A 71,817-nucleotide genomic window follows, 5' to 3' on the forward strand; every position below is an offset into this window, starting at 1 on the left:
TGGGTATTGCACTGAGTGGGGAAAGTCATACTGGGTCAGGCTGCAGGTCCAGCCAGCACAGAGTCCCATCTTTGGCAGCATCACAAAGTGGCATGTTCAGAAATTACCTTGGAAATAATTCTTCCTGCTTTCTGCCATCTGCAGTGTAACAATGTGGAGGACACGTCCTTAGTGAGCCCACAACTGTTTGGGTTTTTTTAAATCTGTCCCTATTTCAGCTCTATGATACACTCTTCCCCATTAGCACATGCATTACTAAAAGCAAAGACTAGACATTTGGCTTTATAGAACATTTTATTTGGAGAGACTTCTCACGTCATTGAATATTGGTTCTTTATTAAGGCAATTCTGGAAAGGCTGGAGGGGAGGGAAGGAGGGAGGGAACTGAGATTGCATCAACGGGATTGCATTAAGGCAAAATTCCCTCCTTCTGCATTTCACCACAGTAAAATCCACATAAAGGCAAGAACAGTAAATGAATCATGCCAAGAAAGAGATTCAGTGCAAATATAGCCCACTGACTATCCATAGACAGGGCTAGGTCCTCGACTGAGGCAAATTGACAGTGCCTTGTTAGCTGCAAAGCAATGCTGATTTAGCTCTCTTGAGGATCCCAGCCTAGGTTCAGGGAAGCATTTTAACATATGTTTTATATGCAAGCACAGTTTTAAGTGGCTCTCCTGAATCCAGGCCACAGCCCTTGGAGTACAAGTCTGTGAAGTTACCAGAGTTTAATTTGTATTAGCTACACAAGTATGTCACTCTGTGTTCCTTTGGTTCGCTTCTTATCATATTGCTACCAACTGAGTGTATCCCCTTAGTTTCTTTAACATGGCTTTCATTTCTATCATGCTTTGCAATCTGCTTATAAGTGTATTATGACATAGAGTAACGCCTCTGACAGCAGAGGTGGAACTTGCAGGGAAAAGTACTGCTCTGTTCACATACCAGCAACACATTGCAGACCCCAGACACTTCTCTCTTTCCGCAAGAATTTCCTAGGAGGATCCTACCATTCAAAAAATACAGTCACTAGTACTTGAATTGGCTTAGGGATACCCTTTTGTTATCCCAGGTGCAAACTGAAGGGAAGTATGGAAGAAGCATTTGGCAGAAATGCTACCAAAAGCATGAAGACATTTTCAGGCAGAAGCAGTATATAACATTTCATAATCCTAAAAGCTGTCTTTATCTCCCAAGATGAAGATCTCCAGGTGAACTCTGACAGAATACCCTGGTATCCATTAATAAAAGTATGAAAACTTATTCAGAAATATGAAGTAGTTATAGCTAGCAAAATGGAAAATAAGGAGAAAAAAAAAAAAGTCAACCACATATTACTGTTCAAAAGAAAATATTTCCTGGATACATGTGGATACACAACTTTAGTATGATCTGGAACTGTGTTAACATTCATGCCTTTAAAGCACGAGCACTCTGCATATTCCTTGATACGGAGAAGAGCATCCAGTTTGAGGGAATCAAAAGGGTGAATACCAGGCATCAGTACAAATATTTTACGCTTTAAACTTTCTTCATGCCTTTTCCCATAAGGCAAGCAAACACTGTCATGACCATTTTGGGTTTTACTTCAACCAGGTCTTCTGGAAGGGCATAGACTCTTGCTCCAATTTTTCTTGCCATAGAGATAGCATACCTGCATTGCAGAGGTCAAACAAACAAGCAAACAAATTAGTCCAGTAGCATTAATTTTCCTTCTGTTAAGAAGTTTTTTATATGATCAATACCAGAGTTAGGAACTTACTTATTGATTCATCAAAAGTAAACTTTTCTATAGGAATGTATGAGCTTCGCAGAGAACTGCATTTCTAGTAAAAGGTAGAATGTATTCCCAGATTGTTAGAACACTGATTATCTGCAGCATGGGAGACTGCAGGTCAAATTCTTGTATGAAACTTATAGTGTCCCATCCCTTGAAAGATTATCCTCACAAGCAGCCATTCTGGCCTTGCTCCTGCTCAATCTCTGTGACTCGGTCTTTGCACACAAATAAGGATGGAAAGCAGAAGACTGATGTTGGTGGAGACTGGTGCTGTTGGAAATCAACATTCAGGGACTTCTCTTCTGCCTGAGTCACGCCCAGAATTTGCAAGCTGACCTTCCCATCTCCCTGTTCAAAGTGCACTGTTGCGTTGCTACTGGCTGTTCTATTTTTTTAACGAGAAAAACTAGAAAATCCAGGTTCTTCCCACTGGGAAATTGTGAAATTCTCACCAAAATGCAGAGAAAGGGGGTTGGGATAACAAGAGGGAAGGGAACAGGAAAACATCAGCAGAGGGATGAAGAAATTAAATATGGATAGAAGCACATGTGGGATTGCAAGGAAAGAAAGAGAACAGATAGTAGGAAATGGAAAGGAAAAAGAACAGTGGTCTTTATAAAAATGATGGCAACTCTGACTATAGTTGCCACATAGTAAAGGAGAAGCTAAACTGATGATCAGCCTGGGAGGTGATCCATATAACTCTGAAAGGAAAGGGAGAAGTCCCCAGGATTGGCTCTCTGCTGGGTTTGCACTCAGGAGAAAAAAATCAATATCCATATCCAAAAACCCAGTTTTTCAGACATGAATCCTGTCCTCCCTCTTCTCTGTTAAATATGCCCTTGTTCCACCTGTATGTGACTAAAGAGGTATCCTGACCTCTAATCACTGGTTTCCATGGCTCACTATTGTTGGCATTGTTCCCTGATCTCTGAAAGAGTTTTAAATTTAATAAGAGAAAATAGGAGTTTGTGAAGCCAAGTGACTTTGATCCCTTCAAGGAAATTATGAAGCAGGAATTATATATAACATTACACACTTCATTTCCATTGATAGTCTTTTTTACTGTCTAACTCCTAGCCTTCATGCTTCTAACTCTGGAGGTATTAGTTGAGGTTGTGCCAAATGAGAATGATAGCAGAGCAGTTTTCAAAGACAGAGCAGGTAACTTGTGTTAAGTGTCACTTGGCAGAAACGTACTTAGCATTATTTAGTTTCTCCTCATCATTCAGGTCCTCTGTTTTCAAGAGGTCGTATTTGATTGATCCTGGTTGAATGGCATCAATGAGATCCAGGACCGGCATGCTGGTGCTGATCTTGCTATCCTGCATAGATGAAAAATACAATTAGATGCAACAGGATGACATATCTCCCATAAAGCCTGAGTCTAAGCTCAAGAACAATGGACAGCTCAGTCAAATACCATTTAGATCATTCACAAAGGGCTGTTTAGCATCATTTTTCGTCTAAACCAGACTAAGAACCCTTTAAAGGATTTAATCCCCCCCCCCCCCCCAATGGATAAGACATCATAGAATCATAGAATCATTTAGGTTGGAAAAGACCTTTAAGACCAAGTCTGTTTAACCTAACACGACCAAGTCCACCACTAAACCATGTCCCTAAGTGCCACATCTACACGGTGATTCCACCACTTCCCCGGGCAGCCTGTTCCAATGCTTGACAGCCCTTTCAGTAAAGAAATTTTTCCTAACATCCAATCCAAACCTCCCCTGGTGCAACTTGAGGCCATTTCTTCTTCTATCACTTGTTACCCGGGACAAGAGACCAACACCAATCTTGCTACAACCTCCTTTCTACATCGCTAGTTGTAGAGAGCGATAAGGTCCCCTCTGAGCCTCCTTTTCTCCAGGCTGAACAACCCCAGTTCCCCCAGCCCTTCCTCATCAGACTTGTGCTCCAGAACCTTCACCAGCTTCGCTGCCCTTCTCTGGACCCACTCCAGCACCTCAATGTCTCTTTTGCAGTGAGAAGCCCAGAGGTGAACATAGTCTTCAAGGTGCGGCCTCACCAGTGGCCGGGTGAGGGGGGCAATCACTGCCCTGGCCCTGCTGGCCACACTATATTTAATACAGGCCAGGATGCTGTTAGTCTTCTTGGTCACCTGGGCACGAGCTGGCTCATGTTCAGCCACCAGCACCCCCAGGTTGTTTTCTGCCAGGCATCTTTCCAGCCACTCTTCCCCAAGCCTGTAGCATTGCCTGGGGCTGTTGTGGCCCAAATGCAGGACCCAGCACTTTGCCTTGTTGAACCTCACACAGTTGTCCTCGGCCCATCAACCCAGCCTGTCCAGATCCCTCTGCAGAGCCTTCGTACCCTCCAGCAGATCAATACTCCCGCCTAACTTGGTGTCACTGCGGACTTACTGAAGGTGCACTCAATCCCCTCCTCCAGATCCTAAAGATACTAAACAGAACTGGCCCCAACACTGAGCCCTGGGGAACACCACTTGTGACTGGTCACCGACTGGGTTTAACTCCATTCACCACCAGTCTTTGGACTCAGCCATCCAGCCAGTTTTTTACCCAACAATTAGTGCAGCCATTCAAGCCATGAGCAGCCAGTTCCTACAGGAGAATGCTGTGGGAAATGGTGTCAAAGGCTTTACTAACATCTAGGTAGACAACATCCACAGCCTTTCCCCCCTCAACCAGGCAGGTCACCTTGTCATAGAATGCAATGTCATTAAAGCAAAAGATGCAGTGCTGGGCTAATGAACTTGCTTTCTGTGGGGAGATGATACTGATACATGTCTACTGATGGGAGGTGCAAGGGGGACCAGCTGTGTGTCTCCGAAGCTCATTATGTGAAGTCTGATGGATCTGTCCTTGCCTCGTGCAAACTGCTGATTTACATCCACTGAGTGTTCCTCACCTTGGAAAGTGTTGCAGATGTGTTAGCAAAATTAAAAGCTCTCTGGAATTGGTCTGTCCTTTTGTTTATATGGTACCTTGCAAGATAGGGTGAGGTACCCCTGAATGGTACTACCAGATTATAAATGTATTGCGATTGTTCTTTTAAATACTGTCATTTGTAATTGCTGTTGTTTAATAATTGACAGCACAGCAACTCTTGCTTAGTTCCATTCATCATTCCTGCCCCACACTCTGATTTCCAATGTCAAACTGGCATTCAAGGTGTCTCCTGTCATGTTCATACCAAGTTTCTGTTAACTTTTCATAATAAAGCCCCTTGAATAAAATCCGTATATCTGAACATGCCTTTAAAAGTGAATGAAAAATAATTAAACTATGTAGTTAATTATATAAAAAAAAGTAGTGTGTGCATGTATATGCATATATACATCTATATACAGGCAACATATGTAATATAAAACACACTGAATATGAGATTCCTAAGCAGAGACTTCTAACAAAAAACTATACCTTGAAACTGGAGATGGTCGAATCCTTCCCAGCTGCAGTCAGTGTTTCATTGACCCAGCTGACAATGATTTCATCATTGACCTTCTCTCCACCACCAATGTCTTCAAGGATATTCAGGGTGTACCTTAAGAGGGAAGCCAGGATATCTGCATTTGCTCAAAGCACAAAAATGTTTTACTATAACCTCAGAACCATCCTATACATGTGCAGCTTGACCGACATCACCCCAACAGTCCTCTTAGACCTGATATTGCCCTGCTTCCCACACCTTCACAGTGTATATGAATTATATTGCAACATGATAATTAATCTAATGGGTCTAATTCCTCCCCAACTCCCTTATCACTGTTTTAGGAGTGTCAAAAGTTTTTAATTCTCAAAATTGTAAAAGGTCCCTTTTAGTTGATCTTGGTGTAAATGACTCATTCTCGTAGTGTTTAAAAAAATAATCACTGGCTTTAAGGCCAGAAGGGAATCATTATGCTCATCTGAGGCTGACCTTCTGCATAAACACAAGCCTGGAATATTTTGCTTATATGTCAGCATACACCTTGGAAAGACATCCAAAATTGATGGCAAGTAATCACATCCCTAGATTAATTAACTGCCTGATAAACCTTTACCTTGCTTTATAGACTGAATTTAGTCTGTGTTCAGTTCCTAAACACTGGGTCTCTTTACACCCAATTATGGAGCTCTTACACATGCACACAAACACACACATACACAGAGAATTACATTAAAGTGGGGAGAGCTACTTCACTGCATCCGCTTCAGGTAGCAGATTACAAACCTTCTGCATCAATTCCTTGTTTCCAGTACATTCTTCCCATTCTCTGATAGAGACCTTCAACTTATTTTTTTCTCTTCCATGCAGTGAATATTTATTCATGCTATACAGACAGTGACAATAATAACATTCTACATGAGCTGCCTGTAATGGCCTTGCCCGCAAGATGATGTGCTTCCTGATTGCACCCCAAACTAGGAGCGAGCAAAAGGTTACTCTGTCTTTGCATGTAAGTGCAAACAGAGGAGTAAGAAAGCCTGTCGAGCATTCTCAGTGATAGCAGTAGGAAACTATCACAGTGCAAACTGAGTATATGGTTTGGAGTTTGTGTCTGGCTGCCATACCTTCTCATCAACTGCCAGATTAAGGCCAGTGTGAGTGTACGGTTTCCTTCATTCAGATCTTGCCCAGCGATGCCAACAAGGGAAAATTTGGCTTGATTCTTTCCCAGTTCCACTGCATAGTTGCAATTTTCAAGCTGTTAATGACAGGGTCAATTAGTGCAGTTCAAAAATATAGACAAAAAGAAGACAAGGCACTGTTACTTTAAATTCTTTGGATCCCTTAGTCCTGATCCTCCTGGGCAAAAAGGAGCTCTGGGGCTCTGTGATAATACAGCTGTTTGACTAACAGCAGCCAGTTACATCCCAAAAATACCATGGTAAAAACAGTTAACATAGAAGGAAATGTTATACTTCATCATCAGAGCCTGAAAACCAGATTTCCCTGGATAATACGAATCTATGGGTCATGGGTACGTCCAACATCACAGCATTGCACCGAGACAAAGGATTAATGTCCCAGTCAATACTGTGGTCAGTTAATCACTCTGGCCTAACTGGATGGAATTACTCATCCAGATAGCTGGGAGAAAGCTTTGTATTTAGCAACAACTCTGTGATCAGTTCTTGAGGCATCTGGTCAAGAGTGCTTATCATCACTGTCTTCATTGGATGTGGAGGGCAGTGATCCAGACAGCTTCAATTAAGCTGGTGCCATATGACTCATGGTGAAAATGCATTATAATCGGTGACTAAGAAGCAAAAGTGGCCTGCAAATACAGTTCTTAAATATTGACACCAAAGGTGTTGAGTCTTTTTTTCTTTACAAATATTATTCACCTGTCAAAAGAGCCAGTGAGTCAAATGTATGTTTCTTTTTCAGGATGAAAAATTATTCACTGACTAGACAAAAAATCATTTAATGTGCTGTACTTGGGACTTGAGAGCAACACAAGTGCCCACATTGCTGTTTGAAATGATATAGACATCCTTTGAGGATAGGGCATCACTACTGGAGCTGTTCCAGCTTTTTTTACCTTCTTCATGTTGCCACCCAGTTTAGGATATGGTGGTTTATTCACTCTGTTCCAGTCTACTGGCACTTTGATCTTTTCATAGAGCTGGAAGATGACCAAGGCATCTGACAGGTCACTGAAAACAATAAAAAAGACATATTGTTGTCCAAAGATCAGAGGAAAGGAACCCAACTAAACTACTAGTGGGGGTAAACTTTGTTTTCTATTAAAAAAAAACCCAAAAAACCCAACAGAAAACCAAGCAACATATATTCTTATAGGATCCAAAAGTTTTTATGTTTTTTAAGCAATTTGGTGGCTGTATTTATCATCTGAAGAAAGTGCAATACCTCTTCTTACCTATATAAATGATTTACACGTGGATTAACACCCAGAGAGTTCATCCAGTTCCTGAACGTCCTCTCTTCCCTTGTCTCACCTAAAATAACAGATACATCAATCAACAGGCCTGCAAAACACAACGCTCCAGTAAAATAAGTGTCCTGTGATGAAACCGTAACTCAGAATTTACAGTGCACTGAACCATAAACAGAAGGAGATACTGGTTGACATGTGAAATAAGAGAGCATGGTGCAGCATGTAATATTTCTTCATGCCCTATATATTATAGCATTTAGGCAGATTGGCCTTGAAATGCCTTCAAGAATTCAAGAGCAGCCTGTGCCCTAGCATTTACAGTTTCACTATGAAGCTGAGAAAGAAGGGCCTGAAGCTCAGCAAATGATCCATACAGCAGTGGTCCTGACCTCAACTCAGAACAAGCAGGCAGCAGGTTTATGCAAGATCTGGTTTTTAAATTATACTCGCAATTAAGGGAATGATTCATTCCCTTAAATCAACTCTAATTTCAACTAACCAGCACATTCAGTAGTCGGTACTGGTTCAGACATCCCACAAACATTTTGTCTTTTAACATGCACTATCCACAGAACAGACCCCAGAAACATGAGAAGCTACATGCAGGTGAAGAGCAGCCTCCCTTTGTCAAGGCTGCCTGTGTTAATGGTGCAGTGAAAATATCTGAAGGATGTGGGGTTAGGTTAACATATCATCAGCTCAGAGCTGGGAATTCTGTGGCATGGGTGGCCAGAAACATCCTTTATTTGCACTCTCCTCACCTTCAATAGCGCTCCAGTTGATGTCCTGGTTCTCTGGCTTATGCAGGGCAGGGTATTTGTTGAACAAGTTGGCGATGAAGGCCAAGTTTAGCTTTGGGTTCCCCCGTACAACGTCAGTGGCTGTGACGAACTGCCGGCAGCCCAGCCGCTCCGCCTGCTGCAGCATGCACTCTGCTCGCTGGACATCATCCTTCTCCTGCTCCGAGAGAAAACAGGGCCATCAGCCTCACCCCGCTGCCTGGCACTGCACATGAGACCCACTCAGGGTTTCCACGTGTGGAGCTAGGTGCGAGGCTGTTAAACCAGGTCCTTGTCAGATTTATAACTATTTCCTTTCCCACTTTTACAAACGTCAGGTCTATGTTTTCAAACGGGCTTTACCTACAATCCAGCCATCTCACCCTAATGCTGTTATGGTTATATTCCGTATAAAAGCAGATGTTTTGATGAAATTCCCAAAGAAATATATTTAAATATACTTGTTACATGTTAGTAGTTTATCAGTGTCATTCAATGGTTGCTGAAGTTTCAGCAATAATATCTAACAAAAGGCAAAACACATCGTTTAATTCTTTGAAAGCTTTGATTTCAGAAATACAAGATCGTTTTGCAATGCTCAAAAGAGTTTGCTTGTTCTGGCATCCCAGTGCAACTCTGTGTTGGCTGGCAATGCAAGTAACAGACAGAAAATATCGGCATTTACTCTAAACTTATCTCATTTTACCCTTAATCCTGACATGTCAATAGTAATAGCCGGAATGCCTTCTTCATCTCCCTTGGGGGCAACCTGGTTCAGCAGATGGTAATAAGCTCTTGAGTCCTGTGACAGACAGAGAAATTAAAGGGAGAAAAAATTACATCTAAAGCTCAGGTTCTGCATGCCAGTGCTCCCCTGAACAATGTGCCTGCATGCTTCGTTTTTATTACATCAATCTTTGGGCTACGTAATTAAATTAATTAAACTGGAAGCACTTAGCAATTCCTACTTTATGCTGTATTTGCCAGATCTATTTCTTCCCCAAGCCAATATATATATGCTGCAGAACACTCAGTGCCTGAGACAAAATGCTGTGTGTTGCACTTACAAAAAGGACAGCAACAACAAAGAGGTATTAGAATTGGCTTAATCTGAACATTAAATTAGAGATAAGAAAATGCATACCTTTATAATGCTGTAGAAGTCAGGCTGCTGAGCATTTGATAAAAGAAAATGCAGAAGGAGAAAGCAGATGTTTAAAGCGGATTTCAAAGCAATGCTGGAACAGTTATGGAAGAGAAAGCATAGTTTTCAAGGACAAAAGTTAAAACCGACAACAGTATCAGCATTTTTCAGGCAAAAGTGCAGGAAAAAGACAAGGATTTAGCATGTTGTGTCTAATCTTTTGTGAAACGTAATGTTACTTCTATGTGTGGAAAATATTAATCTCAAATAACTCAAAGAACTGAAAAAAAAGCTACATGTTAGTGTCCAGGGACTTGATAACTAACTCAACTAATACGCTTCAAAATATAAAGCAGATTACCTGAATTATTTTAAATCTTATACATCTGCATTACTACCCACCGTATCTAGAAAGCAGTTATTTATAACTGAAGTGAGGTGGGGAGACACACTTAATTAGAGAATGGCTGTAAAAGCTGAAGTCTTGGCCTCTGAGAGGTAAATGTGCACCTTATTTTCCAACTGTAAATATGGTAAGTGCTATTTATCTTTCAGTTGCAGATAGGATTTAATCAGTTGCATTATAGAGCTCTCAGCCAGCATACAGAAAGATAGGAAAGACTCCATTCCCTTCTCTTTCCATGGATATTCTCCAGTCACCTCCATCCAGTGAACCAAAACTCTAATAAAAATTATATTGTCAAATGTGACTCTCAGACTCTCCCGTTGTCTCCCCTGGTGTTTTTTCCTGTATGTCAAGTAAGTCATGGTAAATGACTTCCCATGCTTCAGTTCCTGGTGAACCCTACAGCCAGGCATCTCTGGAGCTGGGTTTTTCCCATGCTATGGTGGGAGCAGGCAGGATGGGTCATGGCTGGTGAGATTGGTGTGCTGGCCATCCCCTGGTTTTCCTGGAAGCCAGCTCAGACACACTCACTGATACATCCACTACAGCTCTAGGATGCTGGCCAGGCCTCACACTGTAGCATTAGCATCTGAAACTCACCAGAATGCACCACTGAGGTTCAGATACATTTGTCCAGGAAGAATAAAGGTCCTACAGAGAACCTTCCCCTACTGAAATCTGCACTCACAAGCCCATGAAGTCCCAAATACATGAAATATGCTTCATGGACTAGAGACCCATCCTTGCAAGTGCCTCTCCACCTAGCTATATTATTTTGAATAATCCCACTGAATTAAAACTTGGAGGTAAGTGCGTGCAGGGATATAGCAAAGGTTGGGATGCAGGAGCACATAACCCAGGTGCTGTACTGAAGGAAAGATCAAGTGGAGGAATTGGAAGATCCCCATCCTCTTCTCCTACGCCTAGTTACATGTCTGGGTAAGGTCTAACTTTTCCAAACTAAAGCCAGGTCAAGAGGCATTTAAGGACTTTTAGGAAAGAGAGCAATAGAGGCAAGGAACTGACAATACAGTGGTAGAGTCCATATGCCATGTCCAGAGCCAGCAGCCATTTCTTTCCTAGGCATGTGGTGTGCTGGGGCTGGCAGTGATGACTTGGAGGTCGGGAGGAGGAGGAATACTACTGAGCAAGAAGGTAAACCACACTAAAATGATTTTATGTGCCTGTCTCCATGTATTTGGCAGAGCAGTCTCAGCTGCTTGGATTGTTTCGGTGAACAATCCCTGTTTGAAGGAGAAGGATTTGGATGCGGAGCTGCTGGTTTGCTGTTGGTAGTCAGTGTTTCTCATACCTTGATGTCTGAGCTGAAGTTGCTGACTTTGTTGCATCCTGCATTCTCCAGGTGATAGTTTGCCCATCTCAGCAGCAGTTCCTCTGGAGACAACTTCATCAGATCCTCCAGGCTCTCTCCTTCTCTCAGAAGAGCAATCAAGGCTAAGCAGGAAAGAAAGAGAAAAATAATGATGTTGAGAATACTTATAGAGGAGAACATATAACTATTTTCTCTCTTACAAGTTTTGCTACCCTTGTTTCTAAAAGTGAGGGACCAAAGTGTTGCCAAAATTCAAGCTGAGTTAGCATGACAGAGGACGTAAAGAGAAAAAGGATTTTATCAATAAAATGGACATAAGGCTGTTATTTGTGGATCTAGTAGTGGATCATATAGAAGTGCAAACCAGTTTCAGTGTGGTCTAAGAACTACCCAATTTACTTGCCTCAGATCTTAATGAAAAGACAATCACAGAGGTGTAGAATAGTTTGGATTGGAAGGGACCTTTAAAGGTCATCTAGTCCAACCCCCCTGCCATGGCCAGGGACATCTTCAGCTAGATCAGGTTGCTCAGAGCCTTGTCCAGCCTGGCCTTGAATACTTCCAGGGATGGCGCATCTAGCACCTCTCTTTGCACCCTGTTCCAGTGTTTCACTACCCTCTTTGTAAAATATTTCTTCCTTCTATTTAGTCTAAATCTACTCTCTTTTATTTTAAACTCATTACTCTTGTCCTATCGCAACAGGCTGTGCTAAAATGTTTATCCCCATCTTTCTCATAAGTCCCCTTTAAGTACTTCAGGCTGCTGAAGTCTCCCTGGAGCCTTCTCTTCTACTGAAGAACCCCAACTCTCAGCCTTTCCTCACAGAGAGGTGCTTCAGCCTTCTGATCCTTTCTCTGGCACTCTTCTGGACTCACTGGAACAGATCCGTATCTTTCGTATGCTGAAGGCTCCAGAGCTGGATACAGTGATATTGAGCATAGGGGCAAGATGGGAATGAAAAAATGAACACAGAGTTTCTGCAGCTTAGATGAAAGAAATCTCAGTGACCTTCACACTGAAACTGGATCCACACAGGTGTTCTGAAGAACTTGCACATAACTTCATGAGCTCATGGGCCAGTAGGGTTAACTCATCTGTCAATTGGAGAAGATACCCCATTTATATAGAAAAATTAGCATAGTAGTTATGTTCAGAAAAGGAGGAAGAGGCAGGAGGGAAGGATCAACCCTTGTAACGGCAGGATTCCTTGAAAGAAATATGGACTTGCTACAGAAAGGAAACTATATCTAGAGTTCCACAGGTAATTTGATCTAGGGTACTATGGGGTTAAACTGAACCAGAAGGGGATAATAAAAGCATTTGAAAGTGGACAGTGGATTTTATGAAGAGAGAAACATTAACACTGAAGTAGGGTGAAAGAAAGATTCTTGTGGAGGTGGGTCATAGATTGATTTTTGGATTAATGTTTTCATCTTTTTTGCATCAATTATCTTGGCACATACACTAGCAATGTGCTAAAAATTTGATGATGATATTCACTAGGTGGCATAGTCAATACAGAGGATGATCAGGAAATCAGACAGAAAGAACTAGATGACAGTAATAAAAAATGGAACGCAGTTTAATAGTGCCATGTTCAAAGACATTCCCTAGGGAATTAATATAAATAACTGCTATTACCTAAAAGCTTATACGAACAGAGGATGAGAGCAACTTGAGTGTATTAGATGTCTTTTGAGCTACTCTGAACCAGCATGCAATATGGCCAGGGGAAAACCAAACATGATATTAGTGCATGCCAGGTATTTCTCATACAGGTTGGGATGAATTACTGCCTTGATCCCATATGCGTATGAGAGCTCATTGGAAATACAGTGTCTCATAGTCAAGAAAGGGGAATTTCACCTGGAACAGTTGCAGTAAAGGGTTATCAGGGCAAGACAGAACCTGAAAAGGAATCAAAGTTATCTTTGCTTCTCTATCCTTAAGTCTGAGATGAGAAGTGAAGAAGAAAATACCAGAAACAAAAATAGCTGTTAAGCAGGGTATGGCTACCTACAAAAGAATGGGAACTGGTGGCTGTGGCTATGGAAAGGATAGAAAAGTGCACGGGGTGAAGCAATGAAGGTAACACCAAAAGGGAACTGGAGGAAAGAAGTGTCACTGTTGGTTGAGTGGACTATGCAGAGGTGGAGGGAACAAAGCAGCAAGGTAAGGTGCCATGTGGATTGCATGTACATAACCACAGCCTCACACTATAAGTACATCACAGAGAAATCTGGCATTGGTGAGACACAACTGGAGTGCTGTGTCCAGTTTGGGGCTTGCCAGTACAAGAGAGACATTGACAAACTGTAGCTAGTTTAGTGGAGGGAGACCAAAATGGTTCAGCTGCAGTACATGATATATGAGAAAAGGATGAGAAAACTAGGTTTGTTTAGCCTGGAAAGAGGTCTGAGAAGTGAATAAGTATTATCTCCAACAACAGAGGGGCCAAAACTGCATTTTCCCAGTATGCACAGCAAAAGAATGAGAAGTTGCAGTCACAAGGTGCAGGAGAGGAAATCCCAACTAGATGTAAGGAAAAAAAACATTCACAAGAGTGGTTGGGCTCTGGAATAGGCTGTCCAGAGAGCACTGGAAAAGGCCCTGAGCAACCTCACCTAACCTTGAGATGGTACTGCTTTAAGTGGGTTGGTTGGATGGCTGAACCAGAGGACCTCCAGGGTGGACCTCCTGAGGTTCCTTCTAGTCTAAATTAGTCTGTGATCCTATAATTCTGATTTCATAAAGAAAGAGGAGATGTTTGAAAATCGAGAGCAAGAAAAGAGCGAAGCTTTCTGAAAGCAATGTAGCATTTCCTTATCCCAGATTTAGTGCCAAAACACCAATATGCCTAGGTGTAGACCATCATTCCTGACCCAATGAGCATAAAATCTGCTCTGCACATACAGGCCTATACATAGCTTTGGACTTTGGAGTGCTGGAACTTGTGAAGAGCAAGGGAAATTAGAGCAGACAAGAAGACAGGCAAAAAACACTTGAAGAAAAAATTAAATTAAGATTTTTTTTTTTTTAAAGAGCTTTAGCCTAAAGACCATTCAGTGGTAACAGTAGAGCACTGAAATGAAGAGCCACACATACCTTCATTCCTGCTGATCTCTATGTCAGCAAAGAGTCCAATTTTAATGACTTGCCATAAAAGACCCAACACCAGGTAAGGTTTCCCTTCTTTTAAGTCTTCAGCTCCAATGTTAACAACATGGCACCCAATGGCTGAAGCAGAGTTCAGGGCCAGGTTCAGATTTTCCTAGGGAAAGAAGAGAACTTCTGAATGGTGCAGTAACTGGAGAACTGAGGATACAGGAAGGGAGGACAACCAAAACTAGTGAAATATGCAAGTAGTTTCACTGGGAAGGCATTTATGTACATAGAATCACAGAATCATAGAAACATAGAATCATAGAATGGTTTGGGTTGGAAGGGACCTTCAAAGGTCACCTGGTCCAACCCCTCTGCAATGAACAGGGACATCTTCAGCTAGATCAGGTTGCCCAGAACCACATCCAACATGGCCCTGAATGTCTCAGGGATGGGGTAGCAACCACCTCTCTGGACAAGCTGTGCCAGTGTTTCACCACCCTTCTATCTTCCTTCTATCTAGTCTAAATGTACCCTCTTTTAGTTCAAAACTGTTACCCTTGTCCTATAACAACAGGCCCTGCTAAAAAGTTTTCTCCATCCTTCTTATAAGCCCCTTTTAAGTACTGAAAGTTCTGGGTTCCAACACAAAGATGGAAGGGACATCTTTGGCAAAGGTGAAAGACACCATGTCACAAGGCACTGGAGCTCAGAGCATACATCTGTATTCACAGAGATGTCTGGGCTCAGTCCTGATTATCAAAGCCAGGCTCTCCTTACAGCTAATGCACAAGCACATGTTCAAGTGCAGACTTAGTTTTAGCATGGGGCAAGCTATCCACCTCTCAGTCTTGCACACATGGAGATACGAGGAAGCTACAACCCAATCAACCAGATATTCCAGAGTTGTCTCTTTTTAAGCACCACGCAAAAGACCGAAGATAGAAATAAGTTGCTAGCTAGCAATGTGTGTAAAAAGCATATGTCATAGGAATCAGTATGAATGAACCTGTTGGGATTTTAACCTTGACATTCAGCCACGGTCAGAACTGATCAAGTCTGGATATTTTCTTTTTGAATTTTGGAGCATGGAGTCCTGGTTTGGGAGTGTTCAGTGGAAGAGGAGGGATTCTGTCATTAACAGTGAGGGGCAGAAAGAAAGTGATGTTTCAGGAACATTATGTTCCTTTGCCACTTCCCATTTCTAAAAAAGGGTACAAGAAAATCTGGTCTGCACTATTCAAAAAGGTGACTTGGTAAACACAGGGCAATTAGAGCAGGCAAAGAAGCCTGGAAAACATAATTTATCACACCGATCTGCAATTTTTCACATGAATTTCATCACCGCTGGTATGACAGAGATTTCATTAGATACAAAATGCAGAGAGAGACATAGTGTAAATTCTCATAAGATAGAAATATTGGAGTATTTCCAATTAATTACCTTTTCTCCACCAGACAGCTTTAAAAGGGTTAAGTTAAAGTGGAAGCTATATTGATCAAATCATGTCTATGTGTGACAGGGATCGATCTGAGCTGCATTACTAAGCTATGCTGCTGACCAAAATGATTAGAACTGAAAAATGTGGTATACAGCATAAAAATCCAATTTAATGGCTTCTGAGCTTATTTGAGCCTGGCTAATGTTCCATCAAATCAGAGTAGCTCAGGGCTAAACTGGGTTAGGTTCGTGTCTATTCCATATATCTATTTAAATTCTGTATCCAGATCTGTAGGTGCTGTTCGTATAAAAATATCTCTCTACATACTGCTGTGTGAACTCGTAAACATTACACATTGGGTTAAGCGCAAATACAAACACAGTTTTTTTAGTCAGATTGCTCATATGTTTGGAAAGAAACAGAAATATAAATCTATATGGTTTTAGGATGTGGACCTGAGCATCTCACTTTGCCACAAAAAACTTTGATTGTGTTGAGCAGGACCACGGTATCTCCACCCTTTGCACTAAGTGGTTATATTGAAGCATCCTAAGGGGAAAAGCAAAGAATCCTGTTGTATTTTAGTACCTGTATTGTGAAGGGTGTGAGTTTCTTTTTGTTGATTGTTCTCTCATCAATGGTATCTGGCACTGAGAAATTGATCATCTTACTGGAAATAAAAGAAGAAACGACAAGAAATACACTACTAGATATGTGCACGCAAAATACAGGTAACAGCTTTTGTCACTATGCTGTATGAGAAGGCAAAGAGTTGGAGTGTTACTGAACAAATATGGATAGCCTCTGTTTTCATAGCTACACACACAGGCATACATGCAAGGAATTCTTCTGGGTCACATGCAGATTGTACTATAGGTGTGAGGCAAAGAATGCCACAAGGTGAAGTTGCGTGAGAAGTTTATTGTGCAGAAAATCTCTGTGAAAGCACTCACTATCTTGTGCTGCTTTGTGTGAACCCTCAAAAGTCCTTGGACAAAAGTAAAACCAAGTAACTCCTCAAATTTCGCTGAATTCATCTTATTGCAAGGGCCCATAGGCAAGGAAAAATTCTGATTTAACATGAAAGAACCTTTATATTTTTGAAGATAAAAGAAGCAAAACCCCCTAGCATTATTAAGGCCCTGAATCTGCAAAGATTCATGAGCTTCATGTAAGGTCAGCAGCTTTCATTTAAGCAGACACGTGAGTTTCTGCAGACTCATGGTTCCGAGTTGTGAGAAAGATAGGTATTATTTACCAAAGCACTATGCCATCACCAACCGCCTGGAAGAGGTCATCTGTTTCTGGATTCATTGGGACCACATGCTTACAGTCAGGGTCCTTCTCAAGGGCTTTATTAATCCAGTTGACAAAGGCATACTTTTCTTCCTCTGTGGACACAACATCAAATCCATCAGTTTGCTGTGCAATAGCTCTACCATCATTTTATTTACAAAGGCAGAACTTCTAGGGGAGAAGACTCACCCACCAGTGTGACTGGAGGAGTTTGTTAATCAGTCACACTGACCAACAAACTCCTACAGGGGAAGAATGCTCTGAGGAGACAGACAAATGAACTGAAAGCAGCAATGAGCTTGAGCTGGTTAATACTTCTTCCATACTCCCTCCCAGTAACTGGGGTTGCCTGGTGTCATGAGAACAGGTATATTACAGAGATTGGTAATGAAGTTCACATGATTCAACTGTATGTTTCAGTTGCTATGCTCTGCTAAGTGTAATTTGTACATGCACCATAATTTGAATGCATTGTTGTATCACTCTGCTAAATCAAAATCCCAGGTAACTTCAAATAAGTTTAAATAGTGAATTCTGTATTGTACATTACACCCTCCACATGTTAAATATCTAGAAGAGACTGGCCAGGATTGGATTCTCCCAAAGAGTATTGAGAGGGTAGTGAGCAAATGTTCCTTATAGTCCAACAGGGCTGTAATGTAGCTACCCTGTACCAGCAGCACTTACAGGGCCTCCAGTAACTCAGAGGTGTCCTCTGTTGCCCAGGTGGGTGGAGACCTTGGAAGCATCTGTGATGGTGAGCTCCCCTCACCCCCAACCTGACCTTTATTTCCTCTCTATAACTCTGCTCAAACGATAACCGCCAGAGGTATTGGTAATGGGTCGTGATGGCCATATCAGACTCAAAGTGGATTAAGGGGAGACAGGTAACAACACAATAGCCAAGGGTTATCTGAATAATGTGCATCACCACCAAAACATACTTGTTTCTTGTTGCTACCAGTGTAGAACAGCTGTACCTACCTGAGTAAGAGTGTTGTGTGCCGGCACTGGACTGCTCGGATGTCCCACCAATAGCACAGATCCCCTCCTTCTTGTTGATTTGCTTTCGGAACGACTTAGCAACATCGTCACTCTTCAAGTTTTGGAAAATCTTTCAAGCACGAGAGACAATTTTAAGATTTCAGAGAATTAAACCAAGCTAAACCAGTGAGCTCTTGGGCCATGAGACACGTCCTCTCTGCTTCATATATAGGGAAGCACAGCTTGTGTATTATTCAGTGGGTTTTTGTGTAAAATCTGTGTATTTGTCATGGCAGAACGGGATCATACACAACTTCTATGTGAACAAAGATCAGCTAAGTAACAGAAATGTATATGATATGAAACCATGGAGTTAAAATGTACAGGAGAAGGGCCTTTAACAGTTTTGGTTTGAAGAAAGGAGAAGTAAAAATCTATTTCTCCATCCCAAGGGAAATTCCACTATTTTAGCATTTGCTTTTGCCCCAGTTCAGGCCAGAAAAAGAATAAAAAAATGCCCCATAAAGTTTTCAGTTTCAATCTGATGAAGGTTTTTGTAACCATTTAGCCAGAACATAAACCTTTTGCAACTCATAACTGTAAAACTTTATCCAGCTGAATCAACCAATCTGAAAGATACTAAGTATATTCAATACACAGCTGCATTCATGTAACTTGTCCCAGTTAATTGAAGGATTTCTAGTTGGGTTACCTCTTGCTTTCATCTTTTCCAGTGAGGGGACTCCTTGGATAAGCTAGGTGCCCATGAGACCCTGTGCTTGTGCCTCTGATGTGCCCTAGGGACCATCTTGAGTATCCTGTGTGGCATCTTACTTACTGAAATAAATTCATCAAAACTGATCCTGCCATCCCTCGTGGTTGTCAAATTCTGAATGAGTTCTCTGGCTTTATATCCTGGGAGAGGGAGACTGGCTGCCTTCAACACATCTGTTAAATCATTGGTGTGGATGAAGCCATTCCCACTGACATCTGCAAAGATTAAAACATTTTGATTCTACGCTAGCCCAATGAAATGTACGAACAAAAAGGCTGTTGTTTTTATTTTACCTGGGGAAGGGTATATAAAGATTTGTTATCCTGAAATACAGTATTTTCAACCACTGTTCTGTCATTCACACCCAAGAAAAAATTACTATCACCATTTAACAAACAAAAACCCACAATGATGAAATTATATGTTTTAGACATACAGTAATACCTTAACAAAGCTAGGTTTAGAGGCATGTAATTACTTTCCAAGGTTACATATAGACAAACATGATTTATAGAGGGACTATCCTGTCTACAGAACAACTAAAAAAAATGGAATTCATGCTGTACAGAGTTACACCTTACATGTGCGTATGTTCATAGGTATAACTTATGATTTTGGCCTGTTTCCAGTATCATCAGAAGGCATGAGTTTAGAGGCTTGGAACTGCATATGGTCATTCTTAAAACAAAAACTTGTGTGTTTCTCTGTGATGGTGCTAAACAGATAATCCTGCTGAGCCTGTTGCAAGATCCGGGGTAGGATTTTATGAGAAGATCACCAAGACAGGTTAAATTGTCCTTTCTTTGCCAGTTTGTGTAAATCTCCACAGATAAAAAAGAAAACTGAATCTATTGCATGGAGAGTTTTTGTTAAAAAGCTATGGTGATGTACATGGTTATGTACATATATAGGTTTTTATGATTATGTATTTATATTTGTGTTTTATATGTCTGTGTGTTTCTTGTTCCGCAGATTGTTTTCCCCCAGCCCAGAGGCTTAGGTGATTTCAAAGAAGCATGTGTTAATTTCCTGTGTGGTAAATTGCAATGTGAGTCGCTCGTTGCATGCTGCAAAAACGCACTTGTCTCTCAGCATCAGTAGCATGGATTAATGCAGATTACGAAGAGCGTCCTATCCATTTCTGAAGTCATACAACAAAAGGGTCTGGACTTGGAGAAGGAAATGACTGGGAGGGGAATGAGAGTTTTCTTCCAGTATTTGCCTTGTCAGTGCATAGGGTGTATGGGGCACATGGTGACCCAGCCTATACTACTGTGTGCTCAGAAATCAACCAACCATCACCTGAAACAGCAAGGACAACTGATTAACACATAATCCAGTGAGGATGACAGATCTGCTAATAAAAGTTCAGTGAGCTGTGAGAGGTACAAGGCCCTTTTCTTAGAATTTGGGTAGAAAGTGGTGGGTCTGAATGACTTTAAAGGAGACAAATCAGATGAGACCTTTAAAGGCTTGGAAAGGAAACGCACACTTTAAAAATATATGTGGTTTGAAAGGTCATAGTAAAGGGATTACAAATTTTGTGGCCATTTGCACATTTGTCTTCTCCAGACTCTCCCTCCCCAAAGGGAGTAAGCAACTTCCATTAAAATAAAAACTTTTTGCTTTCCAACTACTTAGTCAGGAATAAACAAAATTCTTAGGAAAACACATGCAAGTATTTCCAAAATGGTTTTCTGTACAGCTTTGGAGGTTATTTCATAAGCCCTGCCACTCCTTGCCCTTCCATCTCTCTCTGGTAAGAAGCCATTGCTCTGCAGCATGCTGATGTGGTTTCACCTAGGACGCCTGCAGTGGCAGGAAAACGACTTTCTGTGGTCTCTGTGATACAGCAGATCAGCATTGGATTGACTGACCATTTCCTCATGGCCAATCAGTACATGAGAAAAGAGCTTGCCATGGCTTCACACTTCTGCAGTGTTTCCTGTTTGCCGTACCCACCGACTTTGCTGAAAGCCTCTTGTAGCTCTGCCATCTCCTCCTCCGAGAAATGTGCAGTTGACGCCATTTCTTATTTCTCTGAGTGGCAGGTCTGCAAGAAGAAAGCACTTGGTTTTATTTGGTGCCTTTTGGGGTTTGTAATTGTGATGAAAAAGAGGGGGTTTCAATTGGATTTTCAAAGTCTCGGAGCAGCACCCCATAGCTGAAAGCCCAGTTCTCCTCTGCATCCTAAAATCAAGTGAAGGGGTAAAATCTTGCACGCATGAGATACAAATCCATGTCCCTCCTGCTGTTTTGCTAGGCCCTGCTCAAACCGCAACAGTTTTTTGTATACTAATTTAATTGGAATTAATCCTACATCTGCTACCTTTTGTGTCTCATGGGGAAAGCGGACAAAACCATGCTCATTCTTGTCATTCCCCCTTTTGAAAACACAGTTCACCTTCTGCTTCTTCAGCAGTGCTGGCAAAGCAGTGCTGTTGCCAGCAGTGCTGGCAAAGAAGCCCTGTCTGCCACTGGGGCTCTGGGCTGGAGCCATCCAGAGTCTCAGGGGATATTTGCACCACCTACCTTTGGGTACCTAATGAGAAGCTAGTTACCTTTATGGGATGGATGGATGGATGGATGGATGGATGGATGGATGGATGGATGGATGGATGGAGAGAAGCTCCTTCGCCAAGTGTTCAGAGCAACCAGGTCAGGCTTCCCTGAGGGCTACTTCTGTTCCTGGCTATGAGGAGCATTTAGGGACTTGCCCTTCAAGGTACCTAAGTTAGTGCCTGAGGTTGGGTGGCACTTTAGGAATAGGTGGCTGGAAGTTTCCCTGCCTTTCCTCTCATCAAAGATATAAAGCAGGAGGAAAGATTAGACTTTCCCTTTCTACACACCTTTCTTAATAAACAGAAGGGGAAAGTTTACATCCATCCATCAAATTATTTAATACACTTCCAGAAAATGCACATTATATTCCTCTGCTTTTTCATGCACCTACTGTCCCTTGCATCTATTCATGAGGAAACCCTTAATGAGATGAACTATCTATTATTCTATATTTGCGAGAATGACTCTAGTGTCCTAGGTCTCTTTAAGAACTAATTAACCAAGCAATAATTTAAATAGAATAGAATGGAAACCTGAGTTGGTCCTGGAAAGTGGTTGCTGTAGCTACAGTGTTCAAATGAGGAAAAACAAATACCTGAAATACCTCATTCCTAGACTAAAACCAGCATTGCATCCTGAAGGCTTGGATTCCAAACTTTATAGAAAAATATACAGGGATAATGTAAAAAGTTACAGATGTGTTCTAGCTCTCTACAGAGACACAGAGTTGTATACAGCCTATCCAGGCTTCAGATTTAATGCTCTCCTGAACTCACGCTTGATAAAATTGACGCATTGTATCTGTGAAAACCACTATGGACATGGCTTTGAAACAGCCCAAAGACAATCTCATGTGTTTAGCTTTTTTCTACTACCTCCCTGCAGTATCATGTACCCTTTTTCTGCCTCATCACTGTGGTTTTAGGGTGAGGACAGCTTTCAGAGAAAAATTTGTTCATTCACTTGAACCTTCATAAGTAGAGAAATGCAGTATAATCCATAATGCAGTTGCTCTTCGGGCAAGAGAACCCATGTGCAGTTTTCAGCACAATGGAGCTGGTGATTGCTACTGAAATACTAACATAATACTACAAGTGGTTCTAACCACCATACTTTCAAGGATTACCTGTAAAAATCCCTGCGATCCACTAATAATGTGGGTAATGTACACTAGGGTAAAATTAGACCCATAGTCTTCCACTTCATCCTGGTATCTTTCCTGCCTCTGATTCCTCACTACCAATGTTTTTCTGTTGCATGCTCTGTGTTTTTACAACACATGGATTCCCTAAAATGCACTTGGACACATGAAAATCTCACACCATCATCAAGAAAATCCATATTCCACTCAATTAATCAAAATTAGAATTTTCAGATTAAAGGTTTCAGAGTTATTCACAATTAAAAAATGCTATTATTTTTTAAATTGTTCGAGTAGTAAAACCAAAACATATGGAAATCAAGAGTTAAAGCTTTAGCAACACACAACAAAAACTAGCAAATCCACTTTGAAAAAGCTACTTTTTGGTATATAAACTGCTTATTTTGCTTAGCTCATTAAAAGTAAATGATGATATTTAGGCACACAGAAATGTAAAATGCTTCTGGACAATGGCGGAGGAGGTCATGTCCAATATTTTCCTTCTGATTTTATCAGCCAAGAGCAGATTCATTTGCTTCCAGGGGCCAAACATTTTAAGCACTTCACTGACCTCAATGCAAACTGAAAATACCTTGGGCATCCTATCAAGAGGGCATCCAATAGCCCTGCATGAATAGTTTGATTACTGATAATCCACAAGGCATTGTACGCATTAGGTGTGCTGCCCTGCTCCAAATCATTTGCAAAATCAGTATGACAAGACAGACACAGAGAAAAAAATGCAGAAGATGGCAAAGGAGAATATGTGGAGATGACAGGCAATATGAATGAGCTGAAATAGCTTATTTGAAGGGAATAGCTGTTGAGGAGCTGAGAAAGGAGCCAAGAGAAAATCAGCTGATGACAACCAGGCAATGGCTTTGATCACAGAGATGTACAGCAAAAAGCAATGGGAAAAGCTGGGCAGGAGCGAGGTGGCAAGAGGGAGGGAAGTTTGGGAAGGAACAAATACAAACAGCTTAGCTATTAGCACAAATGAGATTTTGAAGGTCAGCAGCAGCTGGGAGGAAGGATCTTGAACTTGGTGTTATCAGAGATCAGTGAAAGAATTCAAGTTCTTTAGAGAGAACAAGATGAAAGTCGACACATGCTCAGATGAGGAGGCAGGACGCTGAGGAGGGAAAGACGGGTCAGAGCAAGAAAGACAGTGGAACTGCCAACCAGAAATAAATGGAAGGTAATAAAAATTCATAAGGAAAATAAAACACTATGTGAGACAGACTGAACTTCAGATGGCATCAGGACATCGGGATTACACGTTGCCTGAAGTGACACTCCATTCTTTTTTGCCAAACAGCATAAACCCGCTATTGCAAAAGCAAAAATAGAGTTGTGCAAATACACTCCTTCCTCCACAGTAGACTGTTGAGTTTCAGGTTAATGTAAAATGGGAAAATGGTCTCACCTAAGCTGCTGAGAACCATACCAAACTGATATCAAAAAAACCTCTATGAAGCACTCCCTTTCCTGCTGTCATTTTCAAACCAATATATTACAGCCATGCCTTTAAGCCTCCTTTTATTTGACCTTATCCTAAGAAGAACCTACTATCGCACTGATGTTTTAAGAGATCTAATAACAAACTATTTTCAGTCTAGAATATAAAGGAAGAACTAAAATAATCTCAAACCTGAACATTACTGCTAAATTGAAACACAGTGATATTGATGTCCTTTTATCTCTTTCGATTTTGAAGCCATAATCTGAGAAGCTGCCTGGTTACACATTACTTGGCAAAGTGTGTACCCACCATGCAATATAAATAATAAATGGCAAAGCCATTAAAACCTCAAGGTTTCCAAGATTCTTATTAAATGGTTACCTTGTTTCATGTTTTCCTCCACTTCTCTGGTGTTTAAGCTTTATTGCAAGCAAGGCAATGAAAACCTTGAAGATGTGAAACCACACTTTACAGCTAAACATAAAGTTATACCTTTCCCCAAAGCAAAAAAACAAATTTCATCGGGCAACATTACATTTCACAAACGCATATTTAAATCATCAAGAACAACTTAACTGTGAGTTTGCTGCTGAGAAAGTTGAATAAATTACTAATATTTACGCACTTTCTACCATCAGAGCTTTATTTTAACACACTAGTACTTTGTTAATAATTCCATAACTTCTCTAGCTGTTGGACAGTGATCAGATAAAGGACTGCAAAAGTGTTCCCTGTCATATAGAAATTTCCCTATCTCTTCTGCTATCTTCTCTTCAAACTTATTTATTTTTTCTGAAACAAGAGGCACCCACTATTGCAAAACGTAGCTGTTGTTAGAGTTGCATGGGGCAGCATAAGACTGTGCCTCCTCCACACAGAAAACTCTGCCTTTTACTTTATGAGAGCTCTCAGCTCCGCTTCCTTTTCTCTTTCTTGCCTCATCCACAAATTCAATTTCCAAATGTGTCAGGCTTCCTGTAAGGGTTGGGGAATATTTCCCCAGCTCTTTTCTGTGTTAGCCCTTCCTTCCCCACCGATATTAAAGAGGTACCACCAGCAATTCTCCACCAACACACAGCTTGCCCTGGACAATGGTACCAGCAGGCAGGAATAAGAGAAGTGACCTCAGAATCGTGCAGAAATTCTTGTGATAGACCTGAAGCATCTTGCAGGCCAGAAAAATATATGGGAAAAGGGAGTATCTTGAGTATATTCAATCTTTGTCCCATATTTCTTTCACCTTTGGGGCTGTCCTCATTCCTGGTCACTCACCAGAATATCCCTGATAGGATATTCCTCCACAGAAATATTTCCCTCTACCTTTCTCTCATAATGTCTCACACGTAAATCCATATATCCATATGCATTTCTGCTCAAATTATGTGTCTCAGATGGTTTTCTACAGTATGGAAAGGTTGAAGAGGAGACAAGAAAAGAGGAGATTTATGAGTTAGGCTCTGATAAATATTTTCCTTCTGGAGACATGTTTTTGTCATTTTTGTTCTCACTAAAGGGTGAGAAAAAGAGAAATTATTCAATGGATCTCATGTTGAAAGAAGAATCAATGATATAACTGCAACAGTGTGGCCTAGAAGTTCCTCAATTTTAAAGTTTCATTCTGTGCTCATCAGCAAAAAACTTCTACTAAAATGCAACAGGCAAAGCCATCTCACTGGCAGTCAGCTGAATATATTCTTTTGCATAATCCAGAATAATTTTTCTCCCAATTAAACTTTATATTTTCAGCATACTATTATTATCATGCTTCTTTCTCATATATTTATTATTATCTGTTGATATTTTTACCATTCTGATAAAAATAATTTGCTTGCATCCCTGCATTAGCACCCACAGCAAAGTAGGACAGTAACATTAACACTAAATTTCCCCAGCCTTACTGCCAGATGCATTTCTTACACAACAACTTCGAAAATAATTTAAGTAGCACAAACTGCAATTTCTTTGAACACATGAGGTGTTTCATAATAAAAAGTTAATTTTTCAAGTTGTGCGCTTAGTGGTACGATTATTTCCCTCTTTAAATAGCTACAGATATACACATTGATAAAAGGTTTTTCTAACTTCCTCAAAGATGCTGAGCTAAATTTTAAATCCTAAAGTAGACAGAAATGCACTTGGCTCTGTTAGCAATGTGTAACCTCTATTACAGTACCTTCAATACGGGTGGGATCTTGCTGTTTAAATCAGCATACAAAACAAAGAGAGGAGTCTTTCTGAAATTGTGGCAAATAGTTCCTCCCTGGTACATGATAAAGATTGGAAATAAATTATAATCTTTGTCTCACAGGCCTTTTAAAATGCTAGAACAGCAAAATCTCACTGTGTATGCAGGCACTGGAATTATTAAGCTGTTGTACTTCACATATTTCATATACAATTTGAAGAAACACAGAGAAAAGACATTTATTACTATTCAGAAAGCAACATGGTGATGCCCATGAGTTATTTTCTTAATGTTCCATTTTATAAAGGACCTTATATGTCAATGCAATGCCCGAGACCTAAATTAAATATGAGTCAACAGGGCTTGGGAAGGAAAAATCCACAGGATTTGTAGAGAAATGGAGATCTCTTTCCAATATACCACTCAGTGGCAGGGAGTGCTAATCCTTCAAGGAAATGAAGATATTGAAGAAGCAGAACTGTGAATCCATAAATACTCTCCTTATGTGTCTTTTATCTGTCAGATACATCATACCAGGGAGAGTCTATATATATGCATATTATTTTTCAATCAGAGCCTGTAGAATTTTTCTTCAAAAAGAAAAAAGTTGATCCAATACACTACAGTTTTTGTTGGGTCACTTATCTTTTCTATCCCATTAGCAATACAAGCTAGCTTTAAAGTGAAAACATTTTTCCATAGAAAAAGGAAAATTTTGATTCTCAACTGCTTTCCAGTGATTTTTTTTTCTCCCCCCCCTTTTCTTTTTTTTTGTCTAAAGTTGTTTTTCAAACCAAGCCAAACTGATGAACAGCTTCACTCACTGAGCAGATGTCCTATTTGGCAACGAAAGCCCTGCTCCACCCAGTTCCACCTTCACTAACTAAGGGGGGGGAAGAGATCATCTACAGGGTTGCTTTGGATACAGGTATGAGGAGCTAGCCCACCTCTGCCCCATCACGACTGGAGTGGCAGATGGAACACAAAACCCTGGGCAAACAGATAAAAACCCTCTCTTACCATTCCTGTGAGGCAGCCATCATACTGCAGCCTGATGGCAGAAGGTCACGAAGTACTGACTCAGGCCCAAATGTCCTGTGAAACCCTGGTATCTCATACAAGAAAAGGAGAACATGGCCTGTGTTTCCAGCTCATTAGCAGGAAAATAGTTCCTCTGTGCATGGAAAACACTAAAAACATGTTACAGCTGTAAAAAGGAGGTGGATATATTATTTTTAGATACAAATGTATGTTTGCATTTGACTGATTCCACCTGAATTTATGAATCTGTTGCTGTTGCTCCCATGCCAGGAGTTGTATTCTGTCCTCAGTTTTGCAAGGCTGCTCACTGATTTCAGTAGGATTTTTCAGCACCCTCACATGGGTGCTGCCTCTATATCTGGGACACCCCACTCGCCCTACCCAGCAGCAGCAATTTATTTCCTGTCCTACAGCTTACTGCAAAGATGCACAGAGTGACCAATACAGATCCCCCTACTCCATCTTGCAGCACCTAAATACCATTTCCTTATATTTTTAGTAAATATTTTTATTTTGTTAAATATTTTATGTTTTGCATCAGCATTTCACTAAAGTCTGCTCTTTTGCATGAAAGGGCTAAGAGTATGAAAATGAGCTCATTTCTGAATGCACTGTACTCTCTTGACCTCTTGCCGTCTTCCTTCCTTCCCCTTTACTCAACCTCTTTTTAAAATTCTTTTGTATTTTAGAAAAAACATGATGATGACTTTTACTGTATGATTCCTATCAAGTAGATAGCTCCACTCCATTCTACACAGCTGTATTTTAAGCTACTCATGACTGAAATCAGAAGGAAACAGGATCAAAAAAAATGGTAGCATAATAAAACATGATGGAGTACATGTTGGGTTCTGTGACCAGGGAGAGAGAAGCAACACCACTAGACTTATTTAAGTACAATGACTTTCATATAGATTCTCAAACATTTTATAACCATAACAGTATTCAGTCCAAATCCTTGGCTTCCATTGAGGAAGTAGATTCAAAACCAGTAACATATACAAGCTCTTTTTGACCTACTGCATGAGCACTGCCTTCAGCTTCTCAGCTAAGTAAATCTGGACCACACAGTCAGGACTGAAGCAGAAATCCCAGCTCCTGCTACCAGCAAGTAGGCAGGTATTTCCCCGTCCCTCCTGGCTCTAGCATCCCTCTGTGATGGAGTTTCCCACCATAGGAAAATAGGGGGTTTCCACATCTCTTGTCCTCTCAGGAGAGCTTTCCTAGCCTGGTCTTGACCCTCTCTAGACCCTCTGGCCCCATCTCGCAAGGGTAAAACACTCGTGTGTGAAAAGCAAAAGAGGAAGAAAGTGATACATGCTGGAGTTCCTCTACATGAGAGGTTTCAGGGCATGATATGCTTTTATCAAGACAATCAAACAGCCATCTGATGAGCACCCATCTGCACTCCTGATGGCACAATCTAAGCTGCTGTTTGTTAGAAGTTTTCACTTTATGCTTGCAGCAGTAAGGGCCGATGTTGTCTGTGACTACAAAGACCTGAGGTCCCATTTGCTTCAAAAGTCAAGCTGCTCACAGGCTTAAGGGCCAGTTGTACAGACAGCATTCAAACCAAATCCATATGCTGAGGAAAACACTGTTTGACAAAAACAGCAAGTCTACTGCTCTTACAGAGCAAGAAGTTAAGCCCAAAGGCTTCTGTTCACAGTATAACCACCTAAAATGTCTGCAGACATTTACAAGTCACAGACCATCCACAGTCTGAGCAGAAATCCCAAAGAAAACAAGGGATGAGCCTGACCAGCTTCAACAGTCAAGATCTTACAAGGCAAACCCAATGTTAGTACCACCCCATATCACTGTTTTTAAAGCAAAAGTGCCTACTACAATCAGGCTTCATAATAAATCAGTTTTATTTATTGTCTTCAGAGTAAAATTACATTTATAAAAGCCTGGTATAAATGTCCTAGCAGTCAGCAGAGTATATTATAAACACTACAGGCCAAAATACATTAGCTTTATGAATCTGTGTTTTTTATCACTGTCATTACAATTACCTTCTTACAGGGATCCACTCTGTAATCTACATAATGGCTTCTTACATTACCACACCCTGCCAAATCAACGCAAATTCAGACTACCGCTCTACTCAGTCAAAGACCACTCTGCCCAATCAAATCCATCAAACACTTTCCTGAAGGTCAGTAGGAATGCCATGCACAAGACAACTAGAAAATGATTTATGCTAATATAGAGCCTGCACTACTTTTTCATGGTGACCACAATTTCCTGTGCAGTTAAGCTGCTTGTACGCACGATGAGGGCAGCCTGCCATAGAAACAACAGGTGGTGTGGTCTTACCTCCTGGGTTCAAGCAGTGGGTCCAAACTGCCAGAGCAACAGCTCAACTGCTTCAAATACGACAGGAAGAGAACTCCTTAAGAAAAACCAAACTTCTTGTAGGTTGGGTAACTACAAAGCAGTATGTCGAAAGAGGTTGCTGCGTCACTAGGAAGGTCCTCCTTTTCTGCAGAGCAGCTAGTCAAGCCCAAGACTGGAAGCCCAAGAGTGAGCCCAGAGAAGGAAGTGAAATAAATTTTGTCTTTATAAGGAAATCTCTGGTCTGCCTCTTCACCTCACTACTCCTACAATAGGTCCACTGTCGTGACTGCTTCCTCTTAGTTTTACCCCTCTTTGGTTACGTTCTCTCTCACTAAGCATGTGCACACACGCACAAAATGCCTTCTCTCTCTGGTAATAGGAGCACCATGTTTTAAACTTGCATAACAAGGTCTGCAGTCCTACCCCGTGCTCAACACAGGGCTGGCTGCAAAGTCAGGTTGGAGCACTTGTGGCAGTGTCTACAGGGATGGAGACCCCTCAGCATCTCTGGGCAGCCTCTGCCAACATTTGACTATCCTCACTTTGAAAATGGTTTTTCCTTGCATGCGGTTGGAATTTCCCTTGATGCAACTTGTGACCTTTTTATTCTCAGTGCGCACGTCTGACAAAAGGCTGCCTCCATCTTCTCTATAAGCTCCAATTAGGTAGGTGTAGACACCAAGAAGATCTCTCTCAGCCCTCTCCTCTGCAGGCTGAACAAGCCCAGCCCTCTCCACCTCTTCTCGGATCTCATGTGCTCCAGCCTATGACCATCCTAATGGCTTTCTACAGTTTGTCAAAGCCTTTCTTGTACAGGGGAGCCTCAAGCAGGGCACAGTGCTCCTCATGCAGCCTCACAACAGACACTGATTTCAGGGACACTTCTCCCAGCTACACTGAGGGTCAAGCATAAAAGTGCTTGATGGGTGCAGATATTAGCTCTCTTTCAACCCTGATGATACAGCGTCAGAAGCCTTTGCAGAACTTAAAACACAACATTAATAGATGAAAGTGATTCACTAGCCCCATGGGGATTTTAAGAAATGCCCTGCCTTAACAGCAAAATTTCCACCTCTTTCCACAAGCTGAAGAATCATCCTTCAGCTTTTTTAACAACTTCTGTTCTGACTTTTACCTCTGAAAACAGGCAGCTGGAAAAACGACCAAACTGAATGGCTTTAATGAAGAAGCTGCCATTCACAATTCATCAGACCAGCTGGACCATCAGTTACATACTGATGTAGAGAGCTTTTTCATGATGTCATGAACAAATCTCCATAGTTGAGATCCATCCTTGAAGCACATGTACATTCGCTGTATTCAGAATTACACTGAAATGTGTAATTTTGTTTTTCGGTTTTGAGGGGGTTTTTTTGCTGTGGGGTTTTTTTGGGGTCTTTTTTTTTTTTTTTGGTGGTGGTGGTGGTTGGTTTTTTTTACAAAACAAAATTTGTAATTTTGTTAAACATGTTAAACATATTACTAGACTTCCTTCAAGTAGAAAAATACCTCCCCTATGGTATTTCATTATCTGATAGACTCCGCCACAGCTCCTCTTCTTTGTTTTCTAGGATATTTAACACCAGCCTGATGGTTTGCCCCAACTTTTTTTCTTACAGACCTTTTGAAATCCTTAATTATTTCTGTTGCTCTCCACAACATCTCCCTAAATGCTGCAATACCTTTTCTGAGATAGGGAAGAGGACACCAAATGGTTGCATGTCTTAAATCAAACATTTTCCACAGGAAAACTAGGGGTGGGGTTTTCCTTACCAGAGACATTTGCTAAGCACTCTTAACATCCTCTCTTGAGCTGTTATAGCTTATGCAGAAGGTAGGTGAGGGACTCAGATTTTCCACCCCTATGGTATTTTATATTCATGTCACTTAGACTGAGTTCAATACTGTGTCATCAGTACACAGCACTGATTCATACCAATAGGCACCAGCTGTGCTAAACCAGTGCTCAAACAAGCTTAGAATTACAAGACAGTGAGGATGAGATTTAAAGTATGATGGATTTATAAGGCAAGTATAAACAAAAGATTTTGACAGATTTACTATGGAAACCATGATTCCCTTTCCCTTTTTCTGCCCTATTTCAAGATATACTGGGATGTCACTGTGCATACCTAATAATGCTGTCTTACCAAACATTGTTAAGTAGTCTTTACACACAATCCCAGCTGAAGTCCTGTTATGACAAACATTATTTAAATTCTGCACTGTGCATCCTTGAAGCATCACACAGATAACAATTTTATAAGGATGTGGACCTGTTGGAGCAAGTCCAGAGGAAGGCCCACAAACATGATCAGTGGGCTGGAGCATCTCTCCAATGAAGACAGGCTAAGAGAGTTGGGGTTGTTCAGCCTGGAAGAGAGAAGCCTCAGGGAGACCTTAAAGTACCTGAAGTTCCAATACATAAAGAGCCTGACAAGAAACCTGGAGAGAGACTTTTTACAAGGGTATGTAGGGATAGGACAAGGAGGAATAGCTTTAAAGTGACAGAGGGGAGATTTAGATGATTAGATGTTAGGAAGAAGTTCTTCACAATTGACGAGTTGTGGCTGCCCCATCCTGGAAGTGTTCAAGGCCAGGTTGGATGGGGCTTTGAGCAACCTGGTCTAGTGGCAGGGGGGTTGGAACTAGATGATCTTTAAGGTCCCTTCCGACCCAAACCATTCGGTGATGCTGTGATTATTGAGCAGCACTGAAATACATTTAACTGGTATGGTGCAATAGTGAACTCCTACCTGTACCTGGTTAACTTGTACCTCTGTGAAATGTGTTTGTGGTAATGCTGACAATATGTGATTATGTGACAATGATCTCTCAACTGTAATTTCTTACATGGGGCAGGATACTGCACGCAGTCATTATAGTATCGATTTCCTAGAAGTGTGTTGAACCGTAACTCTTCAATATAAATGCCTTCTATTTTGCAATAAAGTATGCTTACATTTAGCAACAGGCTAGTGTTACAGTAGGATGTACTGTGGTACTGAGTTAAATGTCCATTACTGTCCCGCATTAGAAAAATAATACACTTGACCTACAGCTCCAGTCTTAGGGCCAAAATCCCAATGCAGCTACTTCGTGATTTACTTGCATGAAAGGCAGAAGAATTAGAGAAGGGAGAGCAAAGACATTAGGAAACAGCTGAAATGACTGTCTACAAATTAAGCACCATATATTAGCATGCACTGTGTCTAATCACTCACAGAGGGAGGACTATAATTATAAAAAGACCATGCCCCTGAGCCACAGCTGAACAGGACAAAACCAATCCTTTTCCCTCTGTTGTCACCACTAAAACACTTCAAAAGTGTTGCCCCTTATCGTCTCTGTGCCTGAAGGACCTTTCTTACCCCATACCTTTTGCCACGCTGATGCTCTCATCCTGCTGACCATGCAATGCAGCCACACTTCACTGCAGGTCAGCCAGACTGTCACTGGACTTCAAACCCTTCCACCACTTTTCTTCTCCTCTCCTGCAGCCTTAGCTCTCCTCTGCTTTGTGTCAGCCCCACAGCTCTGAGTGGCAGTGTGAGTTCACTCATGCCTCCTTGCCTGCTAACAGACTCTTACCCTCCTCCTCTTCATCCTCGGGTGCCATGGGGAGCCTTAAGAAGGGTGGTGACTGCCCACTTTCTCCCATTATCAAGCTCAGGTATTGCTTAGCAAGGTAAGCAGCAACCCAAAAAGCCTGTGGAAACCATTGATCCTGTTTCCACTAATGAATGGGCATTACACTCGGAGGAACTGGGGCATCTGCCTAAGAAGAGGTACAGCAGCTTCATCTTACTTGGCAGCACTCTGTTTTGGCAGCCCAGAGAGGACATACAGGGATCTCCAACTGAGGAGGGAGTTGAGGTCTGCTATAGGTGAACAGTTTCCCTGTGGGAACTAGGGAAGGGTATTCCTGTGGTGGCCTTTTCTGGCACAACCACCTCTTGGCTTTTGCGTTTGCCTACTGCAGTCTCCCAAGACCCTTCCCTTCCTGCAGTCTGCTTCTGCTTCAGGGAATGAGTTTCTCCAAACGCCATTATTTCATAAAATCACAGTCATATAATGCAATGCCTTCCTTGCCACTGCTGATACAGTCATGGGTTGTCATGGGTTGTGGATATGTCCTCTGTCCAAGAACATACACAGGATGGGAAGGGCATGGTGGGGAGCAGAGCAGGGACAGCAGCACACATCTTCCAAGCTGACAGTGGAATCTTCCTGCGGACCTTGCAAAGTACCTTCGTTATAATGAAAGCACAATTTTAAATGAGCCCTTTGAGGGGAACCTCCTGGTCCATGAAAAGTTAGGGCAAATAAAAATTAATGGAAATTATTTAAAAGTGACCTCATTTAAACAAATATCTTGCTCTTACATAAGTACCTAGGACCCGATCTAATTCCTACTACACTTTGATGTGATCTGAATCACACCTTTATCCTGTGTGGCCCTGTTCTTGTTCCTGTTAAAGTCAGTGTCACTTCCTGTAGCCACTAGTGATTTAGGAACTGAAATGCCTGCCTCCTTTCTGAACTTGGAACTTAAATGCTGTTGAAAGGTAAATGAGTCCTTGTGAAGCAGGAGTCATTATTCTGATAGTATGTGCTCAGGTGGGGGGAGGTAATTTGACCAGATGATGGGACTATGTTAGCAACATATTCTGAAATGCCACATGGGATGCCTGCAGGAGAGAGAATACTAAAGACTGTGGGCTTTGCAGAATGCCTGTGAAAATAACACTTGTTACTCTGTTTTCTTCCCCCATTGCATCTGCCAGAAGAAGCCTTGAGAATGCAAAGTAATAGTGGGTGATCCCATTGAACTTGTCACAGCTTGGATACTGGGGGCTTTTGGAGTGGAATCATGATATCGTGAAATATTTGTTGGTGCAACAAGAGCATCTCATTCTTCGTCTCAATCTGTCCATGCAGGAAGGATTGGGGCAGACCTATCCCTGCAGGGCTGCACCTCCAGCTGGAGTCCACCACTACGCTCTCCCTCCCTGAGACGTGGGATCACCAACCCCCATGCAACCACCACCCTCCATGCCAGAACCTACTGATCCCCATGGACCTCTGCTATCATCATTCCCAGCAGTGCCCTGCACAGCTGCTGCGTGGAGCCAGAGGAGGAGGAAGGAGGTAGTATGGAGGAGGGTGATGGCCCATTCCTACATAGGTGGGAAGAAAATAAAGGGAAAGTTGCCACACAGCAGAGCTAGGTACGAATCAGCAACAAGGCATTGACACTTGGGTAGGGAGGATCATCTAGGTTTGTATATTGGCACATCTGGAAATAGAGGAATGTAGAAAGAGAGTTCTCTTGTTCTGAAAATCATGGGTCTGGTGGGGTCATTCTCAGAAACAGTGGCTCTCCAAACCTCACCCTCTCCTTTGCAGAATGACCAGGAGGGTAATGTCCTGTTAAACCTAAGCTGGGAGACTGGTTTATGATTTTACATTCTTGTGCAGCTCACAGTTTCAAAACTCTTAACTCCTGAACACCCGCCTTAGAGTCTTCTAAGGAAATCTGTATTTCAGTTTCACTGTCAAGCCATGTTATTTAGCAATCACAATGAGCCACAAAGATCAAATAAGCTCTGAGTAGACTGTTTCCACAAAGCAAAGCAAAAGATCACTCCTAAGCAGGGGGTACAACGTACAATCAGCCTAGAAAGATTTACATTCCCCAAAATATATGTTCAGGGGCCTAGGAGAGAACTGTGCCTGCTGGCAGAGAAGGAGACAGGGTAATGATCAACTGCTGGTCCTGGAGCAGATTTTTCCCACAGCAGAAGTAGTCGAACATCCCTATGAAACAAAAAGCAAACAGCTCTGAGGCCATGGATGAACTTTGGGCTGTCAGACTTGGTACCAAATTCCCACAGTCATTTGCTTCAAAGAGATCTCCTGCACTGAAGTGACTGTGTGTCTGAAGGTTTTCCTTATGGCCCAGGCCCTTGCAGTAAGAGCTTAGCCTTACTTAAAAGGTGTAAGGAATAAGATTAATTTCCTGCAAGCAGTCTGAACTTTGAAGGAGAGGCATTTAAGTGAAAAATGAAATAGCAGAGAAAAAAAGACCCTGTAAAATGAAAGCAGTGATAAATAAATAACAGGAAAGTGTACACCCCACTACAAATTTAATAGGCTACGCCCAGCCATGAATTATTGAGCAGAACCAGCCATTTGCTGCAATGGGGAGTACTACTGAAATATTAATCACAGTGCATGAGCTAATCTTAGGTTTTACTTGGTGGGGGAGAGAGAAGAAGAGGTTGGAAAGCCTGGCCACTGTTCACTGACCAGTTGGCCATGACCCTCATCCAGCCCCCAAGTCTGACTGCAGAGAAAGGGGGGTGCACACCTCCTTGTTGTTTTTTTTGGCATTCCTGTGAAAACTGGAGTGTTGGTTAGACCCAGACTCAGCCCAAAACCTGTTTCCTAGCTTTTGTACTGGTTTTCTTTCAGGAAATATTTAATCTTTATGGTAGGGGTAAGAGTGACTTTGGTCACTCTAAATGGGACTTTGGTGGCTCAGCTGGCCAGAGGCTTACAGAAGTAAAAAGCATGGAGGAACAGATGGAAAAACATATTTTATTTTTAATTATAATTATTATGACAGTTGTTTTTGCAAAGCTGGATGGAAACAAAATCATGATTTTTGAGAATATGGATCTGGCAGAAGCTGTCTCATAGTTAACCAACCTTCTCATTTAGCTGTTACACTCACTGCCTCAATCTCAATTGATATTTGGTGAGTGAACTGTAAGTAGGTGATTTTGGCACGGTAGTAAAATGGGCTTCCCCAGACCCCCTCCCTTGCCAACTACATGGATACAGAGCTCCAGCATGCAGCCAGAGTGCCTGTCACAGCAAAGATGAAGCACTTCTGTTGGGAACCCAGGCACCACCATCCCATTCCTAGAATTTCTAGTAGCTGTCTTTTGCTGCAAACTGGTGCAATGGCAGGAAAAAACCGCACAGTTATAAATGAAGCTGCTCTCCCAAACAAGTTCTCCACAGGCAGCTCTTTGCCAAGAAAAGAAATAATTCAATTTCTTTTGGGTCCAGATGGAAATGGAGGACTAATCAAAATGTCATGTGCATGCAGGCTCACTCACATACATACTTTCTTGGATACTCCATCACTATGTTTTAATTTTATATGTTTTTAAATGTTGGAAATTTTAACCTCCTAGGCTATTTGCTTTGCTTTTAGCTTATTTTACTTTCTTTTACTCAGCTTCTTTAAAAACTATGTTTCTGTATCTCTTCCTTTTTTTTTCCATGTTTCTCTTTATTCTCTCATTTTCTCTTTGCACATTTTCTATATTTTTTATCTTTCTCCCTCTACCTCTTGCCATTTCCTCACTCTCTGACTCCTACCCTAGCAGTTTCTGCTTCTTCTACCCTCATCAATGCTCTTCTGACAGCATTCTTTATGATATTTCTAATGGTACACAGTTCATATACAGCTCAGAAACCCCACTTGTTTTTGCAGCCTCTCACCTGCATTTTCCAAGCCCAGGGGTCAATGGTCTGCACAGAAACTGCTGCTCAGAAACTCGTACAAGCAGTTATTAGTTCCCTGTCAGAGGGGAAGTTCACCTTCCCCAGGAGGAACTTGCTGTGTTTCTACAGCACATCCAAAAAAAAAATCTCTCAGTACAGAATCTGGAGACCAAATGCCCAAACTGAGAGGGTTTCATTTCCAGCCTTGCCATGGTTGTGTTTGCAGAGCCAGCCCTGCTTCTGGCTCTGCATCAAGGGGACTCAACACCCTCCCTGCGGGTGAAGGAAAGAAGCCAGCACTAGGTTGACCATGTGCCATGCTGGGGGACAGCCTTTCACTCAGAAGGAACACATCTTGCATCGACCGAAGCTGCAGGAAGACAAAAAAAGATAGGGTGGTTTGGTTTCTTTGGTGGAAATTAAACACAGGAGGTATCTATCTGACATCAGTCTTTTTGAAAAGGTCCTGAATCCATAAAATTCTTACGTGGTACATCTCTATTTTTGGAAAAGGAATGCATACAAGGGCACCCTCTTTCCTGACAAATCCAGTCCCAGTAAATGTTTTTACATGGTGATTAAGAAAACCTCCAAATAAGAGCTTGTATTTGGGATAAATTCCTTCTATGACATATGTAAACTAACAAATATGATGGGAAAAAGCTTGGGAAGGGAGAGACATTTCTGCCCCCCTCTGCCTGCTAGCAATCGTGAACCCTGGTCTTAGCCCAGGGTCATGTCAGCCCAAGCCCCACAAAACCCCAGTAATGATTCCTGCATGTTTTCAGTATCAGCTTTGCAAACCCAAGCTTTTCCTTGCCTTTTTTTTTTTCTCCCTCCCCCATCTTACTGGTCAAATATCTTCCTGTCCTAGAAATATCTTCCTGTCCTAGTGCTTGGCATTGATACCTTTTGGGAGCTCAGCTGAGATGTGGATGTGCTCTGTAAGGCAATTGAAGGGTATTAATCCAAAGACATGTTCAACTTCTAGAAGTCTATATAGAGCAGAAGCAATGCTTTGACAGTAATGGTGGCCAAGACTGTGAGGCTTTGCACACCTGAACAAAAGTTTGAGGTAGCCTTGACAAGTTTTATCACCTAACTAAAACATGTTCAGGAAACCCCTCTCTAGTGGAGTAGTAGTTAATTTAGTGATCACACAGAAGGCATACATTGTAAAAGAGGAAAACAGTAATTTTGCTGGCTGCTTGAAATAAAAAACCTTTAAGGGAATACAGAGAGATGGAAGATTCACCACTCGAAATTAAAATTCCACAACTGTATTGATTATGTGTGTGTGTGTGTGTGTGCGTGCGTGCTTGTTGGTGGCACCAGGATTGCCAATCCTGCTCTGCTGGGCATGCTCCCACTAAAGCCAGTGGCAAAGATGTACCTGGCAAGCGCTGCCATGGGCAATATGTACAGACAGGCCATGAAGTCCACTCCAAAACTCAGCACCAGCTACAATGAGCCATGTTACTGCTCCATGATGAAAAAGGCCTCAGTCACTGTGAGGTGCTGGCCAGAAACCATCTTTCCTGGCACCTCCATTTTGCATAGAGGAACAGGTAATGCAGCTGGGAGTTTTTCTTCCAGAATGCTCCTGGGTGCTTAGCTTTTTTTCTGTTTTCATCTTTGTGTCTTCTTTGTTCCTAGGGGTGGTTTCCAAAAGTGCTCCTGGAGCCTCTGGGAACTGTGGTTCCAGGAATGAAGACAGAGGATAAGAAAGCAAGCTTCCCCAAAAGGTTTGCACTTCCCCACTTCCTCACTTCTCTGGTGAGACAGAGGGAGGTAAGAGAAACCAGATGTAAGACACAGATAGACAGAAGGTTTGCTCTACCACCATCATTCAGAGAGCTGCTAAGGGTAGGGGGAAGAAGAAATCAGGAACATGTTCAGTTTTTATTCCATCCCCTTTGCTAGCCAGGACTGAAGGACAGGCACAGAGGAGAAGTGGAATAAGACGGAGATTAAAGATCAGCACAAACCACCAAATAGCTTAAGGGAAAGACAGTTTAATGGCAGGAGCAGTCTGCCTGCCGGTTAAGCTTGCCTTGGCAGGTTTAATGCTCCTTCAGGCATTTCTTTGCCTTTTCCCGCCTGATGAGTTATGAGTTTCACATGACCAGCAATGAGTTTCCTACATGACAGTATCTCTAAATCCTTGTCTAAGCATTAGTGTGGAAAGTATCTAAGTTTTAAGTATAACAAAATACTTTCTTCAGCTCTTCACAGCATCACTTCTTACATGACTGAGCAGTGTGTAATGAAATATCTGTTTTAGCTCTCAGAACTACAGCAGAGCCAGGCAAAGATCTCACAATGAAAAGAATCCCACCAGTCTGCCTGGTCCCTCTCAGCACATGAGCTGTTCCTGCAACTGCAACATAAAGAGGAAGAAAAACTGGGGGGTGGCTCTGGTGGCCTGCAATAATCGTCTACAAACCAGTCTTCTCCTGTTTCATTTCACAGAGAGGTAAGACCCACTGTGCCCCTGTGCAGCACGCTGATACTGCAGGTTTGTCCTCAACTTCACGCTGCAGGCTCTGACCTGCAAATATAATTTAAACAAGAGGGTTTGCAGGTGCCTTTGCAAAGAGCAGGTTTAGTTCAGCCTGTTTACTTTTCCTCTGTAGTTTCAGCTGTATGTTGTAACCTCTGTTTCCTCCATGGCCGAAGAGCTGTTACCTTTCATTTTAAAAATAAGTGTATTTCCACATCCCAGTGAGATTTCAGTACTGTGGGCTTTCTCTGCTTAAAGCTCAGGGACACCTTTGGCAAATGCATTTCTGGCCACTGCCGCATGAATGAGGCCCTGTGAGGACAGCTGGCATGTGAACTGTGCTGCTATGCCCAAGGGTATGTTCCAGCAATGACTGCAAGAGATATTGACTTATGAATGAGAGGGAAATTACTATGCATTTATCAAGATCCCGTGCACCAGCTGCTCTGCAGCCTCCCCACAGAGCTTTGTGGTCTCCCTTCCCAGCACACAGGTATCTGCAGCTGCAAACCCCAGCTCTTACTAAAGGCCATCTTTTCAGCAGGTCTTGCTACCTGCCCGTGCAAAGTAAGTCAGCATGTGAGCAAAGGTTGGGTGCTTCTGCCTAAAATTACTGGGACATGCCACTGCATGGGTTCTGTGTACTAGGGCCAACACAAGAGAGTCCTCAAATCCCACCACACGAAAGGCTCCAAGAGGAAGGATGCAAGGATAAATACATGGCAGGTACATGGTGGTCACAGCCTAAGGGGATACCTCTCTTGCATCTCCTAGGATTTCTGGTTACTATGGGTTGCACAAAACCATGTAACTAAGGGCATGTAGACACTGAAGGCAGAGTAGTGCAGAAATACCTGAGTTTGCTTACAGAAGCTAGCTCAAATGCTGGTAGCAGCTGAGCTGCTGCTGACTGATGTTTTCTACTTCTCTTATTAAGAAAAAGAAAAAAAAAAAGGGACATATTTTTAATATATATATCTGAGAGAGATCTTCTGTGGTTTGAAAAGCTGTCTAATCACTGGGCAGTCCTTCAGTCCTTCCTCTTCCTGTCTACATGGGACATGTAATTGTGAAAGTAGATGTGGATGAAGTCTGGATATTGGGATGCAAATGAGAACTGCAGACAAAGGTAAATGCTTGGGCACTGGCAGCTTTGCAGCAAGGGCAGCTGGGGTTACCTGGACATCAGTGTAAAATGCCAATACTCACCCACAGGCTGCTTTTGAATTGGCTTGAAAAATTGTTTTCTCATCTATGTCTACAGCATCCACGATAAAATACTGGGGCTCACTGGTGTATCGGCTTAACTGAATGAACACCCCAAATGAAAACAAGACAGGGGAAGGGTGGTATTTCTTTTTAAAAAACCCAAAATGATTAGCACTAACAAATATTTTGATTCCTTCTGACACTAGATATTATATGTAAAATGTGTCAGTTATCCTGTTACTTACAGGAGATTGAAGGTTCTGCAGGATCTTTAGTAAGGACATTTTCCTTCTCTGATTGCCTATAAATCCCTCTGTCATTTCCTAGGAACTCTCTCTCCTTTCATACCTTTTTCTTTAACCTAGCAATCTCCCTGGGGCAAATAGACACTATAAGAACTGTGTCTGCAATAGAAGAACAAAGAAACTGATTACTGCCTTATCCTGTAAAACATTTACCGCCATCAAGAAGCAAAATGTCCCAAATGCCCTGTGCACATTAACACCTCCGGTACTACTAAAACCCAACAACTTTTGCAAGTATCAGGCTTCCTACTGACATGCATATTTGAATACAGCTTCTTTTTAAAGAGTTTGTGGTTGGTGTTACTTCCAAGAAACATGCTCTCATGAGCATGGGAGACCTTCAGTGGCTGATGACCCCACCTCTCCCAAGGAGTAGCACAGTGTTACTATCTCTGCCCATTGTCCCTCACCCCATCTATCCCATTATCTTTCACAGGCAGCAGATGCCCCCAGGCTTATGACTTGACGGCACTGAAGGTCTCTCCCACGAGGTACAGGGGAGCCTGTTCCCACACTCAGAGATGGCTTCTTTATGGGAGCAACCTCACTAGCCATCTTGGCAAGGCACCTGGCTTTGGGTACCTGATGAGGAGGATGTTTTCCTCTGATTTGTGGTGCTTTTAGCAAGAGGAGCTCATCCAAGCTAGCAGTTACTCTGCCTAGCCTTACAACATTGGTAAGCAGTTGGTGAGGATCTCCCTGATGAGCAGGGTCCAAGCCAATAGGAAAGCATGCCTATGGAGAACAGCAAAGTGGGTATTTTAAAATAGAGCAGTTGTTAGGAGAAACTAAGTTTTTTTCAAGAATGCATAAAGTACTTCATTTTAATTCATAGGCAAAAATAAATGTTCTGACATTGTTGCTCACACTTCATGTGTTAATCACAGATCTGATTAACGTTCCTCATTAAAGCCAAGCTGATGGAGTCACTAATATGCAAATGACCTCACTGTGCCTGCAAAATGTAATTCAAGCTATTTCCGCTTCTGATGGCTGGCCTTTGCTATTCTTTCTAACCCTGAATGGAACCAGGTGAGCTCTCAGATCCAGAACCCAAGGACTTCCACAAACTTCTAGCCTGCAAGTCTTCAGAAAGCCTGGATGCATCCTCTTCCCTGGGACCCTAAGGAGTACGTTAGAGCTTTCTGACAGTAGCTGCTCAGCACTTTCCAGAGACTGCTCTATTTTCTTAATGTCTTAAACTGGATAATCTGAAATCTAAGTTTTATTTTTAAAACCCTGGCCTGGATACACAGGTTACAGAACTGAGGAGCAAGTCATGACGCCTACCTGTACATAAAGACAGCAAACATATGGGAGGAAAAGAAGAGAAAAATAGTCTGCCAAAGCTAACTAATAGGAGACAGTTACGTTTTCAAGAGTTTATTACCAAAATTTCATTATAAGAAGCTCACAAACTAAATTTTATGTTTACATATGTTTACTCTTTACAGAATGTCAGGCAAGCAAGGACTGGATACAAAACAACAGAGCATAAATGCTAGAAAAGTTTGCTGACATTTAGAAGTACAGATGCTTTCAAATTTAAAAGTAGGGTAAAGGTTTAATAACTTGTAAGGAGATTTTTATATATGGCATAAATTATTTATTCTCATGTAAATGCAAAGAAGTGTGTCTATAAGATAGACTGAAATCTCCTCTTTTGAGTTCTTCCCACAAGCGGTAGAAGAAAAATTATATTGACAACTTCCTGGAGTCAATCATTCAGAAACTTGTTTATATAAAAAAATAGAGAATGTTCTCCTCTATCTTTACATAATCATGGAATAAAGAAGTTGATTCTAAAGATAGTATTTTTATGTATGTCTTCAGTGATTCAACTTGAGACTTCTGCTTAAGAGCAGAGACAGGAGTTTGTATTTTTCCTTGTTATTTAACATAATAACCATGTCAAACTATTATTAAAAAACCCAAACCAACCAACCAACCAACCAAAAAAAAACCAAAACCCAAATAACTCTGGCTTTTTTCCCCATGGTTTTGTTTTTTTTTTCTTTTTTACTCAATTCTACCCTTACTCAGCACGCTGGCTCCCTTTTACCAGTACAAACAAGAAAATTAAACTTTCTGTTCATTTTTTTTTCTGCCCTGAAAGGGATAAGCAATTCGATCCCAACACGGTAACCAGCATTGGTAAAAAGTTAACAAAACCCCTTTCATTTCAAGGTTAGGCAACATAACAGCACAGTTACAGGAACCGTAATCAGGAAAGAAATTCCACATTTCTAAGAAATACAGCTATTTCTGTTTACAGGAACAAAAACATTTTGTAAAAATACTCAGGTCTCTGAAACAAATATTGTTTAACTGCAGTTTTACATGGCTTTATCTTTGGGGAAATCAATTCCAGACCGATGCTGACCTCCTTTTCCAATGAACTTTTGGATTCGTTGATTTAAGTGTGATGTGAAAAGACATGTGCTGCCATTCTGCTGTTCCAAATACTTGGACACTAGAGTTTTAACCATGCTTTTTTCCACCATGCTTTCCACCACTGTGGTACCCAGTTTGAACAGGTTGAGAAGGAAGGACCATGGATATGCTGGTTGGAAGGGACCTCTGGTGTTCATCTACGCAAATCTCATGCTTGGTGGGTTACATGAGAATGCAATGCTACGAGGAAGGAAAATTCTGACGTCAAAGCATACATGTTTACTTAGCTTATACATATGAGCTAAAACAGTCCACTTCCTGCAGGTTAAGGGCTTGCAAGAGCAAAATGAAATGTGTAGACCTTCTTCTGAGATTTTCTTCAGAGCAAAAAACCATACAAAATAATTTCAGTGGCTTTCTGAAACAGTAATGATCAAGGGCGTCCAATCACAATCGAATAAAGGTCTACTAGTGCTAAAATATCACAACAGGAAAGGAAGACTAAATATTGAAGGTTCAATAACGAAAACCGACACAGATACAGAAAATTTAAACTAGGTAAATATGTAGATATTGATTCAGAATAAAACCCTAAAAAAAGAAGTATAAGGATGATCACAATAGAAACAGGTTAAATATAACTAAAACAAATGAAAAAAATAAATTAGGTTTATTCAAAATGCTGATGAAGTGGACTAGCTATCTTCCCATAAGAAAGAAAGAAATTGGAATAGCTGTCTTCCCCTAATTGAGAAGGAAATGAATGCACTGTAAATGCTATGGGTCACCAGGTAGGGTAGGAAGGAAAAGAGGAAGCCTACAGACTACAGAAGTTTACACAGGGAGTATTCTCCTCCCTAACATTGAGCATCCACCTAGGCCTCCTAAACCTGCATGCAGCAGGACCAGCTTCAGGGTTCCCAAGAGTCAAGGTACTCTCCAAAGGGTCTCTGTGCAAAGGCAGCACAGTTTGTGCCTGAAAAGAGTAAAATATTGAAAGAAAGAGAGTAGAATTTTTTCTTTGCAGAGTCCACTGTCAATTTAGAAATCCATCCCTCAAGTCCACCTTGTAATGCTATTACCAATTTGTGAATTTTCCAGCTGTGTGCTCCCTATGTTGCCAATACTAAACATCCGTAGGAGGACTAGTGGCATGGTCCTAGCTTCTTCTTGACGAAAATCATTCCATTTTGTTAACCCACACTGTTAAAATTGGTATTTTTTTAACCAGCCTTCAAAAACATCAAGGAATAGACTTTAACAGCAAGGAAGAGACTGTAATTTCTGATGAATGATTGCATTTTCATGAGAAAACCTTTAGGTTATCTGTAAAATAAATAAATTCATAAATACATAAATAAATAGGTCTGGTTATTTAGCAATAGCACTGGTTACACATGTGCATGCAGACAAGTAGAAGACATACCTCCGAGGTCTCTTGAGCTCCCAACACAGCCCTGCCTATGGTTCCTTGCTGCTCATTTCTCTGATTTGGCATGGATGATTGGAAGGCATGAGTTTTCTGAGGATTTATTTTTTAGCAAGGGCTGCCTGAAGTGTGTATTGCACATGGGAAAATTCATGAATTGCAGGTCTGTCATAGAGATGATGGTGGGATGCAAGAGACAGAAATGGTTAATGGTGAGGAAGCACCATGTGATATGGTAATGTGGGAAAGGGAGTTTCCTCTTGGCTTCTAACTCACCAATAACATCTATAGGACTGTCACTGTTGCTGACTTTCTCACTCACAACTAGTATGTCTTAAAAATTGTTAAAGGAATAGAGGGGATAATTTTGGAAGCAGCTGATGGAAGCACTAGCCAACCAGTCACCCAAGACAGACAATCAATGGAGATCAATGCCAGACATTGCTGGAGATGTGGGCCAAAGTCCCTCCCGTGTGTCTTGTCACACCAGACACCCACAAGCCTTTGAGTGAGATGGTGTTTTAAGCACAGGTCTTGTAACTGCCTTTTATGCTGAAACAAAAAAAGATACGCCCTGATCTCACAAACACAAAGGACACCTTATTCCTCTCATCTGAAATGAGGAAAATCACAGTCCTTGTGAAGCCTGGAGAAGTTTTGCCAGGAGCTCCTGCCAGAGCAAAATTTCACCCCACTCACAGAATACAGGGTGCAAAACTTCCTCAGGAGGGGAAGCCTAAATCACACTCTGGTATTCCACAGGTAGGGTTTTCAGTCTGGGGTCCGCATACTACCTAGCATTGGCCTGTACACTGCTGCAGAGCCAGGAGACAGCACTGCAGGAAAGGCTTCCCCTACTGCCCCTGCCAGTGGGTACCTGGCAGAAGGGACCTGGCCAAGCCCAAGCCCAGTACCATCATCTGCAGTATGTGTGCCAACCCAATGTCCCAACCGTCAAAGACTCGGCTTTGTGCATGTGAACTACTAACCCTGCTGAAGCCAGTGCTTTGGAGAAGAAAGATTAAAAATTTTGGCAAGGGTTTGTTGGATTATCCCTATTGCCAGTCCTGAAGTTCCACATTTATCTCCAATGGAAGACTGCAACCAAGTATTTCGCTGTCAATGGCATGAACATATACAAACTTTTTTTCAGTGTGAGGATTCTGGTATCCTTCAGGTATCTTTCTAGCCTTCTTCAGTGTGCCATCTTCAGTGCAGGCACCTACATCTGACCAGAGGAATTAGGAGTGTGTCTGGTCTCCCAGATCTGAATGCTCACCCTGGTTGTACCCAACTCCAAACCCAAAGGCGCGCATGAGCACCCCTGTTCTGCCTCCCACAAAAAGGGGTGCTGGGATGGGAAGCAAAGTGTCCCACCAGCCCCAAGCACCACGCAGCACATGGCCACACCACAGTGGATATGCAACCATCACTAATGCACAAAGACAGTAACACCAGAGATCCTGCCCAAACGAGCTTACAGCCTGATGGGGAGAGCTCGTGATTCCACATGGCATGCACATAATGTGTATTTCTTCGTCAAGACACTTTGCTTTGAATTTCACCACCAAGCACAAAAGCCAATGATAAAATAAATCACTCGGGCACAGTATTGATCTTTGGATGATGATTGCATTAAAAAAATGTAAATGCTTTGGTGAGTTACATAAATAATTCCTCTCTGGCATCTATTACACACGCTGCAGCCATACCTTTCATTTAATTTATACAGTTTCTTTTGAGGAAGGACATCCAAATTTTTCCCTCAGCCTAGTCCACTCACTTTACACAGTGGAGTATGTGCAAAGGAAGAGCAAAAGCAAGAGAGGGGAATTGATTGCTGCCAGCCTGGTAGGGAAACGTTACCCTTGCAGGCAGGGGACAAACAGCAGAGTCATCTGCAACATGCAAACCAGCTTCTTCATTTTCCATAGGGGGGCAAAGGAAATGCCCTTCAGAAATTCTCAAAACTATTACCACTATAAAGAAGTTGTCTTTAGCGGGACCCTATGGACAAAAGGGAGTTTAAAAAATAAATACTAAAGTTAAATGTATCAGCTAAGCAGTTTTTGACACAGAAAATGATGCTGAGTGGTCAGAGTTTGTGTAACGCAGATGCAGACTGCTCATCGGTCCCTAAATGCAACACCATGAGACCATTTTCAGCTAACAGAGATGCTAAAACTGCCTCCAGTTCGGTATCCCAGCCCTCCCCGTCCCATTCAGTCCCCCGCTCTGCCCTGCTCCACATTTCCAAGTCACTTCCAACAGACTTTATACCCCAGGCGAGATTTCTACCACGCTTGATCAAACGGGGCTTGCTTGAATCAGGCCTGCAGCGCCGGGTCCACTGCTGAAATTAATTATACTTCCGCGATTGGAGGAGGTTTGGCCCAGCTCGACCCCACTCGGCACGAAGAACATCACTTTTGCACCTTATCCCACCCGGGCTCAGGGCAGGGCGTGACACCCGCAGCACCGGCACCCCGCTTCCAGCCCCTCCAATGATGCACGGTTCCCGCCGCACCGCTCCCCTCCACGCCCGCCCCCCAGCCCTCACACCATCCCCGCAAGCACGGAAAGGGGAAACCATCATCACGGTCACCACCAGTTAATTGCAATGAGAGGGTAGTTACCAGCGAGGAGCGGCGCCGCAACTGGCGATGCGGGGCAGCGGCGGGCGCGCTGCCGCAGACCCCTCGCCTACTCCCGCCGGCCGTGCCCCGCCCACCCCCCGTGGCCACGCCCCCTTCCCCCGGCCCCGCGTGCCGCAGCAGCGGCCGGCCCCGGGGTGGCGGCTCCCGCGGCGGCGGGAGGCGGGGAGCCGGCACCCAGGGCTGCCGCGGGCCTTCCGCGGGCTGCAGTGGCCTTACGCCAGGGTGCGGGACGCCAGCCCCGGTTAGCCCCGAGTGCCAGAGGCGTGCGGAGGAGGAAGGTGAATTTGCTGTGGGCCATGGCCCAGAGAGCAGCCTTGCTCCCAGGCGGGCGGCCGGCAGCGGGGTGCCCGGGGCAGCCTGTCAGGGACGGGCAGCAATGACTGAATCATAGAATCACCTAGGTTGAAAAAGACCTTTAAGATCATCAAGTCCAACCTTTTACCCCAGCACTGCCAAGTCCAACACTAAACCATATCACGAAGGGCCTCGTCTACACGGTTTTTGAACACTTCCAGGGACAGCGACTCCACCGCTGCCCTGGGCAGCCTGTTCCAATGCCTGAGCACCTTTTTGGTGAAGAAATTTTTCCTAATATCCAGTCTAAGCCTCCTCTAGTGCAGCTTGAGGCAGTTTCCTCTTGTCCTGTTGCTTGTTACTTGGGAGAAGAGACGGATTGCCACCTCACTACAACCTCCCTTCAGGTAGTTATAGAGAGTGATAAGGTATCCCCTGAGCCTTCTCTTCTCCAGACTAAACAACCCCAGTTCCCTCAGCTGTTCCTCATCACACTTGTGCTCCAGACCCTTCACCAGCTTTGTTGCCCTTCTCTGGACCTGCTCCAGCACCTTAATATCTCTCTTGCAATGAGGGGCCCAGAACTGAACACAGGATTCACCGTGTAGCCTCGCCAGCACCAGTACAGGGGATGATCACTGCCCTGGCCCTGCTGGCCACACTATTGCTGATACAGGACAGAATGCTGTTGGCCTGCTTGGTCACCTGGGCATAAGCTGGCTCATGTTCAGCCATCAGTCAGCACCACCAGGTCCTTTTCCCCTGGGCAGCTTTCAGAGCGAGAAGTCCCGAGCATGTGTGTGCAGTGTTCAGAGATGCTATGGCTGAGCTACTCTGCCTTAGATCAGAGGCAGGAGCCAAGTCTGGTCAAGGGTTCGTATGTTCTGCCTGTGTCAGACAGGTACCTGTTAAACAGGTACCTGCAAGGTACCTGTTAAAGGAAGGTGTAAAAACGGTGATAAGGAGAAGGGAAAACTTCAACTTAAATGTGGGAAAGATTCAGGGTGAAGAACAAAACCAAGCACAGTGTTGTATCTTACTAGTATTGTGTATTGTACTGTTACTGTTACGGTTACTATACTGCTTAATAAAATGCATTTTTAAAAGGGTATCTCTGTAAAGACTTTTGATGTAAGCTGATACACAGAACAGATGCTTTTTCCTGGTCAATGTTAACCTGGTTTTGATGCTGTGAAACAGAAAGTTCCTGATATTTAGCCACGCTTAGGGCAGGATACAACTGTATCAAGATTTCTTTTGATCCACTCCTGAAGTCTCTCTGTGCCATTCTTCCTCTTCATGATATGTTTGTTGCATATTGTTCCCCCCGCTCCTCGTCTACCCCTGACTTCATTCTTCTCCCCTAGCAAGGTCTCAGCCTGGCAGGGTTCATCACCTCCTTCTTTGCTCCAGTATCCTTCATTCTGTTCCTGCATATTCACCAGGCTGAACTTCCCCACTATTCATTTGCTTCTTCTTTCCTTCAGCATTGATGAGTCTTGTTGGCTCAGCTGTCTGGTGCCTTGAACTAAATTGCACCTACAGTAGTGCTGTGTTTCTGTGGCCATAGCCTTTAAACTTCTCAGTTCTGTTTCATTTTGATTTTTACATAGAATCTCACCAACTATAATGGTCAATTTTATCTCATGAGAAAATCATCTTCCCTCTCCCCTTGGCTTGCTTTTATCCTTCCTGTCTCTAGCAGCTTGAACAACTCTGTCTTTCTCCCCTGACAGAAACAGTAAGGTTTCTTGTCTGCGCTGCATTTACTCCACTGCCCTCACCAGTCTCCTGCTTTCCTTCTTACCCACACTGCTCACCTCTGTAACTTCAGGTTTCCTCTGGTTGCTTTCACCTCGTTCCCTGACTCTGAGCCAATTGAATGTGCTGTGTCCACTCACTGTCAGGAGTTCATTCACTCCATTTTCATCCTAGTTCTTCATTTATTTACAGTCTGTTCTGCCCTCAGGTAATTTGCAGGCAGTGCTCCTCAAGGCACTGATGATTTCTTCTTAACTATATCTGTGAACGTTTCTTACCATTCTTGATCTGTCAGCCAGTTTCAACACAGGTTGCCTATAAATGAGAGAAAACAAGAACATTTATCTATCTTCAGATGTGTGCCCTAACCGGGTGTGCACTCTATGTCTTGATTTTTATCAGTGTTGGAAGGAGGCCCAGAGATTGCCCAGAGGAGTTGTGGGGTCTTCATCCTTGGGTAAAGCTCTAAGTAATCTGCTCAGACCTCATAGTCAGCCCTGCTTTGAGCAGGAAGTTGGACTAGAGACCTTCTGAGGTATCTGCCAAGTGGAATTATTCCCTATGTACCTTCAATGCTTTCCCTTCTGTATTTTCCTTCTGATTTCCAGTTCTTTAGGACCAAGTCTTTATACTGTGTAAAGTCTTACATGTTTTTAGCCTTACACAAGAAAAAACCCTAAAACAACTCTTCAATTTAGCATGTAGATAGATAATTTTGAAAATTACTGTGAATCAGAGATTTGCTAAACTTGGCTACTAATAAGAGGATTTTTGAAACCAAATCAGGGGTTCTTTGATTGAAATCATTATCATTGCATGTATTCGTAAACTAAGAGGAAACCACAAAGAAGCATAAAATAGCTACTTGCAGAATCGGCCATTTAGGAGGGTTAATTGTTGCTCTTATTAAATTTGTTTATCCAGCAGAAAATGTTTCTGGGGGCTTTCAGAATGCTTGACATGGTGTGTTCCTCTATTTTACTGTTCCTCCTTTAGATCAGAGACTAAAAACTCCAATTGCCTCGCCTTTTGTGACAAAGGTGCTGAAAAACATTCCTTAGTGCAAGTAAAGCTAATAAAATAGCAATTTTACTTTCTTTTTTAATCACCAATTTATTTCCTGAAACACTAATGATAACTAGAAAAACTGTCGAATTGGTCACTAAGTGAACAAATACCCTTTTTGGCCACTTCTCCACTTCTGCTTTATGATTCTTTTATCACCTGGTTTATCTGAGCAGATATTTATAGCTCAATACCTTAAACTAGAGATGACTGTTTCTTATTATTTGCCTTGTCAGATTCTTCTGATTTTTTGAAATATCTTCAGTCATCCATCAGAAACAAAGGCAAAGCAGAAAATGGCTGAGCAAACTGTTTTGTAGACCTCTGCATCCTAAGCTGCCATCTAAACCAAGGGAGAATTTTGGTAAAGGTAAATTGTACAAAGACAATTCTTGTAGTGCATAGTTTCAAATTCCATGTGTTCTCTAAAATTTACATAGAAGAAGATAGACTGGAAGTTAAGCTACTAGTGCAAAGCAGTGGGAATAAGACTGCAGTGTGACCTGTGTGACCTGCATGTCATTGGGAGGCTCTTCATGTAAACAGTGGAAGAATCATCAAGGCAGGTCCTGGAACTTGGGTCTTCCACCTAGCAGACTTGAACACTACCTACTGGAGAAGAGAAGCATTCCCCTTCACTCATACAAAGGTATGAGAGAGAACATGAAAAACTGGTGGGATCAAGCAAAATTGAATTAGATCACATGGAGTCACACCATAGAGGAAGTGAGATACAACTCAAATGAAGATGAAAAATGAAATGAAAAAAATTAGGGTTTACTAAATACATAATCTATAAATAGCATCCATCACTAATAGCTACTACTACAAGGAGATCCATCACAACAGAACTTTGTTTCAGGATAAAAGGTTTATCTATCACTTTTAAAATGGTTGGGAAATGGTCCTGATTTTCTCAAAATATACATCCATGAAAAAAGCCACATCTTGGTTCATGTTATTCTAAAGGCATCAGGGATTTCTAATTAAAGGACTCTCAGTGCAGTATGGTTTAGAAATAACTGGGCATTTTGTGGACCTATATATGTGAAGGAAAAGGTCTCTCCAGTTTATATAAAGTAGGTATTGATTAAATATTTAAGGACTAACCTTTAAAAATAAAAGTGAAAAATAAGAACATGAGCTATAATCAAAACATTTTTAGCCTAAGTAATAAAAAAACAAGCTACAAACCAGGCACCAGTCCTGAAAACAGATCTGTAGAGAAGTATCCTGGCACCTGAAGTCAGGTTCACTGACTTCTGTCAAAAATGCCAAGCCCCAGAATCTGCTGTACAACTGCAGCATACAGAAATTTTGCAGTGCTTTTTTTCAAAGATCAACACAAAGTGGTAGCATGAAAAAACTGCCCCTACATGAAAATGCTGCCCCTACAAACTGGGTTAAAGACACCAAAGCAAGCTTTTTTTTCCATCTAGCTTCTGTAGTTGTGTTGGAAGTATCTAAATAGCTAAAACTCCTCAATCCTCACATGGCCAATAAAGCAGGCAAACAGAAAGAAAAAAAAATAAATTTGTGATGTTTGAAATAAATGGTGACTTTTTGTTTTGTTAGAATAATGTCATACTACGTTTGTTATAATTATGTAATGTTAATTTAAAAAGAACAACAAGAATATATTAAAAGTAATACCTTTGTAACAGTATTAAAAATACTAAAGAAGAGGCAGTTAGAGAAATAAGGTTGAAAAGTCGGATGATACAGTTATTGCCCCCTTGATATTATTAAGCCCTTCCAAATATTATTTTGAAGGGCTGGTAAAATCTCTTTCTGTTCAATACATTTCCAGTCTTGTGCAGCCTGAACAGATGTAAATATTTCTGGCTCACTGTCAGAGCTGTGCTTCAGTGATTTAAACCATTTTAAAAGTGATAGATAAACCTTTTATCCTGAAACGAAGTTCTGTTGTGATGGCTCTCCTTGTAGCAGTACATACTAGTGATGGATGCTATTTATAGATCATGTATTTAAATAGTAAACCTGACAAGAATCTACAAGCTGCCCAGTAAAGTTTGTTCAAGGATCATTTCTTCAAATGGAACCATTACACCTGAAAGATATTTATACAGCAGCATGCCCATTGATCAGCAAGCAGTTCTTCAGCAATGGTAGTTTGATCATCTTGGTGGATGGAATTGTTTTGTACTTCATGAAGTGTGAGGCTGAGACCTGAGAGCAGGAGCCCTGGGCTAGGAAAAAAAGATGGTGTGGTGTGGCATAGAAGTCCTTTTCCCTGCAGGGGAGTATAGAAAGTAAGGATGTAACACAATGAAGCAGCTGGCTGAAAAGGCAGCAGAAATGTCAGGGGGTGGACTGTGCCCAGCACAGGGCTGGAAGGTGTCAAACACTGTGGTGGAGGTCGAGAAAGCCAGGGAGATAAGTCAATAGTCCCAGCTTTCTTTGAGAGCTGAGTTGTAGCAGAGAGCCATAAGGAGTAACTTCTCCCTCAGCAGGCCCCTGGAAATGAGTCTCCCTGACAAAGGGAACGTCTGCCTGACAAAGGAAACATCTCCCTAACAAAGGGAACAGAGCATCAACCTTGTGGAAATACACAAGCTGAATGAAGGATAATTTACTAAGTATTTTTTTGTTGATAAAAATGTTCAGGACTAAATGACCGTTGGCTGCAGTACTGTTCAGAAATTCGGGACCATCTAAGGAACCAACGGAACTCGGGAATAAGGTCTTTGGGAATAGCCCAGGTAACAAAGGCCAAGTTCAGTTCTAGTGGGAGGTGTACGAAATGAATCTCTGCCTCAGTGGTGTGGGACATGAGGGTTCAGTGCCATCCCACCACACAGTCATTGAATGGAGGTGAATAAACTAAGTAAATGGAATTTATAAGCCTCTTGGTAATCAGTGAAGAGAGGTAAGCAATTTCACTGAGCTGAGCTGGCTGAAGATTTGATTCAGCCTTTGAAGAGTCTTTTCTCTCTTCTGAAGAGAGGAGTCATATCCCCATGGTCAGCTGCAAAACTGCATAAAAAGCGTGATTCTGAGCCATATGTATAAAGGAACCTAGTTCTTGCACATGCAACATGTCTTCCCATATTATTTTGCACTTCTGTTTAGAAATGGCCTTGGATGAGAAAATCTGGTTCACCAGAAGAACTTTTGGAAGAGGAAAAGAAAGAAAAAGTGTATACTATACATTACTTAAAGCTGCCTGAACCTGAATAAGAAGGATCCTTTACAGGTAGGATCAAGTAGTATATGTCACTTTTAAGAGAGAAACTAGATGGATGACATGGTTTGACAGTCATGAAACTGCATTATGGGAAATAAGATTCTCAGAAACGCAGCATGGCACTTGTGGACTCTGGAGGACTACAACTGTTGCATCAGCAATATGGTGGAATTATAACAACTTAATATGCAATCTTGATTTGTCATTGAAGTGACAGTGAGGTTGAAGTTACAAGACCTAAAGCACACAGGAGAAGGATGTCACTTCTGAACAGTTTCAGGTCGAGCACGCTCCAGCACAATGAGAAGCCTGTAGTGCCTCTAACTGCAAATGGTAGCTATGGAGGAGGGCAAACTACTGCCATTATTGTAGGCCATAATCCAATTCTACTTGCTGGCCCCTTTTTTCTGTACATGAAGACTCGCTCTTCTCCCACTAAAGGGGAAAGAAGTGTTTGTAAAGAGCCTGACGTCTATATATCCTTATGCAGATACTAATGAGTTAATTGATTACTGTCTGAGAGCTTTGTCTGAATATGACAACAAAAGATCTCAAAGATTAGATGCAGGAGGTTTGCAGAACACTTCTCATTCAGTCTTTATTTTCTAATGTTTGCTTTCCCCTAAGAAGTTCTGTAACACCTGACATCCTTTTTTATATCACAGACTCCAATGATGCCCCTGATGACAATAGTGTGGAGGATGTTTGGGAAACTAATTTCCATTTTATAGCAAGCAAGCAAGATGAAGAGGAAAAACCGATGTCTAGGTCCAAGTGGAAGAATGTTGCTTCTTGTACCAGAAGATTGCTCTTAGCCTTCCAGTATATCCTTTAAAGATGCATTACTCTTGTTGCTGTGCGTAAGAGTCAATAGCAGCTTTCATTCAAAGTATCTTTTGGCTTTGTAGCCTCATCCATGGAAAATTTATCTTAAATTTCTTACTGTACCACTGCATGAAAAAGAAGTGCTTAGAATGATTTAAAACTCTTTCGTTAACATTAGAGTAGCTTTAGGGATAACTGATTTACATACTTTTCTTCTATAGTTCCCTTGCCCTAAATTCTCCATTGTTTATTTCTTCTTTTCTCTTGACTCACCATCTTTTGCCATTTCCTCTGTACTTTTACTGTTTCTAGTGTTCTTTCTGATGCAGCCTGCATAGTTTTCTTGGCACTTGCTTAGCACTGTACCTATTGCCAAAGTGTAATTCGACCCAAGTTATGTCAGCATCATACAAAGTAGTTGTCAGATGCGGAAAATGAGAGAAGGTGCCTCTTGCTTTTGGTAAGGAACCAGAGATTTAATATTTCATGGTTTCTGGGAATTTGCTTGCAGATCAAAACTTTGTCCATTGGTGGGTCTGAACCAGCAGTTTAGTATCCTAGCTAAACAAACCAGAGGAAGCTTCACCCAAACTCCCATGTGGGATCCTCTGCCAGAATTTACATTTCTGCCTTCATGGAGGACACAAATCCCTGGAATTTGGCACGAGGAAATGGTTTTCTAAGCCACCTTGATACAAACGGCTTTTAGGCTTCACCCAACTGTCTGCTGCAGGCTTCCATTGGAATAGGAGTTGCTACCTGGATAAGCAAGCTCCTCCTTAGAGGTACTTAGTGGATTTCACATACTGATTTTAATAGCTCAGAGTAAATATACCAAGTAAGAGGGTGGATCTGGAATAACAAATCAGAGATTTTGGGAATAATTCTAGCTGGATACATGCTACTTTAAATGAACCTTAATCTTATGCTATGTGTAAATTAACTGTAAATATTCCATTCCTTTTTCCATAACCTTGAAAGAATTGTTGTTATTGCTCTCTTTCCTGTACTATGATCTAGAAAAACTGTTGAAATGTCAGTTTTCACAGTGAACTTCGTTGGTACCTGAAAATTTTATGCTGTGTTATGGTTGTATTTGTAAGCTGTGATAAGAAGTATCCCATGTTGTAGCAATATGGTATGAATTTTGTCTGATACCTATTTATTTTGAGGTTCTCTGGTACCATATGCATAAGAAATTTAATTATCAAATCAAACAGATTATGTCTGCAAGTATGACCAAAATAGAAACTGGCAATGACAGAGATGGAAATACCAGAACCACCATCACACGCAAACAGGGCTGGGAGTTCTCTTTATGGTACTATAAAAACCATTCATTGACTTTTCACGTTCTTTCCAGCAATACACTTATGTTGCTGTAAATAAAAGTATTTATAGGTCTTTTTTCTCTTTGCTGAAAAGCGTACAGTATATAAATTCCTCAGCTGTACAAATCATCTCAAAAACATCAAATCAATGGAACTACTCCCCACTTTACCAGCTGAGATCCTCAAATGACCCCTCCTCCTTATTGTATTCAACTTCTCTACACTTTGCCTACTGTTTATTAAGAGAATTATTTGCTAACACCACTATTATTATTCTAACTTTTTTAGAGGGGAAAAACCAGTCTTGTCAAGTTATTTTTAGTAGACAATCAGGCCTTGCCACATACTAAAAAGATTCTTGGTTCATGGTTATCACTGGTGAAGTCTTTGCTGTGCTGCATCCATTCTTTTTTTAGAGGCAAGCTGCTTAAATTACGTTAAATTATTTAAAAGTACTTAAATACTACAGCATTGTCCCAATGCACAGGTGGATCTGCAGGACAGCCAGGTCAGTGCAGCCCTGCCTCTCAGCTTGTGCACAACCCTGCTCTGCTGTGGTTGTGCTGTGTCCTCTTCTGGAGCAGACTGCCTTCAGTTATTCCTTGAGTCTCCCCACTGCTGCCTGAAGTCTGAGACACCTTATTACACAGTCTACACATCTTATAACTTCATGCAGCATCTAAACACAATGATCTCTGTAGCTTTGATAAGGCTTCAAATAAGGTAAATAAAGATCTACCATATCGCATTTTTTTTGTCTATGAGAGAGCTGAAAGACCTGATGCTTTGCTGAGGTTGGGGTTCTGTTCCTGAAAATCCATGATGTCCAGAAACTCCAGAAATCTGTGTCTCTGTGTGCTGCAGTGAAGATCTGTGTATGTAGAAATTTCAGAGTCCTGTGTAAAGAAGTTGGCAGAGTCATGCCAAACATTAATGGAAAAAACTGGGGAGGTACCTCGTTTCAGAGTCAGTATTCTGGTGTTCCAGATGCTTCTTGGCCACCATTAAAAAATGGTCCAAAATTTTCCAATTTAGTTGAATTATAGAAGTGGTCAACACTTTCAGCTTTCTTTTAAATATCTTAATTTCTGTTTTGCAAAGCACATTTTTTATTTGTCTAAGGCACATTGCTTTATATCATCTTATTTATTAAACAGAAGTGTAGATTCATAAAAAGATTAAATAATATCTTCCTAAATCATCAAGACATTTCATTTTGCTCAATACAAAATAATCCTGCATGTTATTGACATTGCTTTCTTTTGGGAACAGGAAATATATTTCAGCATCTTAGAAATGTGTTAGATATGAAGACAGATTTTCATGCAACTGTACAGTAAGTCTTGCTTTTGTGCTTGAAGGTGTAATTACAAACTCCAGCAAAAGCAGTACTTTAAGTAAGTGATATATGACCATAGTTTGTTGTTGCTGAAGAAACACCACCCTAAATTTACCTTGCTTTTAAGCTTTCATGATCCTATCAGCAGACTAGGACCAAAATATCCAGCTCACTACCTTGTCCTTGAAGGAATCAAAGAAAGGTATCTGTCTGAATGAGGGATATGACTAAAGAGCCAAACTGCCCCTTGTACACAGGACCCAGAAGCTGTTGCCTCCAGAGCACTTTCTGGAGAGGAGAGGAAGGCCAGAAATGCACTTCTCCAGATGCACTGGCTGCCAGCCCTCCTGCCTAGGCCCACCAACGAATCCCAGTGCCATCATTCACTTTAAGCCAAAACAGGACAGATTTCCAGGGTTCAGCTGCTGCTTCAGATACTCTGACCACTTAGAAATGCTGTCAACTGAAAAAGGGAAGGGCTTGCATGTGAAGCAGAGCCACTACAATTCACACAGCTCAGTAAATGTCAGGGTATTTGTTCTCAGGGTTATCATACTGTATAGAAGGCAAAGTGCTTCTGGTTTTGCTTCTACATCCTCAAACGTAGTTATTTAAAATCAGAAGGAATTGTTGTAGCTGTTTGATAAATTAGTGAACTTTGTTCCATATGAGGAACAGATACTTGAGAGCTCTTATCTGTTTTTCATGAATTATACAGTTTGAAACAAGTCATCACCATAACAAATTTGAACTCCATGAGAAAATCCTTCAAGTATCTCAAACTGTCTTGTTCATACCACATTTCTCTAATGTTTCACAGCTACCAGTGAGAACATTTGCACTGGATTTTCATTTTTGCTGGAATTCTTTTTCAACACGTTTCATAGATGTTTGTTTATTTCCAGAAGAATTTTCATTTTGGTTTTTAATTTTAATGAAATATAGAAAATGCTTTTTTACTCTGACTGCAGTCATCTGCTATTACCCTAGCTAATCTCCAGCACTGAAGCATTGGGGTTTTTGCAAAACAGATTCCAGGAATTCTAAGAAAATTCTGAACTCTAATGCAGTATACAAATTCCCTTTCATTATAGTAATCATTATTTACATTCCGGTATCTATTTATTGTAACTCTTAGATTTTATCATACTGTATCAGAACCCTTAGATTTAGATCTGATATGACTACAGGTAATTTAGTAGGTAGTATATGTTGTATAGATACGCTTCATTGTGTATCTGTTGTGAAAATGATGAAGTCTGGTTTACAAGGAACAAAAAGTATATATATTGTAATGTGTATTTGAGATTATGTGTGGCAAGAGTTAAATATTGTTTCAGCATTTTTGTAGTTGGAGCCAGCGTACGTAATAATAACTGTACTTTTCCGAGGAGTCGTAATAATGGAGAAGCAGTGTTCTCCTGACAGAGTTTGTATCAAATTTCCTAGGATAGAAATGAAAGAAAGAGTTTAATAAAGAAGCAACAAAATGAAGAAGAGTTTCACCACCTGGGCTCTAGAGATGTTTTCAATTGCATGTTTGGATGATTTTGATCCTCTCTGGAGGCACAGCTACAGGTTGGGCTGAGAAGAGATTCAAAGCAGCCCTGCGGAGAAGAACTTGGGGGTGTTGGTCAATGAAAAACTGAACATGAGCTGGCTTCAGTGTGCGCTCACAGCCCAGAAAACAAGCGTATCCTAGGCTACATCAAAAGAAGCGTGACCAGCAGGTCGAAGAAGCTGATCCTGCACCTCTACTCTCCTCCCATGAGACCTAACTTGGAATATGGTATGCAGTTCTGGTGTCCTCAACATAAGAAAGACATGCAGCTGTTGGAACAAGTCCAGAGGAGGGCCACAAGGATGATAAGGGGGCACTGTTCTAGCCAGATAGCCAGATAGCCAAAAAGGCTAAAAATGCAGAGATTCTGGTGCTGACAAAGGCATGCCAAGGGGAGAACGGTACTGCACCAAAATTACTCCTTCAATGCATTTCTCATCTGGGACACCCATTTGGCTGGAGGACATCAGCTTCAGATCAAGGATGTCGAAAACCTTGAGGTTAGGGTTAGGGATAGCATTCAGACAGCCACAAAGCCTACAGCGTCAGAGATACTAAGGCTGAAAAAGGCATGCAAAGGGGAGCACAACACTGCACCAACATTACTCCTTCAACAGCTTTCTCGTCTAGGACACCCATTTGGCTGGAGGACGTCACCCTCAGCTCCAGGATTCTGTGCAACCTAGGGTCAGGGTTAGTGTTCAGACAGCCACGAAACCTACAGCTCCAGGGATACTAGGGCTGCAGAAGGCATGCCAAGGGGAGCACGGCTCTGCTCCAACATTGCTCCTTCAACACCTTTCTCATCTTGGAGAGCCATTCGGTTGGAGGACGTCAGCCTCAGATCCAGGATGTCGAGAAAATTAGGGTTAGGGTTCAGAGATTCACAAAGCCTACAACTTCACAGATGCTGGTGCTGAGAAAGGCATGCCAAGGGGACCACAGCACTGCATCAACTTTGTTCCTTCAACAAGTTTCTCATCTGGGACAGCCATTTGGCTGGAGGACGTCACCTTCAGTTCCAGGGATTATATACAGAGTAGGGTTAGGGTTAGGGTTAGTAGTAAGACAGGCAGAAAACCTACAGCATCAGGGACACTGGTGCTGAGAAAGGCATACCAAGGGGACCACGGCACTGCACCAACTTTACTCCTTCAACACCTTTCTCATCTTGGAGAGCCATGTGGCTGGAGGACGTCGGCCTCGGATCCAGGATGTCGAGCAAATTAGGGTTAGGGTTAGGGTTAGGGTTCAAAGACTCACAAAGCCTACAACTCCAGTGATCCTGGTGCTGAGAAAGGCATGCCAAGGGGAGCATGGCACTGCACCAACTTTGCTCCTTCAACACCTTCCTTATCTGGAATACTCATTTGGCTGGAGAACGTCAGCCTCAGTTCCCGGATGCCATGCAAATTAGGGTTTGGTTTATGGTTAGCATTCAGACAGCCAGAAAACCTACAGCTTCAGTGATACTGGTGCTGACCAAGGCATGCCAAGGAGAGCACAGCACTGAACGAACATTGCTCCTTCAACACCCTTCTCATCTGGGACAGCCATTTGGCTGGAGGTCGTCACCCTCAGCTCCAGGATGCCATGCAAATGAGGGTTAGGGTTAGCCTTCAGACAGCCAGAAAACTTAGGGCTTCATATATATACTGGGGGATACCAAAGGCATGCCAAGGGGAGCACGGCTCTGCACCAACATTGCTCCTTCAAAACCTGTCTTATCTTGGACAGCCATGTGGCTGGAGGACGTCAGCCTCACTTCCAGGATGTCGAGCAAATTAGGGTTAGGGTTAGGGTTCAAAGACTCACAAAGCCTACAACTCCAGTGATACTGGTGCTGAGAAATGCATGCCAAGGGGAGCATGGCACTGCACCAACTTAGCTCCTTCAATACTTTCTTCATCTGGGATACCCGTTTGGCTGGAGAACGTCAGCCTCAGTTCCAGGATGCCATGCAAATGAGGGTTAGGGTTAGGGTTAGCATTCAGACAGCCAGGAAACTTACAGCTTCAGTGTTACTGGGGGTACCAAAGGCATGGCAAGGGGAGCACGGCACTGCAGCAACATTGCTCCTTCAACACCTTTCTCATCTGGGTCACGTATTCGGCTGGAGGACGTCAGACTCAGATCCAGGATGTCGAGCAAATTAGGGTTAGGGTTCAGAGAGCCACAAAGCCTACAACTCCAGGGATTCTGGTGCTGACCAAGGCATGCCAAGGGGATCACGGCACTGTGCCAACATTACTCCTTTAACACATTTCTCATTTGGGACGGCCATTTAGCTGGAGGACGTCACCCTCTTCTCCAGGATGTCGAGCAAATGAGGGCTAGGGTTAGGATTAGCATTCAGAGACCCACAAAGCCTACAACTCCAGGGATACTAGGGCTGAAGAAGGCATGCCAAGGGGAGCACGGCTCTGCACCAACATTGCTCCTTCAACACCTTTCTCGTGTGGGACACCCATTTGGCTGGAGGACGTTAGGTTCGGGTCCAGGATTCCATGGAAACTAGGGTTAGGGTTAGGGTAAGTGTACAGAGAGCCACAAAGCCTGCAACTCCAAGGATACTGGGAATAGCAATCTGATGTCCTCTGATACTGGACACTCATGTCTTACAGCCGAATGGCAGTACCATATGAGAAAGGTGTTGAAAGAGCTATGTTGGTGCAGAGCTGTGCTCCCCTTTGTATGCCTTTCTCAGCACCAGTATCTCTGAAGCTGTAGGTTTTCTGGATGCCTGAATACTAACCCTAATCCTAACCCTACTTTGCATGGCATCCTGAACTGAGGCTGACGTCCTCCATGCGAATGGATGTCCCAGATGAGGAAGGTGTTGAAGGAGCAATGTTGGTGCAGTGCCATGCTCCCCTTGGCATGCCTTTGTCAACACCAGTATCACTGGAGTTGTAGGCTTTGTGAGTCTTTGAACCCTAAACCTAACCCTAACCCTAATTTGCATGGCATCCTGGAAGTGGGAGTGACGTCCGCCAGCCACATGGCTGTCCAAGATGAGAAAGATTTTGAAGGAGCAATGTTGGTGCAGTGCCGTGGTCCCCATGGCACGCCTTTCTCAGCATCCGTACCCCTGATGCAGTAGGTTTTCTGGCTGTCTTAATACTAACCCTAACCCTACTTTGTATGGTATCCTGGAGCTGTGGGGTGATGTCCTCCAGCCAAATGGCTGTCCCAAATGAGAAAGGTGTTGAAGGAGTAAAGTTGGGGCAGTGCCGTGCTCCCCTTGGCATGCCTTTCTCAGCACCAGCATCCGTGAAGTTGTAGGCTTTGTGAATCTCTGAACCCTAACCCTAACCCTAACCCTAATTTGCTCGACATCCTGGATCTGAGGCTGACATCCTCCAGCCGAATGGATGTCCCAGATGTGAAAGGTGTTGAAGGAGCAATGTTTGTGCAGTGCTGTGCTTCCACTGGCATGACTTGGTCAGCACCATTTTCCCTGTAGGTGTAGGCTTTATGGCTCTCTGTATGCTTACCACAACCCTAACCGTAATTTGCACCTGAGGCTGACATCATCCAACCGAATGGCTGCCCCAGATGAGAAGGGTGTTGAAGGAGGAATGTTGGTGCAGTGCTGTACTCCCCTTAGCATGCCTTTCTCAGCACCAGTATCTCTGAAGCTCTAAGTTTTCTGGCTGTCTGAATGCTAACCCTAACCTTAACCCTCATTTGCATGGCATCCTGGAGCTGACGGCAATGTCCTGCAGCCAAATGGGAGTCCCAGATAAGCAAGGTGTTGAAAGAATAAAGTTGATGCAGTGCCATGGTCCCCTTGGCGTGCCTTTCTCAGCACCAGCATCCGTGAAGTTTTAGGCTTTGTGAATCTCTGAACCCTAACCCTAACCCTAATTTGCTCGACATCCTGGATCTGAGGCTGACGTCCTCTAGCCGAATTGGTATCCCACACGAGAAAGGTGTTGAAGGATCAATGTTGGTGCAGAGCCGTCCTCCCCTTGGCATGCCTTCTTCAGCCCTAGTATCCCTGGAGTTGTAGGCTTTGTGATTCGCTGAGCCCTAACCCTAACCGAAAATGGCTCGACATCCAGAAGCTGAGGGTGACATCCTCCAGCTAAATGGCTGTCCCAGATGAGAAATGTGTTAAAGGAGTAATGTTGGTGCAGTGCTGTGATCCCCTTCGCATGCCTTGGTCAGCACCAGAATCCCTGGAGTTGTAGGCTTTGTGGGTCTCTGAACCCTAACCCTAACCCTAATTTGCTCGACATCCTGGATCTGAGTCTGATGTCCTCCAGCCGAATACGTGACCCAGATGAGAAAGGTGTTGAAGGAGCAATGTTGCTGCAGTGCCGTGCTCCCCTCAGCATGCCTACTCCAGCCCTAGTATGCCCAAAGCTCTAGGTTTTCTGGACCTCTGAATGCTAACCCTAACCCTAAGCCGAATTTGCATGTCGTACTGTAAATGAGGACGACGTCCTCCAACCGAATGGCTGTCCCAGATGAGAAAGGTGTTGAAGGAGCAATGTTTGTACAGTGCCATGCTTCCACTGGTATGACTTGGTCAGCACCATTATGCCTGTAGCTGTAGGCTTTATGGCTCTCTGTATGATTACCCTAACCCTAACCGTAATTTGCTTCTGAGGCTGACATTATCCAGCCGAATGGGTATCCCACACGAGAAGGGTGTTGAAGGGGCAATGCTGGTGCAGAACCGTGCTTCCATTGTCATGCCTTCTTCAGCACCAGCATCCCTCGAATTGTATGCTTTCAGGTGCTCTGTATGCTAAACCTAACTCTAAGCATAGCTGTGCTGTAGGCTTTGTGGCTCACTGAACCCTAACCCTAACCTTAACCCTAATTTGAAGCACGTCTTGCAGACAAGACTGATGTCCTCCAGCCGCATGGTTGTCCAAGATGAGAAAGTTGTTGAAGGAGCAATATTGTTCAGTGCCTTGCTCCTCTTGGTGTGCCTTTAGTATCTCCAGTATCCCTGGAGCTGTAGGCTTTGTGGCTCTCTGTACGCTAACCCTAACCCTAACCCTAGTTTCCATGGAATCCTGGACCCCAACCTGACGTCCTCCAGCCAAATGGGTGTCCCACACGAGGAAGGTGTTGAAGGAGCAATGTTGGTGCAGAGCCGTGCTCCCCTTGGCATGTCTTTGGTATCCCCAGTAACATTGAACCTTTTAGTTTTCTGGCTGCCTGAATGCTGACCCTAACCCTAATTTGCCTGACATCCTGGAACTGAGGGTGGTGTCCTCCAGCCGAGTGAGGAAGCTGTTGAAGGAGTATTGTTGGTTCAGTGCTGTGCTCTCCTTGGCATGCCTTGGTCAGCACCAGTATCACTGAAGCTGTAGGTTTTCTGGCTGTCTGAATGCTAACCGTAACTCTAACCCTAATTTGCATGGTATCCTGTAGCTCAGGGTGATATCCTCCAGTGTGAAGGAATGGCACTGAGCAGTATTCCTCCTTCAACACCTTTCTCATCCGGGACACCCATTTGGCTGGAGAACATCAGCCTCAGTCTCAGGATGCTATTCAGATTAGGGTTTGAATAGTGTTGGGGTTCAGAGAGTCACAGGCTGAGAAAATTAGAGTTGTTTAGCTTGGAGAAAAGGAGGCTGCGTTGTGACCTCCTAGCAGCCTTCCAGTATCTGTAGGGGGCTTACAGGGATGCCCAAAGGCACTCTTCAGCAGGGACTGTAGCAACAGGACAAGGGACAATGGGCTCAATCTTAAACAGGTAAGCAGTCAGTGTGCACATATGCCACTCTGAGCCTCATGACCTGTGGCCAGGAATTGCTTCTTGAGTGGATAAATTTAGGAGAAAATCCAGTGCTGGTCTGTGTGCACCTTGAAAATGAGAACAGGTTATTTGGATTTGGTGGAAGGGAGTAGGAATGACAGTGAAGGATTTTGTGGCATGGGGCAACGTGGGCTGGGCTTTGAGATGCTAATGTGGCCTTCAGGCCATATATCTTTGGCACTGCTTAAACTGACTCCATCCACAGGGGAATCAAACTGTATTTCTGGGTTTTTTTCATGATAAATCTGTCATCCCTGAGGAATTTTTCTTAAGGGTATTACTTTTTTGCATTTAAATGAAAAGACTGAGAGGTTTCTTTAAGCAGCTGATCCTTTTTTATATATCTTTTAGGCCTACTTTTTGTTTCACCTTCCCAACCTGACCTCTTTAATGGATACGCTGGTCTATCTTAACTTGTCGTTCAATAATTTATTCTTCTTTCCTATAAAGGTATGTGCTACTTATTTTCCATGACTTCACTAAAATGATGTAAGGCTTTAATTTTACAGTTTAGATATAAAAAATAACTTTCAAAGAGTCACAGTTTAATCAGCGAGGAAAATGGCATAGCACAGATACTTACAATAAATGAACAATAATAATTTACAATATTGAACTTCTTTATCTTTTTGATTATTTGGAATTTAGAAAGAATCACAGGAAGAATCAGAGAGGTCTTCATGGCTGCCCTCCCAGGCTCCTGTCTGCTAGCATGGGTCATCCTGTTCCTTATCTACCCCCAGAAATGAGCTACAGTTCCCAGTGGTCTGGTGCCCAGCTCACTCAAGGTGCCCAGACATGATCTACAGCAGCTAAACACCTGCAGTTACTGGGAAGATCTAAATTAGAGCAGGCTTAGCGTAAACAGAATCAGTAGGAATGAGTAGCTACTAAAATGTATAGGTGTGGCTGGATCCACTCCTAGTCCCAGACTTAGTCAATGCTTTATGTCTGAAGGAATATATATCTATATATATGCAAAATCAATCCTTCATATCACTTAGTCAAACAACAATATACTTTACTGATAAAACAAAAATGGATAGTAAATATGACAGTAGCTTAATATGATTTGATGGCAAAGTTTGCTTGACTATTTACCACATAGAGGACAAGGTTAGATAGAACTCTCAGGGACACCTCCCGTTGAGTCATGAGATTGAGAGCAGACCCCTTTGCTTTCTAAACTCCTTCTCAGAGGGCAGTTTAGGTGTGGCTGGGTCCACTCCCAGTCCCAGAGTTGGTCAATAGTTTATGTCTAATGGAATATATATATATGCGCACAATCAATTCTTTCTATCATTTAGTCAAGATTTCAAAGTTTAACATGCTATTAGTCTCTGTTGTGGAGGCCCACAAAATTGACTTGAGTAGGTTACAAGCCCCAAAGGAAATTTATTCTAATCAAAACCTATTTAATACTCTGATAACATTAGTAAAATACATGTTCTAGATGCCAAGTGGAATCAAATACTATAGAAGCAGCTTAAGTTTAAGTTTTAAAGTGAATTAACCCAAAAGACATTTCACTCACCAGTCAAAGTGAGGGCTCTCAACCTCAAGGAGTTACCTCAGGCAGTGTCCTGACCCAAGGGGAGAGTCCTTAGCTGCAGACCTACTGCTCTGAGGAGGACTGACCAGCTCTTGCCCTTTGGCAGGACCCCATTTATACCCTACTCAAATCTGATCTGTGATCAAAAATATGGTCTGAGGGTTCTTGGCTTTCAACCAATGTGTGGGTTTAGCAATAGCCAGTTGTGACCAAAATCAGCAGATTTGTGACCAACATCTGAGCCAGACAGAAGTCAGTGAATATCTGTTAGAAATAGCAGATATATTTTTACATTTCAGCAGAGAACAGTCAGCAGATACATCTATTAGCAATTATTGTGGCTCAACAGCTCTTCAGTCAGTGTGGGGGCACCTACCACACCTCTTAAGGTGTTTAATATTAAAACCCCACAAGTCTTGGTGCTCCTGAACAACTCCATTAGAGAAATCCCTAATGACATTCACACACTGAAGACGTTTACAGTTTCCTTCAATTTGCTATGAAGGAATGTATCACATTTGCTATGAAGATGTATCACATCTTACATCTGAGTAAGATATCTTGCCATATTTAATCTTCACTGCATAATCTTCACCGCATTAGTCAGCTGTGGCTTGTTTTTACTAAATAAACATTCTACCTGAACACATTTTGAGAAAGAATGGTCTTGTGGCTTCCATTTTTAGCTCTAGTGCCTGCCATTGTATAGCAGTAAAAATAGGTAGCATTTTAAAACTCGGTCAATACACTAAATTTTGACTGTCCTCTGTTATTCTGGTGTACAGAAGCAAAAGTCCCTTTTTAGAGTACTTTTGACTGCTGTGCCCTACCTTCATCCTCCTGGCTTTAGATACTTAATTGAGGCAACCATCTCAACATCCACACTGAGGGGAGAGAATACCTCTAGAGGTCATTTCAGCTCACGTAAGAGCTGAAACACAGTTTTGGATGCTGAAAATAGGGTAAGCCACCATACTTTTCCATACCAGGTTAAAACCATAACACCTACACAGTGTAGCAGTTAGAAATGGTTGGAGCTGCAGAGTTGGACTAGATGACCACCAGAGGTCTCCTTCAGCCTAAATTTTTCTGACTCCATGATTCTCTGTCATTTGTGTTTCTAATTCATCATTCTGTTTTCTTTCATTATAGATTGCTTTTATTAGAAGATCTCTAGTATCCAGATGTTGCCTGTAATAATATTAGCTTTGTTCCTAATGAAATGAAGAACCTTAGGTGTATAAGCAACATAAAATGAAACTAGATCTGTACATCATAATGCTGTGGACCACCCTTGGATATTAATTGTGTCACTGAATACATTGGGAAGATCCACTGCATCCTCTCTTCCCCCTTCTTAACCCTCTCCTATGTGAGAGGCTCATTTAAATAAAACCAGTAAATGATAATGGCATACCCGAAATAGATGTGGATAGAGTAGAACCAGACATTATTTGCAAGCATCTTGATGATAGCTGTAATTTGAATATCCTTATGCCAAATACGGTCATTCTCTCATTTGGACCACGTATGTGTGCATACACTTGATTTGTATGATAAAGAAAGAGAACATGTATTTCTAAACTATGTGGTGCTGTTTTCAAGCAGTGTGAAGTATTGGTGAGATAAGAGTTAAAACATAGCTCTGTGGAACCCATCCAATGGAAATAGAAAAGGAATTATCCATACATAAGACTGTATTGGTTTTCTTTGTCCTTAATGTTGATGTTCTCTGTGTACATATGTAACGCATTCAGATACACCCACCCCTGTCTTTCTAGATAACCCAGGTATTTAAATTATAATTAGAAAACTATTGCATGTACAATTGTGTCTAGAATGTAACGTGCACTGTGAGAAACACATAGAATGTTATATATGCATGTCATGGTTTCTTAATTCATCAAATGGGAATTAAGACATTATATAACTATGGTCAAGGTAGGTTACGGTGTGAACAGCCTATAAATGCCTCGTGGTCCTTAAGATTACAGAAAGCTCAAATGTTTGGACATTGAAGTGAACCAGCTCTCTGCTTTGCCATCTGGGGTTTTGAATCTTTCACTAAAATTCCTCAAAATAGAAAATAAATTCGTACATCCCTTGTTGCGGAATGGAAAGATTCAGAACCAACTTCAGAAGCTGACTCACCTGGCTGCCCTTTGCCTCTCCAGAAATAACCTAAAGGAAAGATACATAGACATCACAGAAGATATTAAGAAAATACTGGATGAGTAAGTAGTACAGAAATGTGTCATGTTCTCTTACCGCCCCCTTAGGAGTATTGTGAACAAGAAATAGGCATAGACAGCCTCTAATCAGTAATTTTACAAGTATGAGGTGAATGGACATTCATACTTGGCCCACTTTTTCACATGAAATTAATGTTGATCAAAGGTTGCCATGGGGTAAATAATGGTTTCCATGCAGGTATGCTCAGTTCAAATCTTGAATGTATCTGAGTGAACATGAAACTACTTTTAAGGGAGCTTTATCAGGTATGCAAATACTTTCTTGTATTTAAGGTTCCTGGGGCTTTACACTGCAACCTGTCCTCCAGACAGAATGTGTGTTGCAGCTTCACATTGTGTCCAATCAAGCCAGCCTGTTCAGAAGGGAGATGAATCTGTAGCTCACAGCTGAGACAAAAAAGGTATCAGCTCCATTTCTGGGAATTGCAGAATCATTTTCTTCCCTCTCTCTCCATCCCACTCTGCTGTACAGTACATCTTTCTATTTTTGACATCTCCTTCTTCCCCATGGGAGCTATGCAGACTGTGCATTAACACCAGAGTAATTACTCCTTTGCAATAATGTGGGCCTCCACTAAAATGGAGCTGAGGAAGTTAAAGCACCTTCTCCAGTGATGAACCATAGTCACTTGGAGGCCAGATGATTTCTTTAATTTGCATTTGTGAGTGACGAAGTTGAACTGCTGTGGGTGTGTATATAGTCTTAGAAGAATGACACAAAGGTTTTGACCAATGACTTCCCCATTGTAGTTTTGCTGTCTGTGATTGCTGCAGTGGGCCTCGGTATGGCAACGGACTTCGGCTCATCCAACATTACAGGAACATATTTAGCTTTGAAAGGCTTCCCTTTTACTTCCATACCTGCTCATTATCTTGCCATAGAAACTTTATGTCCCAGACTGAGGCTTGACTCCAGCGCTTTGTGGAAAGTGATCTGGATTGCAGCAGAGCAAATGGGATACAATAGTTAAGAAATACAAGATCTCACGTTATGTTATTCTGTTGGACAACCTGTGACTCAGCTGGAGTGATTGGAATCACTTGCTGTGTACTGTTAAAGTGCTTTCAGCTCTGAACAGTCTGTTTCATATCAATGAGTCTGTTGTTGAATTAAAATGAAAGGCAGATCCAGCCTTATGTAAAATCAATGAAGTTATATGCTGAGCCTGTGTTTCCTCCAGTAATACCTGGCGAGGGATCAGATTCTTCCCCACTGCTAGCAATATGTCATTTTACATCATAATACCTGTCATCAAGGACTGATTTGTCAAAACAGCAACATTTTGCAAGCTATAGAAGATCTTGTAAAAACATTTTGGTATTTCTTGTAAATACATTTTGTTTGCTATAGGAAAAAAGAACATAATTTAATGAGTTCCAGTCCCCAAATCTGAAATGCCTGATGTTTTTCTAAACATAAAAACCAACCAAAACAAAAACCCCCTGCCTAAGTGACTTGATGATGAAGACAGCCTGCAACAGAACTGGGATCAGAGCTCCAGCTTCTGATTTGGTACCTCTTTAACCCAGTACTGCTCAGTAAGGGCTTAGTTGATGCTTAGTGTTGTTTCCCACGTTGTATCAGTTTACCTCCTGGTAAGTGCTCCAACCCCTGCATGGCTGTGCAGATACGGTTTCCCTTCTACCCTCCTCCTCAGCAATTTCAAGTGAACTCAGTGTTTTCTTTGTGTGGTTCCCACAGAACGATAACCCATCCAAATGTGTGCAGCAATGAGTGCTCCTCAAGTGCTTCATGGAGCTAAAAGGAGAATTTAGGTGCCTGTGGATGAAGGCCAAACCAAGGATGCAGCTCTGTTGTTAGCTTCTGAAATCTGGTTTCTGTGGAGCTGAAGGATGAAAGTACCTTTGTGAGTTTCTCTGCTTGTTATACACACTAATTGTAGTAAAAAACTCATACCACTTTCTCTCTGCTAGGATTTTCACTGGAGTCAGTTAATTCCCCAAATACCTGGGCAGGGGCTGCCAGAAATGGGGATAGGCAGCAGTGTGGACTGGGAGTGAAGTCAGAGAAATTTAAATGCAGAAGCAGAAATGGATATAGCAGAAAGAGAACTGAAAGAGGGAATTCAGAGGTTTAGTAGAACTCATGGGCATTACAGTCAAGAGAGAAGATCTGAAAGAGTTTACGCAAATGATAATAAGAATTATTCAAACACAGAAAACAGGGAAATGTGTCACTTGCATGAAAATTGCCATTTCCTAAGTGTTAAACCTTAACATACACAGTAGAAAATTGATACAGACACCGCAGCAGTTTCAATGCCTACCACAGAGCAGGTGGTCTGAACAATCACCCCATGATTCTGAGAGGAGCAGGAATGGAAAAGCTCCATGGCACTGAAAGAAGGGAGATTATTCTTTATTATTCTTCAAAGTTGTTTGGGACTGATGTAGATTTTTGCAAGCTGAAGAGCCCATGGCTGAAATTCAAAATAATTGCAAGCATCACCAAATCCAGGAACTAGCAAGATCCCCAGTGAACTTATCAGCAGCCTTTGACTTTGCTTACCTGTTCCTGGCTGCTCACAGCAAGGAAAATGACCTCTGGCACTGCAGAGTACAGTAGGTGCTTCTGCAAGGGGAGATGCAGGCACAGATAAATATGGACACGTATGACCTCCTGTGCTCTGGTGAAGGAGGAGATGTGAGCCGCAGTTACATTGTCTTCCATGTAAATTGATATTATTATTATTGTCATCATCATCATCATTGTCATTGTCATCGTCATCATCATCATCTTACGTGCAGCACTGCTTCACTCTGGTTTCCAAGTGAGAGCCGGGCTGTGCTAGACTAGCATGGAGGAAGTGGTATGGGTCAGTTCCTGCCTGACCAGCCACACCTTTAAGAAACAGTAGTCCTGTGTTTTCCCAGGAAAAAACAGTTTCCAACATTGAGCTGTTCAAGGGATATGTTTAAGCAATTGCTTCCATTATTTCAGGAATGGCTGTAAAGCTTCCCAGGACTAATTAATAGAAAGTGTCTCTAGACTGAAAGAGCTCCAGATGCACTTAGGATTTCTGGACCAGACTCAGAGGCTTCCACCTGACAGGGGCAGAAGGCTGTGCTCTCTGCATTGCTAACTTGGCAGCAGCAGAGTGACCTGGCATTCAGTGTGTCTTTCACAAAATGGTAGCAGTAGAAGGAGTTTAGGGAA

At 42.2% G+C, this 71,817-nt stretch overlaps 1 protein-coding gene across 1 annotated transcript; it reads right to left on the reverse strand.

The window, feature by feature from the left end:
• Positions 1-275: 275 nt before the first annotated feature.
• LCP1 (lymphocyte cytosolic protein 1) lies at positions 276-29,804 on the reverse strand. Its single transcript, XM_030476938.1, has 16 exons — positions 29,631-29,804; positions 20,880-20,970; positions 18,981-19,132; positions 18,143-18,272; positions 17,121-17,253; positions 16,451-16,532; positions 14,424-14,589; positions 11,297-11,439; positions 9,141-9,236; positions 8,417-8,612; positions 7,638-7,716; positions 7,299-7,413; positions 6,325-6,458; positions 5,191-5,314; positions 2,984-3,108; positions 276-1,657 (listed from the first exon to the last, which is right to left on the reverse strand). Exons 2-16 carry the CDS (start codon positions 20,944-20,946, stop codon positions 1,525-1,527), a joined length of 1,875 nt encoding a protein of 624 aa, XP_030332798.1. The 5' UTR covers positions 20,947-20,970; positions 29,631-29,804; the 3' UTR covers positions 276-1,524.
• Positions 29,805-71,817: the final 42,013 nt, after the last annotated feature.

Source organism: Strigops habroptila, chromosome 2 (genome assembly GCF_004027225.2).
Source record: "Strigops habroptila isolate Jane chromosome 2, bStrHab1.2.pri, whole genome shotgun sequence".
Classification (NCBI taxonomy): domain Eukaryota; kingdom Metazoa; phylum Chordata; class Aves; order Psittaciformes; family Psittacidae; genus Strigops; species Strigops habroptila.

Bases quoted from the DNA above. Each gene is read 5' to 3' on its own strand.
- LCP1 (XM_030476938.1), bottom strand. From the start codon at position 20,946: ATGGCGTCAACTGCACATTTCTCGGAGGAGGAGATGGCAGAGCTACAA. The intron at 19,133-20,879 runs GTGGGTACGGCA...TAATCTTTGCAG, and splicing joins AGAGGCTTTCAGCAAAGTCG to ATGTCAGTGGGAATGGCTTC. The intron at 6,459-7,298 runs GTAAAAAAAGCT...TGTCATTAACAG, and splicing joins TGGGTGGCAACATGAAGAAG to CTTGAAAATTGCAACTATGC.